The 72,089-nt window shown below is 45.3% G+C and overlaps 1 protein-coding gene across 1 annotated transcript; it reads left to right on the top strand.

Moving 5' to 3' along the window:
* The first annotated feature begins 40,277 nt into the window (after nt 1-40,277).
* Nucleotides 40,278-52,012, top strand: LOC116966224. The gene is made up of 5 exons (XM_033012370.1): nt 40,278-40,299; nt 44,465-44,812; nt 44,891-45,151; nt 49,984-50,061; nt 51,897-52,012. Exons 1-5 carry the CDS (start codon nt 40,278-40,280, stop codon nt 52,010-52,012), a joined length of 825 nt encoding a protein of 274 aa, XP_032868261.1.
* Nucleotides 52,013-72,089: the final 20,077 nt, after the last annotated feature.

Raw genomic sequence — 72,089 nt, 5'->3', positions numbered from 1 at the left:
GTATTCATGTCACCTATGTCCTGTTGTGCTGAAACAAAACAAGAATTTCATTGTCCTATCCTGGACACATGACAATAAACTCACTTGAATCTTGAATCTAGAGAGATATAAATATTAAATGCTGTAGTATAGATGTGATGCAGAGATTAGAAACATAGACAATAGGTGCAGGAGGAGGCCATTCGGCCCTTCGAGCCAGCACCATTCGCCATTCATTGTGATCATGGCTGATCGTCCCCAATCAATAACCCGTGCCTGCCTTCTCCCCATATCCCTTGACTCCACTAGCCCCTAGAGCTCTATCTAACTCTCTCTTAAATCCATCCAGTGACTTGGCCTCCACTGCCCTCTGTGGCAGGGAATTCCACAGATTCACACAACTCTCTGGGTGGAAAAGTTTCTCCTCATCTCAGTCCCAAATGGCCACAGATTCACACAACTCTCTGTGTGTGTCGCGGCCCCTGGTTCTGGACTCCCCCAACATCACCAGCTGTGGGCAATCAGTGGGCGTGGGTCAAGCCAGCTGTTCCTCAACATCTGCCCGTTAGTGAACCAGTTCACACTGTGGCCACTGGACAACTGGACTCTGTGGCCACAGGGTCAGCGTGAAGCTCCCACATGGACAGAGTCATCTCTTCACTAAACACAACTGCACAGGTTCAAGGTGAGAGGGGAGGAGAGGGGAGGGGAGGGGAGGGGAGGGGAGGAGAGGGGAGGAGAGGGGAGGGGAGGAGAGGAGCGAAGAGGGGAGCAGAGGGGAGAAGAGGAGAGGAGAGGAGAGGAGAGGAGAGGAGAGGAGAGGAGAGGAGAGGAGAGGAGCGGAGAGGAGAGGAGAGGAGAGGAGAGGAGAGGAGAGGAGAGGAGAGGAGAGGAGAGGAGAGGAGAGGAGAGGAGAGGAGAGGAGAGGAGAGGAGAGGAGAGGAGAGGAGAGGAGAGGAGAGGAGAGGGGAGGGAAGGGATATTAACTTTAAACTGGAGATATAAACATTGCATTAGGGTCAAATTCACTGCACACTGGGGGCAGGGTTGCAATGCAGAGAGTCCCCACTGATGCACAGAGATTATGCACTTTAAACTGGACGTAAACATTGCATTAGGGTCAAATTCACTGCACACTGGGGGCATGGTTGTAATGCAGAGAGCCCCCACTGATGCACAGAGATTATACACTTCAATAATAATATATTTTATTGTCATTACACATAAGTGCAACAAGATTTGGTTTGCAGCTTCCATCCGATGTCATAACTTAAATAACTGATAAGTTTTAGATTTAGATTTAGATACCTAGAGAACATGGATTGTAAAAGAACAGTGAAATAGTCAAAACAGTTCAAACAGACTAAAGTGTAGATGTGTGTGTGGGACGTGACCATCCGAGGGAGGGAGAACAGTCCAGGGGGGGTGGGGGACACTCAGCAGGGCCGGTTCAGAGCAGCTATAGCTCTGGGAATGAATCTGGTCCTGAGTCTGGAGGTTCGGGCGTAGAAGGCCTTGTAACGTCTGCCTGCCGGAGGGAAGTAGTTCGAACAGGATGTAAACATTGCATTAGGGTCAAATTCACTGCACAATGGGGCATGGTTGTAATGCACAGAGTCCAGGCAGATGCACAGAGATTATACACTTTAAACTGGGTATTTAGAGAGATATAATATTAAATAATGGGGGCATGGTTGTAATGCAGAGAGTCCAGGCTGATGCACAGAGATTAAACACTTTAAACTGGGTATTGAGTGCCCTGGAGAGGAAAAGACTTCAAAAAGTAGTAAACACTGCCCAGTCCATCATCGGCTCTGACCTTCCCTCCATCGAGGGGATCTATCGCAGTTGCTGCCTCAAAAAGGCTGGCAGCATCATCAAAGACCCACACCACCCTAGCCACACACTCATAGAAACATAGACAATAGGTGCAGCAGTAGAGGCCATTCGGCCCTTCAAGCCTGCACCATTCGCCATTCAATATGATCATGGCTGATCACCCAACTCAGTATCCTGTACCTGCCTTCTCTCCATACCCCCCGATCGCTTTAGGCACAAGGGCCACATCTAACTCACTCTTAAATATAGTCAATGAACTGTGGCCTCAACTACCTTCTGTGGCAGAGAATTCCAGAGATTCACCACTCTCTGTGTGTGAAAAAAAATGTTTTTCTCATCTCGGACCTAAAAGACTTCCCCCTTATCCTTAAAACCTGATGATGGAGTTCACACCGTGACTGGATACGCAGTCATGAGTATAGAGTGAGTACAGCAGGGGGCTGAGCACTCATTAGTATAGAGTGAGTACAGCAGGGGGCTGAGCACTCATTAGTATAGAGTGAGTACGGCAGGAGGCTGAGCACTCATTAGTATAGAGTGAGTACAGCAGGGGGCTGAGCCCCCTTGTTCTGGACTTCCCCAACATCGGGAACAATCTTCCTGCATCCAGCCTGTCCAACCCCTTAAGAATTTTGTAAGTTTCTATAAGATCCCCCCTCAATCTTCTAAATTCTAGCGAGTACCAGCCGAGTCTATCCAGTCTTTCTTCATATGAAAGTCCTGACATCCCAACTCATCTCCCTGCTACCTTCAGGTAGAAGGTACAGGAGCCTGAAGACTGCAACAACCAGGTTCAGGAATAGCTACTTCCCCACAGCCATCAGGCTATTAAACCTGGCTCGGACAAAACTCTGAACATTAATAGCCCATTATCTGTATATTTGCACTTTATCAGTTTATTTATACATGTGTGTATATATTTATATAATGGTATATGGACACACTGATCTGTTCTGTATTCATGTCACCTATGTCCTGTTGTGCTGAAACAAAACAAGAATTTCATTGTCCTATCCTGGACACATGACAATAAACTCTCTTGAATCTTGAATCTAGAGAGATATAAATATTAAATGCTGTAGTATAGATGTGATGCAGAGATTAGAAACATAGACAATAGGTGCAGGAGGAGGCCATTCGGCCCTTCGAGCCAGCACCATTCGCCATTCATTGTGATCATGGCTGATCGTCCCCAATCAATAACCCGTGCCTGCCTTCTCCCCATATCCCTTGACTCCACTAGCCCCTAGAGCTCTATCTAACTCTCTCTTAAATCCATCCAGTGACTTGGCCTCCACTGCCCTCTGTGGCAGGGAATTCCACAGATTCACACAACTCTCTGGGTGGAAAAGTTTCTCCTCATCTCAGTCCCAAATGGCCACAGATTCACACAACTCTCTGTGTGTGTCGCGGCCCCTGGTTCTGGACTCCCCCAACATCACCAGCTGTGGGCAATCAGTGGGCGTGGGTCAAGCCAGCTGTTCCTCAACATCTGCCCGTTAGTGAACCAGTTCACACTGTGACCACTGGACAACTGGACTCTGTGGCCACAGGGTCAGCGTGAAGCTCCCACATGGACGGAGTCATCTCTTCACTAAACACAACTGCACAGGTTCAAGGTGAGAGGGGGAGAGGAGAGGGGAGGAGAGGAGAGGGGAGGAGAGGGGAGGGGAGGATGGAGGAGAGGATAGGGGAGAGGAGAGGAGAGGAGAGGAGAGGAGAGGAGAGGAGAGGAGAGGAGAGGAGAGGAGAGGAGAGGAGAGGAGAGGAGAGGAGAGGGGAGGAGAGGGGGGGGGAGGGGAGGAGAGGAGAGGGGAGGAGAGGAGAGGGGAGGGAAGGGATATTAACTTTAAACTGGAGATATAAACATTGCATTAGGGTCAAATTCACTGCACACCGGGGGCAGGGTTGCAATGCAGAGAGCCCCCACTGATGCACAGAGGGATATTAACTTTAAACTGGCCATATAAACATTGCATTAGGGTCAAATTCACTGCACACTGGGGGCATGGTTGTAATGCACAGAGTCCAGGCTGATGCACAGAGATTATACACTTCAATAATAATATATTTTATTGTCATTACACATAAGTGCAACAAGATTTGGTTTGCAGCTTCCATCCGATGTCATAACTTAAATAACTGATAAGATACAGATTTAGATTTAGATACCTAGAGAATATGGATCGTAAAAGAACAGTGAAATAGTCAAAACAGTTCAAACAGACTAAAGTGTAGATGTGTGTGTGGGACGTGACCATCCGAGGGAGGGAGAACAGTCCAGGGGGGTGTGTGGGGACACTCAGCAGGGCCGAATAGACAAATCATTGTGGTTAAATTGCAACAGATCTTCCTGCAGGTTTGACCATTGCTCTGAATGTTGCATCATATCCTGAATCATTCAGAACAATGGTCAAAGCTGCAGGAAGCTCTGTCTTGCAATTTCACCACAATGATTTGTTTATTCCCAGCTCTGGGCTATTTTTTATCTCAACTAAATTTCGAGTGTTTAGTAAATGAGGTGTCTAGTAAATGATGTAAATGATAGGAGTAGGCCCCACAGATAATGAAGGATCTCCCGACGCCGGAGTACCATCACCCGGCGAGAACATCGGGCGCCGTGGCGGCGACTGTGGAGGCCTCAATAGGCCCGACTATGGGTGGACAAGAGGATGGGGACTGGACTTTGTGCCTTCCCCCACAGTGGGAATCACTGTGGGGGGATGTTTTGGTATTGAATTCCTTTATGAATAATGTGTTGTATTTTTATTAGTGTGCTGCAAGGACATCAGAATTTCCCCTGAATAAGGGGATTAATAAAGTATCTATCTATCTATCTATCTATCTATCTATCTATCTATCTATCTATCTATCTATCTATCTATCTATCTATCTATCTATCTATCTATCTATCTATCTATCTATCTATCTATCTATCTATCTATCTATCTATCTATCTATCTATCTATCTATCTATATGATTATATTCTGTTTACTTGTTTCTAAAGACAAATCTTCAAATACATTATTTCTGTTCTGGTGCTGCCCACTGTGGGGCAAAGGCTGGATTATGGGGACAGGAATATGGCCCCATGTCCCACACACTGTTACTGTGGGGCAAAGGCTGGATTATGGGGACAGGAATATGGCCCCATGTCCCACACACTGTTACTGTGGGGCAAAGGCTGGATTATGGGGACAGGAACATTGGCCCCATGTCCCACACACTGTTACTGTGGGGCAAAGGCTGGATTATGGGGACAGGAATATGGCCCCATGTCCCACACACTGTTACTGTGGGGCAAAGGCTGGATTATGGGGACAGGAACATTGGCCCCATGTCCCACACACTGTTACTGTGGGGCAAAGGCTGGATTATGGGGACAGGAATATGGCCCCATGTCCCACACACTGTTACTGTGGGGCAAAGGCTGGATTATGGGGACAGGAACATTGGCCCCATGTCCCACACACTGTTACTGTGGGGCAAAGGCTGGATTATGGGGACAGGAATATGGCCCCATGTCCCACACACTGTTACTGTGGGGCAAAGGCTGGATTATGGGGACAGGAATATGGCCCCATGTCCCACACACTGTTACTGTGCTGAGGAATAAAACAACAATATGACAAAGAGAGGTCCATCTAGGGATGTGGCTGACTGACCCACTCCAGACTGCAGGATAACATAGAAACATAGACAACAGGTGCAGGAGTAGAGGCCATTCGGCCCCTTCGAGCTTGCACCATTCGCCATTCAATACGATCATGGCTGATCATCCAACTCAGTATCCTGTACCTGCCTTCTCTCCATACCCCCTGATCCCTTTAGCCACAAGGGCCACATCTAACTCCCTCTTAAATATAGCCAATGAACTGTGGCCTCAACCACCTTCTGTGGCAGAGTGTTCCACAGATTCACCACTCTCTGTGTGTGGAAAATAAATGTTTTTCTCATCTCGGTCCTAAAAGATTTCCCCTTTATCCTTAAACTGTGTGTGTGGCCCCTTGTCCTGGACTTCCCCAACATCGGGAACAATCTTCCTGCATCTAGCCTGTACAACCCCTTAAGAATGTTGTAAGTTTCTATAAGATCCCCCTCAATCTTCTAAACCCTAACGAGTACAAGCCGAGTCTATCCAGTCTTTCTTCATATGAAAGTCCTGACATCCCAGGAATCAGTCTGGTGAACCTTCTCTGTACTCCCTCTATGGCAAGAATGTCTTCCCTCAGATTAGGAGACCAAAACTGTACGCAATACTCCAGGTGTGGTCTCACCAAGACCCTGTACAACTGCAGTAGAACCTCCCTGCTCCTATACTCAAATCCTTTTGCTATGAATGCTAACATACCATTCGCCTTCTTGCTGAGGGATTGTGCAGCCAATTTATAGACTCTGTTAGAGAGGGTCACTGTCTTGGGACCTTCCCCTGCTGGACATTGAGGACTGAGTCTGGTGGGTCAACCTTCATACAATGGAAGGGATATCACCCCAGGGTAGGGGCCAAATGACAGTATATGAATGAATGAATGAATGAATGAATGAATGAATGAATGAATGAAAACTTTATTGTCATTCAGATATACACCTAGACACAGTGCACCTTGAACGAAATTTCGTTGCATTTGACTCTCCAATCAGGTAAATAGTAAAAGTAAAAGTGCTAGGTGGGTCCATAAAAATGCCTCATGAGCATGGTTCTGTAAAATAAATATATATAAACAGTTTTTAAAAAGTGTCGATATTTAAAAGTTCTAGCCTCGGTTTTGTTGATTGTTCAGTAATCTTATGGCCTGGGGGATGAAGCTGTTGCAGAACCTGGTTGTCCCGCTCTTCATGCTGCGGTACCTCCTCCCAGAGTTAAGCAGTATAAACAGTCCAAATTGTGGGTGTGTGAGGGCTCAGGTAAAGCCCTTAGCTCTAATCAGACAGCGCTTGTACCCCATGTCCATGATGGAAGGAAGAGAAGTCCCAATGATTTTTTCCGCTGTCCTCACCACTCTCTGAAGGCACTTCCAGTCCGCAGCTGTACAGCTGCCGCACCACGTAGAGATGCAGCTGGTCATGACCGACTCAATTGTGCTTCTGTAGAAAGTGGCGAGGATGGGAGGGTGGAGGTGTAAACTTCTCAACCTGCGGAGGAAGTACAACCGCTGCTGTGCCCGTTTTGCCAGAGATGTAATGTTTGTGGACCAGTTTAAGGTGTCCGTTATATGCACCCCCAGGAACTTGATCCTTTTCACCTGCTCCACTGCTGAGTTGTTGATGCAAAGTGGAGTGTGACTGGGCTGAATTTTCCTTCTGAAATCGACTACAATATCCTTGGTTTTGTTCACATTTAGGAGAAGGTTGTTCCTGCTGCACCAGCTCACCAGCTGTTCCACCTCCTCTCTATATGCCTGGTCGTCGTTATTGCGGATGAGGCCCACTACTGTTGTGTCATCCGCGTATTTGATGATATGGTTAGTAGTGGACCTGGCGACATAGTTATGTGTCATCAATGTAAAGAGCAGCGGACTCAGGACACAGCCCTGAGGGGATCCGGTGCTCAGTGTGATGACCGAGGAGGTGTTCTTCCCCACCCGCACAGACTGGGGTCTTTCAGAAAGGAAATCCAGGATCCAGTTGCATAGTATGGTATTGAAACCTAGGGGTGCCAGTTTGCTCACCAGATGCTGGGGGATTATCGTGTTAAATGCTGAGCTGAAATGGCGTCATTGTTAGTTGTTAATTGGACATAATCAACCTCAGCAAATTGACAATATCCTATTGAAAGACAGTGGGTGTTTAAGCTGTCAGGCCATTTATTATTTGCCAAAATATACATCTCCATAGCATAATGATAGAAAACTTTTCTACACATCACTCGTAAGTCTGGAGATTTTTTTAATGATACATTTAGCTTCAGAAGCATTTTCTTTTTGCATGTACAAACCCACTTCAGAAACATGGGCGATTTAAAAATTTTACAGCCAGATTTATCACTTCGGAAACTTTTTAGATACCAAAGGGACAAAGAAAAAACACAAATAATGCCTCGCTGTTGATGAAATGCAGTGAGCAAAGACGATAATTCCCAATATTTGCAATCTCGATATCTGCACGGCCAATGTTCGCCAAGCACTTTAGCTGTTGTTGTTCCTTCAGCTCTCGCTTCTCTTTACCTTCATTTCGCTTCAATTTTGTAATTCTGAAGAAGGATAGATCTCTCACGGTTACCCCGACTTCCACAATTATTTACAGTGCAGAAATTCAACATTTTGGCAGTTGTTAACAGGTAGGAAAGTTATGCGTTTCATGTATTAACAACATATACTGGAAGCTGCGATGTCCTCCAGATGGATTGAGCGACTCCGTGAGTCATGCCCTTTGACCCGGTGACCTTGTGTGCAACCCCCCTATACACACACACACTATCAGACACACACTCTCAGACACACACACACACACTCTGACACACACTCTCACTCACGCACGCACTCTCACACACGCACACACTCTCACACACGCACACACTCACGCACGCACTCTCAGACACACACACACGCACACACACACAGACTCACACACACACACACACAGACTCACTTACTCACACACACACACACAGACTCACTCGCACAGACTCACTCACTCACACAGTCACACACTCACACAGTCACACACTCACACAGTCACACAGTCACACTCACACAGTCACTCACACACTGACACACACACACACACACACACACACAACCAATACTAAAATGCCAAGTAACTTCAGAAAGTGGTAAAAGGGGATGGTGACACAATCACCACATGGTCAGATCATTGCAGATCACCACCTGAACAGCATCATACAGCAGACTCCTCATGGCAACACAGGTACACAGGACAATCCACATTGCATAAATAATGCTTCAATTGACCACTACAAGTCTGAAATCAATTTCTCAACAACATAAGCACAAACAGATACTTTTCTTATCCAAAATATATTGTTCTTTTCTCCTTGTAACAAAGATAACATTGTCATTGATAATTTGGGGGAATCTGTGCTGCATTAAGGATGTCTTCATGTACTTTACCTGTAGGCTTGTGCCTTCTTTGATACCACACCACTGCCAGTACAATGACGAGGAGAAGAGCCAGGCCTCCGATAATTACAACATATCTGATAATGAAAGTGTAATTCCCTGTCAAAGTAATAAACACAGAGTTCACATTTGTAGAATAAATGCGCATCATTCAAAAGCTCCCACAAAGACCAGGCATTAACCACACTGACTAATTTAGATCAGAAGTCTTGAGTTTAACTTGTGATCCAGATTAACTGAGACACAAGGTACTGCAGATGATAGTTTACCAATAAAAGACACAAGGTGTTGGAGAAACTCAGCAGGTTAGGCAGGTGACATTTCAGGTCACAGCCCTTTAGTCTGAAGTAGGGTCCCAACCCAAAACCTCACCTATCCATGTTCTCCAGAGATTCCGGCTGACCCGTTGAGTTACTCCAGCACATTGTGTATTTTTTTCCAAGATTAATTGACCTTACTTAAAAACATAGAAACATAGAAAATAGGTGCAGGAGTAGAGGCCATTCGGCCCTTCGAGCCTGCACCGTCATTCAATGTGATCATGGCTGATCATCCAACTCGGTATCCTGTACCTGCCTTCTCTCCATACCCCCTGATCCCTTTAGCCACAAGGGCCACATCTAACTCCCTCTTAAATATAGCCAATGAACTGTGGCCTCAACTACCTTCTGTGGCAGAGAGTTCCAGAGATTCACCACTCTCTGTGTGAAAAATGTTTTCCTCATCTCGGTCCTAAAAGATTTCCCCCTTATCCTTAAACTGTGACCCGTTGTTCTGGACTTCCCCAACATCGGGAACAATCTTCCTGCATCTAGCCTGTCCAACCCCTTAAGAATTTTGTACGTTTCTATAAGATCCCCCCTCAATCTTCTAAATTCTAGCGAGTACAAGCCGAGTACAAAGATCAGAGAGCCACAACTTGCCTCAGTAGCCATCAGTTAGAGACTGTAAACATTCACACACGTTTCTATCTCTTGGTTACAATCAGCTGACATTTCTCAGGCAGGAGATGGGAGCTGATGGTTGGCTGATAAAGTAGCTGATTCAGCTGTGATACTTCCCATTGTACAGTGGACAAATGTCTATTATAGTCTAAGCCTGGAACAATGGTTGAATGAGCACTGCTGACAACAGAGTGGACATTGCCCTTGTGCTTCAATCCTCTCTAACCAGGATTACAAGAACTGTAAATGTTAGAAATACTCAGCCGTTTGAGCAGTATCTGTGGAAAGGGAAAGAAGTGAGTTCATGTTTTATGTTGTCAGATTCAAAGAAAGGATCTTTGACAAAAGACAATAGACAATAGGTGCAAGAGTTGGCCATTCAGCCCCTCGAGCCAACACTCAACATTTATTAACAAGACAAAGTCCACATACAAACAAGATATACAAATCACACTGACGCAGCTGTCAGCATCACATCAGATCATCCTAGAGTTCTGTCACAGAAGCATCACATTCACAGGCACCCACGCAAGCTCATCATATTTAATCCAACTTAATATATAGTCACCCGTTATGTTAAACCTTCACTTGTATGTCACTAGAATAACTTATTTTGTCATTGATGGCCACTATGTATGTACTTATACACAGTAACACACATGTCTGTACATATGGTTCCAAATACACGTATACAATACCAATCAAACTCCTCCCCTCCACTGGGGCTATGGAGAAATCGTGTCCTTAATCAGTCTTGGCAGTTGTAGTTATACCGGTGTCCACATAATGTTGAAAGCATCCGTCCTTAACTGGAGTTTAGCTGTTACACTTTCCATCATATATACACTTTTCAATCTTTCCCTCCACTGTTGAACATTTGGTGACTTTACATTTCTCCATGACTCTGTAATCGTCTTCTTTGCAATCAACAGCAACACCCCAAGCAAGCATGTCTGACACGCTAGAATTTAGAAGATTGAGGGGGGATCTTATAGAAACTTACAAAATTCTTTAGGGGTTGGACAGGCTAGCTGCAGGAAGATTATTTCCGATGCTGGGGAAGTCCAGTACTAGGGGTCACAGTTTAAGGATAAGAGGGAAATCTTTTAGGACCGAGGTGAGAAAATCATTTTTTACACAGAGAGTGGTGAATCTGTGGAGTTCTCTGCCACAGAAGGTAGTTGAGGCCACAGTTCATTGGCTATATTTAAGAGGGAGTTAGATGTGGCCCTTGTGGCTAAAGGGATCAGGGGGTATGGAGAGAAGGCAGGGATGGGATACTGAGTTGGATGATCAGCCATGATCATATTGAATGGCGGTGCAGGCTCGAAGGGCCGAATGGCCTCTACTCCTGCACCTATTGTCTATGTTTCTATGTTTCTATGTTTTGGTATCTATATTTTCTGGAGTCTCTCCCAGTATGAAGCATGCCGGCTCCAGAGGTAGATCCACCCCCAAGATTAGCTTGATCTCCGCCTGAATGTCTCTCCAATATTGATACAATTTGGGACAATCCCCCCAAAATCTGGGTATGATCACCAATCTTCCCGCATTGTCTCCAGCATAAATCTGAGGTGTTGCTGCATCTTCCTAACATAAGAGGAGTCTGAAATACTCTCATTCTAGTTTTCCATTCAAACTCCCTCCAGGCGGGGCTGTTTAGACATAGAAACATAGAAACATAGAAAATAGGTGCAGGAGTAGGCCATTCGGCCCTTCGAGCCTGCACCGCCATTCAATATGATCACGGCTGATCATCCAACTCAGTATCCTGTACCTGCCTTCTCTCCATACCCCCTGATCCCTTTAGCTACAAGGGCCACATCTAACTCCCTCTTAAATATAGCCAATGAACTGTGTGGCCTCAACTACCTTCTGCGGGAGAGAATTCCAGAGATTCACCACTCTCTGTGTGAAAAAAGTTTTCCTCATCTCGGTCCTAAAAGATTTCCCCCTCATCCTTAAACTGTGACCCCTTGTTCTGGACTTCCCCAACATCGGGAACAATCTTTCTGTATCTAGCCTGTCCAACCCCTTAAGAATTTTGTAAGTTTCTATAAGAAACTTGTTTGTTAACGTATGACCCAAAAGACATGTCTTTTCCCACATTTCATCAGTAATAATATGTGAAATGTGAAATAGGTTGCTTCATCAAATACAATACCTGTACAACTAGAGATTTATTGACAGAGTCATCTATTTACCTTGTTGCTTTGTGTTCCTACTCACAGACGTATATTCAGTAACATGGCTCATGTCAGGTACTGGGGTCACATTGGTTTCTGGAAAATAAGTATTTTATTTTCTGATTAAGACTTTAATTTGGTTTGATTTTAAACAAGCAACAATCCAGTGTTTAAACTATACCCCATTAATAATGAGATCCACCAGAATGACCAGGAACATGACTTCAGATGTACGTCAGATACATTTAATTGTGGGATAAGACCTTGTGTATAAAATCAGAGTCCATGGAAACACAGTGTTCCCTAAATTATGACCATGTTAGGATGGTACACAAGGCAAAGTTTTCACTTGAAGTTTGAACCACCAAAGTGCAGTGGAGATACATACCTTGGTCTCCTGGTTTCCTGCCCCATATTTATCCCTGTTTGTTAACGTATGAACAAAAGACATGTCTTTTCCCACATTTCATCAGTAATAATAATATTCATTTCCAATTCCCATTTCTGTTTCGTTTCTAACGTGTTTCCTTTTACATAATCTTGAAGTCCTTTATATAAATCCTGGTTCAACCAGATGAATGTTTGAGTACACAGCGGCATGCAGTAAAACATGACATAGATCAGGTCAACTAATACTGACTGATCTACAGTCAGATCAGTAACAGAGGGAGGGATATGGGTGGATGTGGAGCAAGAACATAAAAGGAAAACTCTGCAATTGGAAGGGGTGGGAAATGAGTTGAAAGAGGAAGGGAAGAGAATAGGATCACTGGGTGGTGGGATAAATGCGTGCACAATAAAGGGGGGGGGGGGAGTGGTGTTCAGGAAGTGTTATTTGAAATTTGAGAATTCATTGATCATAACAGAGTTAGACAACTCAAACTGGAAGAAAATATTCCACTCAAATGTCTGGACCAATAAACGACATCAAAACTCAATCATGACTCTAAGTATGAAGAACAAACCCTTATCACTTACCACTGGGCCTCTGATAGTTTGGGACAACAACCCAGGGCAGGTCTTGATCAAACAAAACACATCTCCAGTTCCCTCTGCCTCCCTCAGCTTTCTGAATAACCAGACTCAGTGATTTCTCTTCCTCAGTCAGTGCCTTTTCTCCAACACGTTTGCCATCGCCATTGATCCAAACCAGTCTCATTGACCCAATGACGTGAGACACAGAGCAGGTCAGGGTAACGTTGTCTCCCTCAGTCACTGCATCAGACGGTTCAGCTGTGACTGTGGAAACAAGCAGGTTGTTTACATTTTAAACAATAAGTTCATCAGTAAACTCAGTGGCAACATTCTGACTCCTACCTTTCACTGTGATTAGATCAATGGTGAGAAATAGATTTCGTTCCAGATAACAGGCGTAAACTCCGGCATCTTGAAACACAACGGGGACAATCCTCACATTGAAATCCTTGCCATCGAAGAGTTTCCCTGAGGTCACCAGTCGATTCACGAAGTTGGTCCCTTTGACATTGATGATGATGATGGGCTGAGAACGTGCTGCAGATGCTATTACTTTCAGCGGTTGTTGATGGGGATGAGGTGACCAGGTCCACTTAGCACGGGAATAGCCACGACCATTACTCCCAGAACAAACCAGGTGAAGTTCACTGTGACCGGTGCTGGAGCGGTAAAGTGTGTATATCCCATAATGTAAATCTGTATCAGAGAGACAGAGGATAACTCCTTTCAGTATTACAGTTACTGTGCCATACACAGGTTCTCAACCGTATTCTTATAAACATTTGTGGTATTTTGTTCAACTGATCAAGTTTCAAATGTAACACCTTTCATGAATGCCGCACTAAACTCATCAGATCTTTATAAAATACAATGTGCTGTACGGCAGTAAGTTGCAGTGAAGTTTGGATATTCCACTCTACATTTCAACATGAGGTTGGCCCCCACACCCGGACTGTCCGGGAATGTCCCGGGATGGAATGAAACCTCCCGGAGACTCCCGAGAGCGGTGTGGGAGGTGAATGCCTCTGTCAGTCTGCAGGAGGTGGTTCAGGTTCAGGTTCAGGTTCAGGTTCAGGTTCAGCTTCAGGTTCAGGTTCAGGTTCAGTTTCAGGTTCGGGTTCAGGTTCAGGTTCAGGTTCAGGTTCAGCTTCGGGTTCGGGTTCGGGTTCAGGTTCAGGTTCAGCTTCAGGTTCGGGTTCAGGTTCGGGTTCAGGTTCAGGCTCAGCTTCAGGTTCAGGTTCGGGTTCGGGTTCAGGTTCAGGTTCGGGTTCAGGTTCAGGTTCGGGTTCAGGTTCAGGTTCGGGTTCAGGTTCAGGTTCAGCTTCAGGTTCGGGTTCAGGTTCAGGTTCAGGTTCAGGTTCAGGCTCAGCTTCAGGTTCAGGTTCGGGTTCAGGTTCGGGTTCGGGTTCGGGTTCAGGTTCGGGTTCAGGTTCGGGTTCAGGGTCAGGTTCAGGTTCAGGTTCAGGTTCAGGTTCGGGTTCAGGTTCAGGTTCGGGTTCAGGTTCAGGTTCGGGTTCGGGTTCAGGTTCAGGTTCAGGTTCAGGTTCGGGTTCGGGTTCAGGTTCGGGTTCGGGTTTAGGTTCAGGTTCAGGTTTGGGTTCGGGTTCAGGTTCAGGTTCGGGTTCAGGTTCAGGTTCAGGTTCAGGCTAATGACAGAAGCAGCCCAGAGGATGCCTGCACGGGGACTGACCCGGACACGTTGGCACTTCAAGTGGATCGGGTCATTCCCATTATTCCCACCATCCCGCTCCCATTCACACCCATTGATTCCCTGTCCTTCCCTGTTCCCGGGTCCTGCTCCCAGCTGAATGCTGATCCCAAGCCCGAGTTTGCAGCAGCTGGAATCACTTCAAGCAACACCAGACTCGGAGAGAAGGGTCAGTGTGGGGAGAGGGGATGGATTGTTGTTCAGTGTTGATGTGTGTGTCGGGACCCCCAGTGTGAGTGTGAGCAGCAAGTGCTGGTGACTACACTTTCTATCTGACACTTTGACGTGAGTCTTGTATCAGTATCTCAGTCTCAGATACTGGAGCATTGATGACAAGATGAGTCCTGTATCAGTATCTCAGTCTCAGATACTGGAGCATTGATGGCAAGATGAGTCCTGTACCAGTATCTCAGTCTCAGATACTGGAGCATTGATGACAAGATGAGTCCTGTATCAGTATCTCAGTCTCAGATACTGGAGCATTGATGGCAAGATGAGTCCTGTATCTCAGTCTCAGATACTGGAGCATTGATGACAAGATGAGTCCTGTATCTCAGTCTCAGATACTGGAGCATTGATGGCAAGATGAGTCCTGTATCTCAGTCTCAGATACTGGGGCATTGATGACAAGATAAACTGACAAAATACTTTACAGAACAATGATTACAGAAAGACATCCCCCTCCTGTGCTGTGTGTGTGTCACACAGAGACAAGTAGGCAGCTGCTCCACACAGAGACTTTCTGGAAACTTCTCCCTGATCATTGCAGCATTTTATACTGGAGAGCAGTTGGTCACTGCCACAGTTCTTCACGGAGCGCACATATAATATTACAAGAAGCACCGTGGTACAAGTGTCTACTTGATATCCAATGGGAGGTGTTTACACTTACTGGTGTCTACAGTAAAATCTCCGTTACTTGTGTGAAGAATGTTTCCGTTTTCCCGCACTTCACACACATACAGCTTCCCATCCTCCACTGTAACGTGTTGAACCATCAGATAGACCGCGTTATCCAGGCGGATCTGATCAGTGTTGCCCCTGTTCTGCTGGGATGAGTCCATGGGTCTCCAGTGAAGACTGACTGTATCTGAGAGTCTGGAGATGGTGCAGCTGAGTGTAACGTCACTGCCCAGCAGAGGCTTCTGTGGACTTGCCTCAACTGTGAAAAACAGATCAATGAGATTCAGAGTGAGTAGTGGTTTGTACAAGTCTAGTTCCAGATAGGACAATGACATTCTTGCATGCTGCAGCACAACAGGATATTGTAGGCATCAATACAGAACAGATCAGTGTGTCCATATACCATAGAATATATATATATACACACATAAATAAACAGATAAAGTACAATAGGCTGTTATAGTTTAGAGTTTGTTTGAAGTTGTGTTTAATAGTCTGATGGCTGTTGGGAAGATGCTGTTCCTGAACCTGGATGTTGCAGATTTCAGGCTCCTGTAGTGAGTAGTGGTTTATACGTCTAGTCCCAGATAGGACAATGACATTCTTGCTTGCTGCAGCACAACAGAATATTGTAGGCATCAATACAGAACAGATCAATGAGATTCAGAGTGAGTAGTGGTTTGGACAAGTCCAATGACTGGGCTCAATCTCACCTCAACTGAAAACCTAGCCCCTCCCCTCATTCTTCTAAACTCCAGCTAGTCCAAGCCCAGAGCCACAAACACTCATCATCCCCTGGGGCATTTTGATAAAGGTTAGTTTTATTTTGCATTACTTCAGACTGCAATCTCTGCATACTATGTTCTGTGTGCTTAAGCAAAGCAAGAATTTCATTGTCCTATACAGGGACACATGACAATAAACTCACTTGAACTTGAACTTGCACCATTCTGCTCATTTGCATTTTTTAATGCACCTTTTATTATAATTGACTTTATCTGAACAATGAATGTGTTTTACCCAAATGTATACGACAATAAACTAATATGAATCTAAATCTGAATGTGATATTGTTCAGACTACACAGACAGAGTGTTATTGATCCTCACGTTGGCAGTGTTCACACATTGTGTACACATAACACTCTAGACACTCATGCTGCATCCTGAGATTCAAGTGTTTCAGAGGTTTGTACATTAGATTTAGCTCGGCAGGTTCTGGTGGCAGGAGGTCCATGGACTGTAGTTTTATTCCACAATGCCTTTGCTTTGTCTGCACTGATCTTCAGTGTGTCCCTCAGCACGTACTCCTGCAGCCTAGAATATTCTGCAATGGAGATTTCGCTGGGGAAAACATGAAGATCAAAGTTGTTGGATCCAACCTCATTCACTGTATCTCAGCAAATGTTAGAGCAATGAATAAATCCCAATCCCTTTCCACCTGTGGAGAATTATCTACAGGAGGCAAAGGCCTTGTTCATCCTCTGCTAAAGCTCCCAAGCTGTTGGATTGGTTCTGAGTGGCACCAACTTTTAGAAGTAAACTTCATTTATTAATATTGAATATTTCATTTTTGTTTATCATGAAAGAGTCTAATTCTACAATAAGGATTAGTTTTGATTCCTGAAGAGTCTCCACCCCTGCAGGCCCCGGATCCTGGAGCAGTTTTCCCAGTGCCAGTGTTGGGGAATATCAGCATATTCCTGCTCCAGTCCTGGTCTCCACATGGAGAAGTGAAGGGGAGCGCTGGCAGATTCACCGCAAGAACTGTCAGCAAGTTGTGGAGTTCCTCGTTGTGAAACACATGGGTGGAAGTCCTGAAGCTGTTCATATTCACACAGGTAAATGCCGGCTGTTCACTGTGACACTGCTGGTGCAACCGGCAACACTCTGACCAGTGAATGCAAACAATGTTTAGATGTAACTGGATTGATACATTTGTCCATTTGTCCCTGTCCTGTCTCCCCCGACCGCCCTCAAGGTGGGAACTCTCCCACCAGTGTAAGTTCCACAGATGATGGACTTCCTCTGGGATCACAACCAAGTGAGGCATGGACCTGGTTCACTGGGTAACATTGAGCAGCAGTGTCACTCACTCGACAATCTCACCCCAGGCCCACAGAATCAATGAAGACAAATCTTTCCCCCAATTGTTTCATTGGGAGATTCATCGGGTGGAAGAAGTCTCACAATTCCCGCCATATTTCATCATTACATGTGACATTATTTACAGAGAAACATATTGTTGATCCGTGTCTCACCCACTCACCTTTCATCCCATATATTTCATATTGTTTCAGGATCTGGTTCCTCGGATGAGTTTCGGTCAAAGTGAACAATCCTGACCATTTAAATCTGGGTTTTGTTATTGCCAGATTACCAGTATGGTCATCCACATCCACCTCCTGGTTCTTGTCTGTGTTTCCCCAGCCATTGCCCCACTGTTTGCTCCACGTGCCGTTGTACTGGACGCGGAGAGTTATCACTGTCTGTTTTCCCCGCCCTGAGTGTGGTTCCCATTCCCAGACAACAGTGTCACTCCCAGGATTGTCCGGTCCGTTTAACACAATGTCGCCTTCATTATCCAAGAAATAAATCTGATTTCTGATTCCTGTTGAAATAGGAAAATTGTAGGAATGAACATTTTAAGCACATTTCCTCCACTCCATGCCTGTAATTATTCATTTTGAATTTCATTTATTTCCAGAATCCAGTTTTGATCTCCCACAGAACCTCCAGTGAGACGGACACAGCTGGCTGGAATAACCTGGCCTGATCCAGGGATACTTCATGACATGAGAAGAGTGAGTGGGAGAAAGACGAAGGGCGTTTGTGACGGTGTTCCATGTGACGGGGTTTCCTGATGTGGGTGGAGATCAGGCCGATCCTGTACACACCGCATCCCCGGCCCTTGTCGGACAGACCTGGGACAGAATAAACATGTTCCTGCCTCCCTGCCTGCTCCTCATTCCACAGTGAATTACAACATGGAACAGTTCAGCACCTGAACAAGCCCCTCGGCCCACAAGGTCTATGTCGAGCATAATGCCACAACCAACTCTTATCTACCTACACATAATCCATATCTCTCCATTCCCTGCATGTCCATGTGCTTATCCAATAGTCTCTTAAATCCCATTCACACATCTCCCTCCATCACCACCAGCAGCAACGTTCCAGCCACTCACCACTCTGTGTTAAATACTTGTCCTTCACATCTCCTTCACACTTTGCCTCTCTCACCTAAAAGCCCCCCATGCCCTCTTGTATTTGATATTTCCATCCTGGGGAAAAGATTCTGACTGTCTACATTGACCTTGCCGCTCATAATATGGTATCATTCTATCATGCCTACACTTCAATGTCTAACATTCCAGAGAAAACAATCCAAGTCTATTCAACCTCTCCCTGGAGCTAATATCCAGTAACACAGGCATCATTCTTGTCAACCTTCTCAGCCCTGTCTCCAAAGCCTCTGCATCTGCATTTTTGGGGCATCCAGAACTGCATGTAATGCTTGAAATCCGGCCTAACCAAAGTCCTACAAAGCTGCATCACATCCTGACTTCCTGACTCTTATACCCAATGATCCAACCAAAGGCATGCCATCTGCCTTCTTTGCCACTCTATCTGCCTGTATTACCATTTTCACAGAGTTTGGGACTTGGATCCCAAGGTCCCTCTGTACATCAATGCTGTTAAGGGCCTTGCCATTAATTGTATATCTTCCCCTTATATTCAACCTCCCAAAGTGCAACACCTCACAGATGCTTGGATTAAATTTGATCTGTCATTTGTCCACCCATTTCTGTAGCTGGTCTAAGTCCCATTCATTACTTTACAACAGACTTTGATACTTTGACATCATTGTTCACAGTGCAGCAATCTTGTTCTCATCTGCTAATGTACTAACCAACCCATCTACATTTAAATTCATTGTATAAATGATGACCGACAGTGGTCCTGGCAGAGATCCATATAGATCTCCACTGGTCACGGATTTCCTGCCTGAATATTGCCTATTCCTCTGTTTTCTAGTCTGCCCATTCTGAATCCAGACAAACAATTCAATGTTAATGCCATGTTTATTAATCTTCAGCATCAGTCTATCATGGGGGACTTTACCAAATGCCTTATTAAAATCACTGTAGACAATGCCACGTAAACGTCATGCCCTCTTTAGTCCCCTCATCTATTTTGTTCCAAATGGGAATCAATTCTATCCCAAAGAATCCTTTCCAATTGTTTCCTGCTGTTGTCATGTGAGTCACAGGTCTTTAATTCGCTGAATTCTCTCTCTAAACAAATAAACCATTTAACTCCCATTCCCATACTGATCTTTCTGTCCTTGGCCTCCTCCATTGCCAGTGAGACCACATGCAAACTGAAGAAATCTCACTTCATATTTCCCTTGGGTATCTGACAACCTCATGAACATTGAATTCTTGACTTTCAGGCAACAAATCCCTAAACAATCCACCCCACCTTTTTACTGACATTTTTTCCTTTTCCCTTGTTCCTCTCATCCCTGGAGTTATCTGACACTTCACCTACATCCCCTAACTCCAGTTTCAGTTTCCTTCATTTATCCTTGTTCACCTTCTCCTTGTCTACCGTCTTGATTTTAATGTATGTATAAGAAGCCTTGGAACTTTCTTTACTCCAAAACACCACAGCCATTTTGTGGCCTATGTTCTCCCTTCTAATCACCCACTTGAGTTCTTTCCTCCTTGCTTTATATTCCTCAATGGCCATCTCTGCTATCATATTCTTCAACCTTGCATGTGTTTCCTTTCTATTTTTGACCAAATTTACAAATGTATTTGGTCATCTCAGTCCCTTACTTTGCCAGTCTTATCTCTCCTCCTTACTGGAGCTTGCCGGTCTTGAGTTTGGATCAACTGACCTTCAGACAATTCACAATCTCAGACTTGGAGTAACTTAATAACAACTGCTCTGAGTGTACCTTCCAAGCTCCTGCTTAATAATGGTGTAATTTGCCTTGCCTTGTCGTACAGTCCAGACTTATCCCTATTCAAACCAATCTTAAAACTTATGGAGTTGTATTCACTATCTCCAAAATACTCTTTCACTAAAACATCAGTCACCAGGCCAGACTCATTTCCCAACACAAGCCCCATTTTGGATTCCTTTCTCACATTGCACTATTGACAATTGTTATAAAAATCCTATTGGATATACCATTAGTCACCCCCCAATACATCCATTTGTGTAATCTTTCAGTAATCTGTGTCCACATCTGTTCCTCTATTTCCTGCTCACTCTTGGGAGACCTCTCATACAATTCCGTTGGATTGCTTGCACCTTTCTTATTTTCACATGGCTCTACCCATATCACCTCAATGGACAAACCATCCAGAGTCTCCACTCTGAGTGCCAACAAGATAGTTTCCCTGATTAATAGAGCAATCCCCCCATCTTTATCCCATAGAAACATGGAACATTGAGCTGTTAATCATGTCCCTGTCACAACCATAATTCCACAATGACCACAACATCATATTCCACCAACAGCGATCTGGGCTCAAAGTTCATCTACTTTGCCCACATACTCCTTGCATTGGAATGAACAAACCTCCACCCATCAGTCTCACTATATAACTTCACCTCCCTCTGTCTGTCCTTCCTTTGAGACTTACTTATCTTCATCTCCACCTTGCCATCACCCCCCTGCCTCTCCAGTTTAGCCCTCTTGGTAACACCTCCCTGTAAACATATTGGTCCCCTCCATTTCAGATACAAACTATCCCTCTTGTAGAGGTGACGTCTGCCCCAGAAGAGATGCCAATGACCAAAAGATCTGAATCTGAATCTCTGCCCCCTGCACCAAGTCCTGAGCCATACATTCATCTGTCCTTTCTTCCTATTCCTACCTTCACTAACACATGACACCGGGAGGAATCTGGAGATGACGAGCCCAGCGAGCCTTGATAAAGATCTGTGTGTGTGTTCTCTGGCCACAGGTGGGTTTGTGGAAGGGTTGGAGAGTTGTTAATGTAGTGAGACTCATGTCAGTGGTAGGGAAACTATCAGACCTCATCCCATTTGTGCCTTCTGGCTGTTCACCTTCATCCTTGAGAATGTCCCTCAGCTGCTGGGAGACATCCTGGACCCTGGCACCAGGGAGGCAACACACCATCCTGGAGCCTGGTTTGCTGCCAGTGAATCACCAGTCTGACCCCCAAATATTCTGGCATTTGAATGGAATGGAATTGGTGGCTGGAGAAAGGGGTTGTGGTGGGACTAAAGACAACGGCTTTGGGATTCAAAGTGTTCAGTTGGGGGGCAAGTCTGCTCATCCAGTCCTGGATGTCCCAGGTGTAGTCTAGGAATGTGGAGACTATGGAGGGGTCGAGGGAGGTGCTAGCGAGATCGAGCTGGTGTCCACAGTCAACTTGTGGAAGCAACGGTGAAACTTCAGCTGATGTCACCGAAGGGCAGCTTGAGGATGAGAAATAGGAGGGGTCCATGGTAGATTGTCGGAGGATGCCCGAGGGAACTGTGCTGGAGCGTGAAGTGAAGACATTGCAGGTAGTTCTCGGGCTGCGACTGGATCGATAAGTCAAGGGCAGTTCCACCCACCTGGACTGTGATGAGGAGATGTTGGGGAGGATAGTGTGGACAACCGTGTCACACTACTCACCGGGGGCCATTTCTGACTTTGAAAAGGACCATGTTGGGGCAGGGGAAGGGGAGGGAGGGAGCTAATGTGAGAGGCTCAGAAACAGAGCTCCAGCAAGGATGGGGTGGATTTGTGAGGCAGCAACACATACAGGGATGTGGAATGGAGGTCCAGCAAGGATGGTGTGGATTTGTGAAGCAACACATACAGGGATGTGGAATGGAGGTCCAGCAAGGATGGTGTGGATTTGTGAGGCAGCAACACATTCAGGGATGTGGAGAGGAAAGTGAGATTGCCAATAGGGTGCGGGTTTACACGAACAATGATAATTAATGCAAGGTGATTGTGACCGGTGAAGAGAAAGTACTTACTCTGTGTGGAAACTGGTCGAAGCAGGAAAATAAAGAAACCCAACATCAAACCAGCTGGCAAACTGTTGCAGAGAAACCTCGGCCTCATTTTGTACATTCTCTGTTTGGAAACAAGGTGCAGTTTTAGACTAAGGATCAGTAGATTGGTAGTTGGCAAATGTTGTATTGAGTACAGCCAGTTTGAAACTCCTGACCCTGGGGCATTTTAGAATTGGCCGCACACAATTACACGGGGAAAATACATTCACTTGGTGGATTCTGCTGCTGGAATATTGTCACTTCAGTAATCTGGGATTTCACCACCATATTCAACCGCTATTGTCCCAAATCATTCATCTGCACTCCGCCTTTTTAATGTTTGACTCAATTACCTCCGACCACTGGTAGAATGTTCTCAACTAAATCAGACCTCGCTAGTGAGTTAATGAACAGAGAAGACAACACAATGGCAAGGGACATTCAATATTCTCAAACGGTCCCAAGATGTTGCCGGCGAAACGGGAACTAAAGTATTCAATTTAGATTGACTAGGAAACGGAGATGAGGAAACACTTTTTCTCACAGAGAGTTGTGAGTCTGTGGAATTCTCTGCCTCAGAGGGCGGTGGAGGCCGGTTCTCTGGATGCTTTCAAGATAGAGCTAGATAGGGCTCTTAAAGATAGTGGAGTCAGGGGATATGGGGAGAAGGCAGGAACGGGGACTGATTGTGGATGATCAGCGATGATCACATTGAATGGCGGTGCTGGCTGGAAGGGCCGAATGGCCTCAACTCCTGCACCTGTTGTCTATTGTCTATTGACACCAGTAGGAAAATGGCATATGTTGGTCATTTAGCTGTGGGAAATAAAGGAGACAAAACAAAATTAATAAAGTTTGCATGCCCTTGTCAAATTTAAAGTGAAACAAGCTGATTGAGTGAGTGATATATCACAGTTTACAGGACATCCAACATTGTTCAGTTTGTGGATACCTGTTAAACCACTCTTTGACATGAAGTGAGACTGCAGTGAGGTCACCTACCTTGTGAGAAGAGACTGATGGTGAACGAGTACAGAGACTGAGTGACAAAGCTCCAAGCACGGTGACACACTGAGATTCACAGTCTCACACAGTTTCTTTGGAAGGGCAAACACCCTTCCTCTTTCTATCCAGCTCAGGATTCACACACCATTTGTGTTGATAATGTTTGCGTTAGATTAAAAATCATCTTGGAAAAGCTAATTTGGACAAAACAGATCGGGAATTTCCTGAGGTCACAAATACATTGGATAAGTTTAGACTTGGAACCTTCTTATATTAAATGCTATTAGTGGGTGGCAAATGTCTAAGATAATGGCAAACGAGGGAATCTGCTGTTTTGTAACGAAGGGAACATGGTCAATATTCACGCCTTGCAGCTATGTTAGAGCTTTAGCTCAACTTCAAGTTCAAGTGAGTTTATTGTCATGTGTTCCTGATAGGACAATGAAATTCTTGCTTTGCTTCAGCACTACAGAACAGTAGGCAATGACTACAAAACAGATCAGTGTGTCCATATACCATTATATGTCCATATACCATTATAGCAGTTTAAATCTATATCCAAATGTAGCACATCACGGTGGGTTTAGGGGGTTACAAATGAGGTACATTTGAGAATCAGGATCATACATTATTTTCAAACTTAGTACAATATTGAATGTAAATTTTCTCCCGAGCTTTTATTTTCACTCAAGGAGGAACCTGCAGCCAATATTTTCATTAGCATCCAAATAATTCCTGCATCTTGCAGTGTTCTCCAAGTTCAACATCACAGAGTGCACCAAGACCTTCACAGCCTCTGTAAATAACCCACATAACCATCTTGCAGTGTTCTCCAAGCCCAACATCACAGAGTCCACCAAGACCATCACAGCCTCTGTAAATAACCCACATAACCATCTTGCAGTGTTCTCCAAGTTCAACATCACAGAGTGCACCAAGACCTTCACAGCCTCTGTGAATAACCCACATAACCACCTTGCATTTCTCTAAAACAAATGTCACCATTTGAAGTGGTGATGATGTGTAAAATCATACTGAAGAATGTTTGATGGTCGTGTGATCTTGCACGGAACAGGGGCACTAAATAATTTGCAAAGGAAATGCTGCAGTGAATAGCTAGTTGGCAAGTGTTGTATTGAACACAGCCACTTTGAAAACCCTGGGCCAGGACCATTTGAGAATTAACCGCACACAATTACACGGGGAAGGACCATTCCTCTGTGGAATCTGCCACTGGAATATTATCACTGCTGTCATCTGGGATTTCACAACCACACTCAGTCGCTTTGCCTTGACTGAAATGACTCATCTGTACGTCAACAGTTTCATTCTTGACCCACTTACTTCCTGCTTCTCGGTAGAATGGTTTTAACTCATTTGTACCTCACTAGTCAGTCAATTAATTGAGCGAGCGGGCAACAGAACGGCGAGGACGTTGAACATCCTCAATCAGTCCCAGAGGATTGCCGGAGAAATGGGAAAAATATAATCCACATGAGCATGGATACATTAGATTGACCAGAAAGCCCAAATGGGTAAAATGGCAGATGCTGATAATTTAGCTTCATTAAGTTTCTAGTGGAAATAATGGAGACAGAAATACATTGATAAAGTTTCATGTTGGAAGGAACTGCAGATGCTGCTTTACACCGAATATAGACAAGTAACTGGCCGGGAGTAACTGGGCGGGACAGGCAGCATCTCTGGAGAGAAGGAATGGGTGACGTTTCGGGTCAAAGAAGTCTGGATCTGAAGAAGGGTCAGAGCCAAAAGAGATGGGGGAGATATTGAACAGTTTCTTTTCTTCGGTATTCACCAAGGAGAAGGATATTGAATTATGTGAGGTAAGGGAAACAAGTAGAGTAGCTATGGAAACTATGAGGATCAAAGAAGAGGAAGTACTGACACTTTTGAGAAATATAAAAGTGGATAAGTCTCCAGGTCCGGACAGGATATTCCCTAGGACATTGAGGGAAGTTAGTGTAGAAATAGCAGGGGCTATGGCAGAAATATTTCAAATGTCATTAGAAACGGGAATAGTGCCGGAGGATTGGCGTACTGCGCATGTTGTTCCATTGTTTAAAAAGGGGTCTAAGAGTAAACCTAGCAATTATAGACCTGTTAGTTTGACGTCAGTGGTGGGCAAATTAATGGAAAGAATACTTAGAGATAATATATAAGCATCTGGATAAACAGGGACTGATTAGGAACAGTCAACATGGATTTGTGCCTGGAAGGTCATGTTTAACTAATCTTCTTGAATTTTTTGAAGATGTTACTCGGGAAATTGATGAGGGTAAAGCAGTGGATGTTGTGTATATGGACTTCAGTAAGGCCTTTGACAAGGTTCCTCATGGAAGGTTGGTTAAGAAGGTTCAATGGTTGGGTATTAATGGTGGAGTAGCAAGATGGATTCAACAGTGGCTGAATGGGAGATGCCAGAGAGTAATGGTGGATGGTTGTTTGTCAGGTTGGAGGCCAGTGACGAGTGGGGTGCCACAGGGATCTGTGTTGGGTCCACTGTTGTTTGTCATGTACATCAATGATCTGGACGATGGTGTGGTAAATTGGATTAGTAAGTATGCAGATGATACTAAGATAGGTGGGGTTGCGGGTAATGAAGTAGAGTTTCAAAGTCTACAGAGAGATTTATGCCAGTTGGAAGAGTGGGCTGAAAGATGGCAGATTGAGTTTAATGCTGATAAGTGTGAGGTGCTACATCTTGGCAGGACGAATCAAAATAGGACGTACATGGTAAATGGTAGGGAATTGAAGAATGTAGGTGAACAGAGGGATCTGGGAATAACTGTGCACAGTTCCATGAAAGTGGAATCTCATGTAGATAGGGTGGTAAAGAAAGCTTTTGGTGTGCTGGCCTTTATAAATCAGAGCATTGAGTATAGAAGTTGGGATGTAATGTTAAAATTGTACAAGGCATTGGTGATGCCAATTCTGGAGTATGGTGTACAATTTTGGTCGCCTAATTATAGGAAGGATGTCAACAAAATAGAGAGAGTACAGAGGAGATTTACTAGAATGTTGCCTGGGTTTCAGCAACTAAGTTACAGAGAAAGGTTGAACAAGTTAGGGCTTTATTCTTTGGAGCGCAGAAGGTTAAGGGGGGACTTGATAGAGGTTTTTAAAATGATGAGAGGGATAGACAGAGTTGACGTGGAAAAGCTTTTCCCACTGAGAGTAGGGAAGATTCAAACAAGGGGACATGACTTGAGAATTAAGGGACTGAAGTTTAGGGGTAACATGAGGGGGAACTTCTTTACTCAGAGAGTGGTAGCTGTGTGGAATGAGCTTCCAGTGAAGGTGGTGGAGGCAGGTTCGTTTTTATCATTTAAAAATAAATTGGATAGTTATATGGATGGGAAAGGAATGGAGGGTTATGGTCTGAGCGCAGGTATATGGGACTAGGGGAGATTATGTGTTCGGCACGGACTAGAGGGGTCGAGATGGCCTGTTTCCGTGCTGTAATTGTTATATGGTTATATGGTTATAAGGGTCTCGACACGAAACATCACCCATTCTTTCTCTCCAGATGCTGCCTGTCCCGCTGAGTTACTCCAGCATTTGTGTCTCTCTTCATTATTCATTACGTTTCTATGTCCTTGTAAAATCTAAAGCAGAACAGACTGGTACAGTCTAATAAATGGTTGTAGGAGTGGAATATCACACGTTAGAAATATAAAACCTTACATAGACTATATTACTCAAATACTAAAATAAGTAAACTTTTTCCAAATGTCTCCCTCCCCCATCTGTGATAAATGTCTATCCCGTGAAGCAACTATAGCACATTCCTTTGTTTTTTGTAGAAAAATCCAAACATATTGGAATGAAATTTTTGAAATTTTTACAAAATTATTTAAAATAAAACTGAAACTGAACGCAGAATTGATTATTTTTGGAACCATGGAAGGCAGCCTTGAGCTAACTGTGTCCCAAAAGAGCCGACTTAATTACGGTTTAATAATGGGAAAAAAACTCATACTTAAATTCAGGAAAAACACCCCAACACCAACAATAAATATGTGGATTTCAAATATGTCCAAAACGTTACACCTGGAAGATATGAGACTCCTTCTAGCAGGCAAACCAGACAATTTCCAAATGATTTGGTCTCCATTTATCGACTTACTACAAGTATAAGGTGCAACAGAATTCTGAAAATAAATGGTTTCAGGACCTGGTGAGGGGGGAGGGAAAATACATAGTTGGTTTATCCCTTTTAGCTCTGTTTTCTACTTTTAATATATCTTCTGTTTTCTTTTTCTCTTTTTCTTTTTCTATGGCTTGCTTCTTAACTCTTTTTCGAACTTTTTGTGTCTAAGGGTCTCTTTTGATCACTCTTTCACACACTTACTATCCTATTTAACTCTCTTTACTTTTCTTCTTTTCAAAGTTTAAAATATAAAGTGGTACAGGAAATGTATTATGTTATTTTTGGCATATTATTGTAATGTACACTACTAATAAATAAAATTATATTTAAAAAATGAATAAATTAAAAAAAGTAAGTATTGAACACGGAATTCCGTTTCTAGATCCCATTTAAACCACACCTTTACCTGAAGTGAACCTGTAGTAAGGTCGCCTACCTTGTGGGAAGAGACTGATGGTGAACGAGTCCAGAGACTGGGCAGCAAAGCTCCAAGCACGGTGACACACTGACTTGCCCAGTCTCACGCTGTGTCTTATGAAACTACAGGACCTTCCTCTTCCTCTTCTACTCAGGGTTCAGACAACACTTCTGTTGAAAGTGTTTGTGTCAGTGTAAAACACATCTTGTCAAGCCTTATTCGGCAAAGGAAAATGGGAATTTACTGAGCTCAAACATGCATTGGATGTGTTGAGACATGGAACCTCATCTTTTTAAATGGGAAGGGGGAAAAGGGGAAGTACAACGGGATCTGGGGGTCCTTGTTCATCAGTCTATGAAAGTAAGCATGCAGGTACAGCAGGCAGTGAAGAAAGCCAATGGCATGTTGGCCTTCATAACAAGAGGAATCGAATATAGGAGCAAAGAGGTCCTTCTGCAGTTGTACAGGGCCCTAGTGAGACCACACCTGGAGTCCCTCCAGCAGATTGTTGTTGTTTGTTTCAGGGAGAACAAGTCGATGTGTCCAATTTTCAGAAGGTCTTTGAATTTTAAATATGTGGATTAGGCAATATTAAACAGGCATGAATTGAAAATTATTTGGCAGACAGGAAACAGAGAGGAGACTTTGTTAGGGTGGCAGGTGGTGATGAATGATCCAGCATCAAGCCAGTTCATGAGTCTGTTATTTTCAATGTTCATCAATGGTATTGACAAGGAAACAAATTGAATGTTTCTAAGTTTGATGACATGAAACTGAGAGTAAATAGGAGAAGCAAAGAGGATGCAAAGAGGTTTCCAGGTGATGTCAGTCAGTTGAGTTACTTGTCAAATATACACAGATGCAGCAGGGAGTCATAGAGCTGTAGTGCATGGAAATAGACACATCAACCCAACACGCACATGCTGACCAAGATGTCCAACTGACCCCATCACAATTGGCTACGCCTGGCCCATGTCTCTCCAAACATGTCTTTGTGCTCTCCTTACCGGAGAAAGGGTTTTTCAGCCACACATGTAATGCAGCCAAGGCTGACCAGACTGATTCCTGGAACGGCAGGACTAATGTGTAAGGAGAGGAGGAGCTGACTGAGCCAGTAGTCGCTGGAGTTTGGAAGAGTTAAACATGACCTCTCTAAATTAAACAACATTCAAAGCAGAGCTAGACAGACTCGATACATAAAGATATTTCCAGTGACTGTAGGATCTGGAACAAGGGGTTTTGGATTCAAGATAAGGGGTGAAACATTTAGGGCTGAGACATTTCTTCATTGTGAATATGGTGAGCCATTGAAATTCACCCCACAGAAAATGGTAGATGGCAGATCACTGAATCTTGTTAAGTAGGGGATAGATTTATTTGATATAAAATGCATCAACATTTATCGGGAGAGAATTGAAATATGAGAATGTTTTGAATGATTGAACAGGCTCAAAGTGACAAATAATCCACCCCTGATTCTCTTTTGCATGTTTCAATAGGTTTTGGGATAGTTTGATGTTGTCTTTGTCCTTCACAATTCTGATGTTTATTTACACATTGTGAAATTTAGTCAGATAAAAAACAGGAAGTGAAACAGCCCACAGGTCAGAATAGACGAATCATTGTGGTTAAATTGCAACAGATCTTCCTGCAGCCTTGACCATTGCTCTGAATTTTGCATCATGTCCTGAATGTGATGGGAAAAGGCAGAATCCTTGCTCTCTTCAAACCTCACATTCTTTATATTCAAAAATAAACTTTATTTCAGAATAAAAAATATATACACCAAACTAGTCTGAAGAGTCCCAACTCAAAACTATCCCTGTTCAACAGGAATGCTGCCTGACACACTGAGTCACTCCAGTATTTTCTGTCTTTCCTTGGTAAAACAGCATCTGCAGTTCCATAATTCTATACACAACTAACACAAATGCTTTTGGTGTCTATACATTCAATAATGTCACACTCAGTAGTGTTTGTACCTGTCTTTACACAATATACTGTCATTTGGCCCCCTGGGGTGATATCCCTTCCATTGTATGAAGGTTGACCCACCAGACTCAGTCCTCAATGTCCAGCACGGGAAGTTCCCAAGACAGTGATCCACTCTAACAGAGTCTATATGTTGGCTGCACAAAGCTTCAGTACGTCCCTCGGCATGTTATCTTGCAGTCTGGAGTGGGCCAGTCAGCTACATCCCTAGATGGACATCTCTTTGTCATGTCGTTGTTTCATTCCTCAGCACAGTAACAGTGTGTGGGACATGGGGCCAATATTCCTGTCCCCATAATCCAGCCTTTGACCCACCGTGGGCAGCACCAGAACAGAAATAATGTATTTGAAGATTTGTCTTTAGAAACAAGTAAACAGAATGCGGTCTCTATATCACCAGCATCCTCAAGGAGAGACAACCTGCTATCCTTATACAGTCTGTGATGTACATGACAAGGGGGCACAATAATGTGGGTGACTGTGAAGTGATTCACAATTGGATCAGTTACAGGATAATTCAGGATGGCATGAAAGTGTCCACATTTAGTGGAAACATTAAAACAATGTGAAATGTTCAACTGTTTTTGTTTACCAGTCCTATAGAGCTGCATTCTGACATCCTGACTCTGATGTTCAATGGCCTTAGCAATGAAGGCAAGCATACCATACACATTCTTTTCCACCCTATCTACTAAGCACAATCCATACCCAGAATTGTTTGGTCAAGTTAGTGGAGTGACACAAATTGACCCAGTTAGTCACCATCATAACTTGGAAATACATTGCTGATCCTTCATTATCTGTGGGGCCTACTCCTATCATTTACGTCATTTACTAAACACATCATTTACTAAACACGCGAAATTTAGTTGAGGTAAAAAATAGCCCAGAGCTGAGAATAGACGGATCATTGTGGTGAAATTGCAAGACAGATTTTCTTGCAGCTTTGACCATTGCTCTAAATGATTCAGGACATGATGCAAAATTCAGAGCAATGGTCAAAGCTGCAGGAAGAGCTGTTGCAATTTAACCACAATGATTCGTCTATTCTCAGCTCTGGGTTGTTTCACTTCCCGTTTTTTATCTGACTAAATTTCACAATGTGTAAATAAACATCATAATTCTGAAGGACAAATACAACATCAAACTATCCCAAAACCTATTGAAACATGCAAAAGAGAATCAGGGGTGGATTATTTGTCACTTTGAGCCTGTTCAATCATTCAAAACATTCTCATATCCCAATTCTCTCCCGATAAATGTTGATGCATTTTACATCAAATAAATCTATCCCCTACTTAACAAGATTCAGTGACCTGCCATCTACCATTTTCTGTGGGGTGAATTTCAATGGCTCACCATATTCACAATGAAGAAATGTCTCAGCCCTAAATGTTTCACCCCTTATCTTGAGTCCAAAACCCCTTGTTCCAGATCCTACAGTCACTGGAAATATCTTTATGTATCGAGTCTGTCTAGCTCTGCTTTGAATGTTGTTTAATTTAGAGAGGTCATGCTTAAGTCTTCCAAACTCCAGTGACTACTGGCTCAGTCAGCTCCTCCTCTCCTTACACATTAGTCCTGCCATTCCAGTAATCAGTCTGGTCAGCCTTGGCTGCATTACATGTGTGGCTGAAAAACCATTTCTCCGGTAAGGAGAGCACAAAGATATGTTTGGAGAGACATGGGCCAGGCGTAGCCAATTGTGATGGGGTCAGTTGGACATCTTGGTCAGCATGTGTGTGTTGGGTTGATGTGTCTATTTCCATGCTCTACAGCTCTATGCCTCTCTGCTGCATCTGTGTATATTTGGCAAGTAACTCAACTGACTGACATCACCTGGAAACCTCTTTGCATCCTCTTTGCTTCTCCTATTTACTCTCAGTGTCAAGTCATCAAACTTAGAAACATTCAATTTGTTTCCTTGTCAATACCATTGATGAACATTGAAAATAACAGACTCAAGAACTGGCTTGATGCTGGATCATTCATCACCACCTGCCACCCTAACAAAGTCTCCTCTCTGTTTCCTGTCTGCCAAATAATTTTCAATTCATGCCTGTTTAATATTGCCTAATCCACATATTTAAAATTCAAAGACCTTCTGAAAATTGGACACATCGACTTGTTCTCCCTGAAACAAACAAAAACAATCTGCTGGAGGGACTCACTAGGGCCCTGTACAACTGCAGAAGGACCTCTTTGCTCCTATATTCGATTCCTCTTGTTATAAAGGCCAACATGCCATTGGCTTTCTTCACTGCCTGCTGTACCTGCATGCTTAAATTAAATTAAATTTTCTTTATTTATATAGCACATTTTTAGTCAACTTGCATTGACCCCAAAGTGCTTCACATAATTACATTCACACACACAGGCAAAGGTGGGTGACGTGTCTTGCCCAAGGACACAACGACAGTATGCACTCCAAGCGGGATTCGAACCGGCTACCTTCCGGTTGCCAGCCGAACACTTAGCCCATTGTGCCATCTGTCGACCACTTACTTTCATAGACTGATGAACAAGGACCCCCAGATCCCGTTGTACTTCCCCTTTTCCCCCTTCCCATTTAGAAAGATGAGGTTCCATGTGTCAACGCATCCAATGCATGTTTGAGCTCAGTAAATTCCCAGTTTCCTTTGCCGAATAAGGTTTGACAAGATGTGTTTTACACTGACACAAACACTTTCAACAGAAGTGATGTCTGAACCCTGAGTAGAAGAGGAAGAGGAAGGTCCTGTAGTTTCATAAGACACAGCACGAGACTGGGGAAGTCAGTGTGTCACCGTGCTTGGAGCTTTGCTGCCCAGTCTCTGGACTCGTTCACCATCAGTCTCTTCCCACAAGGTAGGCGACCTTACTACAGGTTCACTTCAGGTAAAGGTGTGGTTTAAATGGGATCTAGAAACGAAACTCCGAGTTCAATACTTTCTTTTTTTAATTTATTCATTTTTTTAATATAATTTTATTTATTAGTAGTGTACATTACAATAATATGCCATAAATAACATAATACATTTCCTGTACCACTTTATATTTTAAACTTTGAAAAGAAGAAAAGTAAAGAGAGTTAAATAGGATAGTAAGTGTGTGAAAGAGTGATCAAAAGAGACAGACAAAAAAAGTTCGAAAAAGAGTTAAGAAGCAAGCCATAGAAATAGAAGAAGTGAAAAAGAAAACAGAAGATATATTAAAAGTTAAAAAAGAGCTAAAAGGGATAAACCAACTTTGTATTTTTCCTCCCCCCTCACCAGGTCCTGAAACCATTTATTTTCAGAATTCTGTTGCACCTTATACTTGTAGTAAGTCGATAAATGGAGACCAAAGCTTTTGGAAATGGTCTGGTTTGCCTGCTAGAAGGAATCTCATATCTTCCAGTTGTAACGTTTCGAAAATATTTGAAATCCACATATTTATTGTTGGTGTTGGGGCGTTTTTCTAGAATTTAAGTATGAGTTTTTTCCCCATTATTAAACCGTAATTAAGTCGGCTCTTTTGGGACGCAGTTAGCTCAGGGCTGACTTCCATGGTTCCAAAAATAATCAATTCTGCGTTCGGTTTCGCTTTTAAATAATTTTGTAAAGATTTCAAAGATTTCATTCCAAAATGTTTGGATTTTTCTACAAAAAACAAAGGAATGTGCTATAGTTGCTTCATGGGATAGACATTTATCACAGATGGGGGAGACATTTGGAAACAGTTTACTTATTTTAGTTTTTGAGTAATATAATCTATGTAAGGTTTTATATTTCTAACGTGTGATATTCCACTCCTACAACCATTTATTAGACTGTACCAGTCTGTTCTGCTTTCGATTTTACAAGGACATAGAAACGTAATGAATAATGAAGAGAGACACAAAATGCTGGAGTAACTCAGTGGGACAGGCAGCATCTGGAGAGAAAGAATGGGTGATGTTTCGGGTCGAGACCCTTCTTCAGGTCCAGACTTCTTTGACCCGAAACGTCACCCATTCCTTCTCTGCAGAGATGCTGCCTGTCCCGCCCAGTTACTCCCGCCCAGTTACTTTTGTGTCTATATTCGGTGTAAAGCAGCATCTGCAGTTCCTTCCAACATGAAACTTTATCAATGCATTTCTGTCTCCATTATTTCCACTAGAAACTTAATGAATCTAAATTATCAGCATCTGCCATTTTACCCATTTGGGCTTTCTGGTCAATCTAATGTATCGCTGCTCATGTGGATTTTATTTTCCCCATTTCTCCGGCAATCCTCTGGGACTGATTGAGGATGTTCAACGTCCTCGCCGTTCTGTTGCCCGCTCGCTCAATTAATTGGCTGACTAGTGAGGTACAAATGAGTTTAAACCATTCTACCGAGAAGCTGGAAGGAAGTGGGTCAAAAATGAAACAGTCGACGTACAGATGAGTCGTTTCAGTCAAGGCAAAGCGACTGAATGTGGTTGTGAAATCCCAGATGACAGCAGTGATAATATTCCAGTGGCAGATTCCACAGAGGAATGGTTCTTCCCCGTGTAGTTGTGTGCGGTTAATTCTCAAATGGTCCTGGCCCAGGGTTTTCAAAGTGGCTGTGTTCAATACAACACATGCCAACTAGCTATTCACTGCAGCATTTCCTTTGCAAATGATTTAGTGGCCCTGTTTCGTTCAAGATCACACGACCATCAAACATTCTTCAGTATGATTTTACACACCATCGCCACTTCAAATGGTGACATTTGTTTTACAGAAATGCAAGGTGGTTATGTGGGTTATTTACAGAGGCTGTGAAGGTCTTGGTGCACTCTGTGATGTTGGGCTTGGAGAACATTGCAAGATGGTTATGTGGGTTATTCACAGAGGCTGTGAAGGTCTTGGTGCACTCTGTGATGTTGAACTTGGAGAACATTGCAAGATGCAGGAACTATTTGGATGCTAATGAAAATATTGGCTGCAGGTTCCTCCTTGAGTGAAAATAAAAGCTCGGGAGAAAATTTACATTCAATATTGTACTAAGTTTGAAAATAATGTATGATCCTGATTCTCAAATGTACCTCATTTGTAACCCCCTAAACCCACCGTGATGTGCTACATTTGGATATAGATTTAAACTGCTATAATGGTATATGGACATATGATGGTAGATGGACACACTGATCTGTTTTGTTGTCAATGCCTACTATGTTCTGTTGTGCTGAAGCAAACCAAGAATTTCATTGTCCTATCTGAATAGTGATGTGTTATATCTGGACTTTCAGAAGGCTTTCGACAAGGTCCCACATAAGAGATTAGTATACAAACTTAAAGCACACGGCATTGGGGGTTCAGTATTGATGTGGATAGAGAACTGGCTGGCAAACAGGAAGCAAAGAGTAGGAGTAAACGGGTCCTTTTCACAATGGCAGGCAGTGACTAGTGGGGTACCGCAAGGCCCGGTGCGGGGACTAGTGGGGCAGCGCAAGGCCCGGTGCGGGGACCAGCAGTGACTAGTGGGGCAGCGCAAGGGTCGGTGCGGGGACCAGTAGTGACTAGTGGGGCAGCGCAAGGCCCGGTGCGGGGACCAGCAGTGACTAGTGGGGCAGCGCAAGACTCGGTGCGGGGACCAGCAGCGACTAGTGGGGCAGCGCAAGGCCCGGTGCGGGGACCAGCAGTGACTAGTGGGGTACCGCAAGGCTCAGTGCTGGGACCCCAGCTATTTATGATATATATTAATGATTTGGACGAGGGAATTGAATGCAACATCTCCAAGTTTGCGGAAGACACGAAGCTGGGGGGCAGTGTTAGCTGTGAGGAGGATGCTAGGAGGCTGCAAGGTGACTTGGATCGGCTGGGTGAGTGGGCAAATGCATGGCAGATGCAGTATAATGTGGATAAATGTGAGGTTATCCACTTTGGTGGCAAAAACAGGAAAGTAGACTATTATCTGAATGGTGGCCGATTAGGAAAGGGGGAGATGCAACGAGACCTGGGTGTCATGGTACACCAGTCATTAAAAGTAGGCTTGCAGGTGCAGCAGGCAGTGAAGAAAGCGAATGGTATGTTAGCATTCATAGCAAAAGGATTTGAGTCTAGGAGCAGGTAGGTTCTACTGCAGTTGTACAGGGTCTTGGTGAGACCACACCTGGAGTATTGCGTACAGTTTTGGTCCCCTAATCTGAGGAAAGACATTCTTGCCATAGAGGGAGTACAGGGAAGGTTCACCAGACTGATTCCTGGGATGGCAAGACTTTCATATGAAGAAAGACTGGATAGACTCGGCTTGTATTCGCTAGAATTTAGAAGATTGAGGGGGGATCTTATAGAAACTTACAAAATTCTTAAGGGGTTGGACAGGCTAGATGCAGGAAGATTGTTCCGGATGTTGGGTAAGTCCAGAAAAAGGGGTCACAGTTTAAGGATAAGGGGAAAATCTTCTAGGACCAAGATGAGGAAAACATTTTTCACACACAGAGAGTGGTGAATCTGTGGAATTCTCTGCCACAGAAGGTAGTTGAGGCCACAGTTCATTGGCTATATTTAAGATGGAGTTAGATGTGGCCCTTGTGCCTAAAGGGATCAGGGGGTATGGAGAGAAGGCAGGTACAGGATACTGAGTTGGATGATCAGCCATGATCACATTGAATGGCGGTGCAGGCTCGAAGGGCCGAATGGCCTCTACAGCTGCACCTATTTTCTATGTTTCTATCAGGGACACATGATAATAAACTCACTTGAACTTGAACTTGAGCTAAAGCTCTAACACAGCTGCAAGGCGTGAATATTGACAATGTTCCCTTCGTTTCAAAACAGCAGATTCCCTCGTTTGCCATTATCTTAGACATTTGCCACCCACTAATAGCATTTAATATAAGGAGGTTCCAAGTCTAAACGTATCCAATATATTTGTGACCTCAGGAAATTCCCAATTTGGTTTGTCCAAATTAGATTTTACAAGATGATTTTTAATCTGACACAAACATTATCAACACAAATGGTGTGTGAATCCTGAGCTGGATAGAAAGAGGAAGGGTGTTTGCCCTTCCAAAGAAACTGTGTGAGACTGTGAATCTCAGTGTGTCGCCGTGCTTGGAGCTTTGTCACTCAGTCTCTGTACTCGTTCACCATCAGTCTCTTCTCACAAGGTAGGCGACCTCACTGCAGTCTAACTTCATGTCAAAGAGTGGTTTAACAGGTATCCACAAACTGAACAATGTTGGATGTCCTGTAAACTGTGATTTATCACTCATTCAATCAGCTTGTTCCACTTTAGATTTGACAAGGGAATACAAACTTTATTAATTTTGTTTCGTCTCCTTTATTTCCCACAGCTAAATGCCCAGCATATGCCATTTTCCTACTGGTGTCAATAGACAATAGACAACAGGTGCAGGAGTAGAGGCCATTCGGCCCTTCCAGCCAGCACCGCCATTCAATGTGATCATGGCTGATCATCCCCTATCAGTTCCCCGTTCCTGCCTTCTCCCCATATCCCCTGACTCCGTTATTTTTAAGAGCCCTATCTAACTATCCCTTAAAAGTATCCAGAGAACCTGCCTGCACCGCCCTCTGAGGCAGAGAATTCCACAGACTCACAACTCTCTGTGAGAAAAAGTATTTCCTCATCTCCGTTTCCTAGTCAATCTTAATTGAATACTTTTGTTCCCGTTTCGCCGGCAACGTCCTGGGACCGTTTGAGAATATTGAATGTTCCTTGCCATTGTGTTGTCTTCTCTGTTCATTAACTCACTAGCGAGGTCTGATTTAGTTGAGAACATTTTACCAGTGGTCGGATGTAATTGAGTCAAACATTAAAAAGGCGGAGTACAGATGAATGATTTGGGGAAAGGCAAACCGATAGCGGTTGAATATGGTGGTGAAATCCCAGATTACTGAAGTGACAATATTCCAGCAGCAGAATCCACCAAGTGAATGTATTTTCCCCGTGTACTTGTGTGCGGCCAATTCTAAAATGCCCCAGGGTCAGGAGTTTCAAACTGGCTGTACTCAATACAACATTTGCCAACTACCAATCTACTGGTCCTTAGTCTAAAACTGCACCTTGTTTCCAAACAGAGAATGTACAAAATGAGGCCGAGGTTTCTCTGCAACAGTTTGCCAGCTGGTTTGATGTTTTGTTTCTTTGTTTTCCTGCTTCGACCAGTTTCCACACAGAGTAAGTACTTTCTCTTCACCGGTCACAATCACCTTGCATTAATTATCATTGTCCGTGTAAACCCGCACCCCATTGTCAATCTCACTTTCCTCTCCACATCCCTGTATGTGTTGCTGCCTCACAAATCCACACCATCCTTGCTGGACCTCCATTCCACATCCCTGTATGTGTTGCTGCCTCCTCACAAACACACACCATCCTTGCTGGACCTCCATTCCACAACCCTGATTGTGTTGCTGCCTCACAAATCCACCCCATCCTTGCTGGACCTCCATTCCACATCCTTGAATGTGTTGCTGCTTCACAAATCCACCCCATCCTTGCTGGACCTCCATTCCACATCCCTGAATGTGTTGCTGCTTCACAAACCCACACCATCCTTGTTGGACCTCCATTCCACATCCCTGTATGTGTTGCTGCTTCAATAATCCACACCACCCTTGCTGGACCTCCATTCCACATCCCTGTATGTGTTGCTGCTTCAATAATCCACACCATCCTTGCTGGACCTCCATTTCTGAGCCCATCCCATCAACTCCCTCTCCTTCTCCTGCACCGACACGGTCCTTATGAAAGTCAGAAATGGCCTCATGTGAACTTGTTGCAGAGTTACACTCTCCCTCCTCATCCCGCTCAGCCTCTGCAGCCTTTGACACGGTTGTCCACACCATCCTCCCCAACATCTCCTCACCACAGTCCATGTGGGTGGATCTGCCTTCGACTTATCGATCCAGTCGCAGCCCGAGAACCAGACGCAATGTCTTCACTTCACGCTCCCACAAAGCCCCTTCAAAACCAGGTGTAGTTCCTCCACTAACCCCAACACAACCCCCTATCCCCACCTCCGTCTCCCTCCCTCCCTCCCTCCCTCCCCCCCCCCACTCACTCACTCACTCACTCACTCACTCATGTGATGAAATATCCCTGCATCAATCAGGCCAGGTTATTCCACACACACACATCTCTTCACAAACCGTGACTTCCTCGCTAGGGTTTCCAAGGAAGATCACAACTGTCTGGAATTAAATTCAGTTCAAAATTAATGATTACAGATATGGGGTGGGTGGGGAAAATGTGTTTTAAATGTTAATTCTTCATTGTTCGTATTCGCAACAGAAAACAGAAATCGAATGTATTTCTGGGATAATGGAGACGACATTGTGTTAAACGGACCGGACAATGCTGAGAAAGACACTGTTGTTGTCTGGGAATGGAAACCACACTCAGGGAAGGAAATCAGAAAATTGACGGCTTTTAGAAGAACGGGGTACTATTGGTTCAAAGAGAACGCCGCTGGCAACTTGTACCCGGGGATGAGTGTGAATCTCTATACCCTTGATCTAACAATTTATAAACCCACATTTAAATTGGCGGGAATTTTCACTTTGAATCAAACAGAACCGAGAAAGCAAATCCTGAAACAATATGAAATATTTGGGATGAAAGGTGAGTGGATGCGATAAGGATCAATAATGTTGAATTAATCTCTGTAAATAATGTCACCTATAATGAATGATGAGAGATGGCGGGAATTGTGAGACTTCTTCCACCCGGTGAAAAGTCAAACAACTGGGGATGTGATTTTGTTCATTGTTTCTGTAATGATCAGCAGGGATGGGTGATAATAGTTTGATGACTTCACTGGGAACAGTAAATCAATGAATCTAGCCACAGCGAATACCATGGTCTTCTTGCCGGCACACGGTAAGGTGATCGCGGCAAGCAAGGTGGTATGGAGCCAATGTGTCCGTGTAGTGGTCCCGGGGTAACACTGCTACTTAATGTTACCCTGTGACCAGGTGGATGGAAGTCCATCCATCACCTGTGGAACATGGGCTCTGTCATAGAGTTCAGCTCTTGAGACCAATCAGATACACCTAGAAGGAGTGGAAATAGATGCATATTCAACAGTTTGTGAATATTTGAAACAGAGCATGTGTAAATACAACAATGCCTGTATGTTTCCGGTTCCACCTGCAGTCCCACGGTGAACAGCCGGCATTTAACACAATCATCCCCTCCAAGCTGGTTACCAAACTCGCAGAACTGGGTCTCTGCACATCCCTCTGCAGTTGGATCATCGACTTCCTCATTCACAGACCACAGTCCGTTCGTATTAGTGGAAATGTGTCAGCCTCAATAACAATCAGCACGGGAGCACCTCAAGGCTGTGTGCTCAGTCCCCTGCTGTACTCACTCTATACTCATGACTGTGTAGCCGGACATAGTGCGAACTCCATCATCAAGTTCGCTGATGACACCACTGTTGTGGGGCGTATCACTGATGGGGATGAGTCAGAATATAGAAGAGAGAACGAGCAACTGTCCATATGGTGCCAGCACAATAACCTGGCCCTCAACACCAGCAAAACCAAGGAACTGATTGTGGACTTTGGAAGGGGTAGGATGGGGACCCACAGTACCGTTTATATCAACGGGTCGATGGTGGAAAGGGTCAAGAGCTTCAAATTTCTGGGCGTGCATCTTTCCAAAGATCTCTCCTGGTCCCAGAACACTGATGCAATTATAAAGAAAGCTCATCAGCGCCTCTACTTCCTGAGAAGATTACGGAGAGTCGGTTAGTCAAGGAGGACTCTCTCTAACTTCTACAGGTGCACAGTAGAGAGCATGCTGACTGGTTGCATCGTGGCTTGGTTCGGCAACTTGAGCGTCCAGGAGCAGAAAAGGATGCAAAAAGCTGTAAACACTGCCCAGTCCATCATCGGCTCTGACCTCTCTTCCATAGAGGGGATTTATCGCAGTCGCTGCCTCAAAAAGGCTGGCAGCATCATCAAGGACCCACACCATCCTGGCCACACACTCATCTCTCCGCTACCATCAGGTAGAAGGTACAGGAGCCTGAAATCTGCAACATCCAGGTTCAGGAACAGCTCCTTCCCCACAGCCATCAGACTATTAAACACAACTTCAAACAAACTCTGAACTATAACAGTCTATTGTACTTCATTTGTTTATTTATGTGTGTATATATAAATATTCTATGGTATATGGACACACTGATCTGTTCTGTATTGATGCCTACAATATTCTGTTGTGTTGCAGCAAGCAAGAATGTCATTATCCTATCTGGGACTTGACTTGTACAAACCACTACTCACTCTGAATCTCATTGATCTGTTTTTCACAGTTGAGGCAAGTCCACAGTGGCCTCTGCTGGGCAGTGACGTTACACTCAGCTGCACCATCTCCAGACTCTCAGATACAGTCAGTCTTCACTGGAGACCCATGGACTCATCCCAGCAGAACAGGGGCAACACTGATCAGATCCGCCTGAATAACACGGTCTATCTGATGGTTCGACACGTTACAGTGGAGGATGGGAAGCTGTATGTGTGTGATGTGCGGGAAAACGGAAACATTCTTCACACAAGTAACGGAGATTTTACTGTAAACAACAGTAAGTATGTACACCTCCCATTGGATATAGAAACATAGAAAACAGGTGCAGGGGGAGGTAATTCGGCCCTTCGAGCCAGCACCGCCATTCATTGTGATCATGGCTGATCGTCCCCAATCAATAACCCTTGCCTGCCGTCTCCCCACATCCCTTGGCTCCACAGGAACTGATCCTGAATCTATTGAACATTGGAAAATGATCACCAATGCATCCACTATTTCTAGAGCCGCCTCCCTGATGACCCTGGGATGCAGACCATCAGGCCCAGGGGATTTATCATCCTTCAGTCCCATTAGCCTACCCAATACCATTTGTCGCCTAATGAAAATTTATTTCAGTTCCTCTACCCCCTTAGATCTTCTGTCCTCCAGTACATCTGGGAGATTGTTTGTGTCTTCCTTAGTGAAGACAGATCCGAAGTACCTGTTCAACTCTTCTGCCATTCCCTTGTTGCCCATAATAATTTCACCCGTGTCTGCCTTCAAGGGACCCACATTAGACTTTGCTACTCTTTTCCCCTTAACATATCTAAAGAAGCTTTTACTGTCCTTCTTTATATTCCTGGCCAGCTTCCCCTCGTACTTCATCTTTTCAGCCCTTATTGCCCCTTTTGTTTCCTTCTGTTGTCCTATGAAAGTTTCCCAATCCTCTGACTTCCGGCTACTCTTTGTTGTGTTATACATCTTGTCTTTTAGTTTTATTCTATCCCTAACTTCTCTTGTCAGCCACGGTTGCCTCCTACTCCCCTTAGAATCTTTCTTCCTTTTTGGAATGAAATGATCCTGCCTCTTCCGGTTTATGCACAGAAATTCCTGCCATTGCTGTTCCACCTTCATTCCTGCTAGGATCCCTTTCCAGTCTACATTGGCCAGCTCCCCTCTCATGCCTTCATAGTCCCCTTTGTTCAACTGCATCACTGCCACTTCCGATTTAACCTTCTCCTTCTTAAATTGAGTAGACATTTGTATCACGGTGCTTCTTGTAATATTATATGTGCGCTCTGAGAAGAACTGTGCCAGTGACCAACTGCTCTCCAGTATAAAATGCTGCAATGATCAGGGAGAAGTTTCCAGAAAGTCTCTGTGTGGAGCAGCTGCCTGCTTGTCTCTGTGTGACAGACACACACACAGCACAGGATGGAGATGTCTTTCTGTAACCATTGTTCAGTAAAGTATTTTGTCAGTGTATCTTGCCATCAATGCTCCAGTATCTGAGACTGAGATACTGATACAGGGCTCATCTTGCCATCAATGCTCCAGTATCTGAGACTGAGATACTGATACAGGGCTCATCTTGCCATCAATGCTCCTGTATCTGAGACTGATACAGGACTCATCTTGCCATCAATGCTCCAGTATCTGAGACTGAGATACAGGACTCATCTTGCCATCAATGCTCCAGTATCTGAGACTGAGATACAGTTACAGGACTCATCTTGCCATCAATGCTCCAGTATCTGAGACTGAGATACAGATACAGGACTCATCTTGCCATCAATGCTCCAGTATCTGAGACTGAGATACAGATACAGGACTCATCTTGCCATCAATACTCCAGTATCTGAGACTGAGATACAGGACTCATCTTGCCATCAATGCTCCAGTATCTGGGACTGAGATACAGATACAGGACTCATCTTGCCATCAATACTCCAGTATCTGAGACTGAGATACTGATACAAGACTCACGTCAAAGTGTCAGATAGGAAGTGTAGTCACCAGCACTTGCTGCTCACACACACACTGGGGGTCCCGACCCACACATCAACACTGAACAACAATCCATCCCCTCTCCCCACACTGACCCTTCTCTCCGAGTCTGGTGTTGCTTGAAGTGATTCCAGCTGCTGCAGACTCTGGCTTGGGATCAGCATTCAGCTGGGAGCATGACCCGGGAACAGGGAAGGACAGGGAATCAATGGGTGTGAATGGGAGAGGGATGGTGGGAATAATGGGAATGAACCGATCCACTTGATGTGCCAACGTGTCCGGGTCAGTCCCCGTGCAGGCATCCTCTGGGCTGCTTCTGTCCACAGCCTGAACCTGAACCTGAACCCGAACCCGAACCTGAACCTGAACCCGAACCTGAACCCGAACCTGAACCTGAACCTGAACCCGAACCTGAACCCGAACCCGAACCTGAACCTGAACCTGAACCTGAACCTGAACCCGAACCTGAACCTGAACCTGAACCTGAACCTGAACCTGAACCCGAACCTGAACCTGAACCCGAACCCGAACCTGAACCCGAACCCGAACCTGAACCTGAACCCGAACCTGAACCTGAACCCGAACCTGAACCTGAACCCGAACCTGAACCTGAACCCGAACCTGAACCCGAACCTGAACCTGAACCACCTCCTGCAGACTGACAGAGACATTCACCTCCAACACCGCTCTCGGGAGTCTCCAGGAGGTTTCATTCCATCCTGGGACATTCCCGGACAGTCCGGGTGTGGGGGCCAACCTCATGTTGAAATGTAGAGTGGAATATCCAAACTTCACTGCAACTTACTGCCGTACAGCACATTGTATTTTATAAAGATCTGATGAGTTTAGTGCGGCATTCATGAAAGATGTTACATTTGAAGCTTGATCAGTTGAACAAAACACCACAAATGTTTATAAGAATACGGTTGAGAATCTGTGTATGGCACAGTAACTGTAATACTGAAAGGAGTTATCCTCTGTCTCTCTGATACAGATTTACTTTATGGGAGCTACACACTTTACCGCTCCAGCACCGGTCACAGTGAACTTCACCTGGTTTGTTCTGGGAGTTATGGTCGTAACTATGCCAGTGCTCAGTGGACCTGGTCACCTCGTCCCCTGCAACAGTTGAAAGTAATAGCATCTGCAGAACGTTCTCAGCCCATCATCACCAATGTCAAAGGTACCAACTTCGTGAATCGACTGGTGACCTCAGGGAAACACTTCGATGGCAAGGATTTCAATGTGAGGATTGTCCCCGTTGTGTTTCAAGATGCCGGACTTTACGTCTGTTATCTGGAATCAAATCCATTTCCCACCATTGATCTAATCACAGTGAAAGGTAGGAGTCAGAATGTTGCCACTGAGTTTACTGATGAACTTATTGTTTAAAATGTAAACAACCTGCTTGTTTCCACAGTCACAGCTGAACCGTCTGATGCAGTGACTGAGGGAGACAACGTTACCCTGACCTGCTCTGTGTCTCACGTCACTGGGTCAATGAGACTGGTTTGGATCAATGGCGATGGCAAACGTGTTGGAGAAAAGGCACTGACTGAGGAAGAGAAATCACCGAGTCTGGTTATTCAGAAAGCTGAGAGAGGCAGAGGGAACTGGAGATGTGTTTTGTTTCATCAACACCTGCCCCGGCTTTTTGTCCCGTACTATCAGAAGGACAGTAGTAAGTGATAAGGGTTTGTTCTTCATACTTAGAGTCATGATTGAGTTTTGATGTCGCTTATTGATCATGAAATTTGGGTGGAATATTTTCTTCCAGTTTGAGTGATCTAACTCTGTTATGATCAATCAATTCTCAAATTTCAACTAACAATTCCCGATCACCACTTCTCCCCCCTCCTTCATTGTGCACGCATTTATCCCACCGCCCAGTGATCCTATTCTCTTCCCTTCCTCTTTCAACTCATTTCCCACCCCTTCCAATTGCAGAGTTTTCCTTTCATGTTCTTACTCCACTTCCACCCATATCCCTCCCTCTGTTACTGATCTGACTGTAGATCAGTCAGTATTAGTTGACCTGATCTATGTCATGTTTTACTGCATGCCGCTGTGTACTCAAACACTCATCTGGTTGAACCAGGATTTATATAAAGGACTTCAAGATTGTGTAAAAGGAAACACGATAGAAACGAAACAGAAATGGGAATTGGAAATGAATATTATTATTACTGATGAAAAGTGGGAAAAGACATGTCTTTTGTTCATACGTTAACAAACAGGGATAAATATGGGCCAGGAAACCAGGAGACCAAGGTATGTATCTCCACTGCACTTTGGTGGTTCAAACTTCAAGTGAAAACTTTGCCTTGTTTACCATCCTAACATGGTCATAATTTAGGGAACACTGTGTTTCCATGGACTCTGATTTTATACACATGGTGTTATCCCACAATTAAATGTATCTGACGTACATCTGAAGTCATGTTCCTGGTCATTATGGTGGATCTCATTATTAATGGGGTACAGTTTAAACACTGGATTGTTGCTTGTTTAAAATCAAACCAAATTAAAGTCTTAATCAGAACATAAAATACTTATTTTCCAGAAACCAATGTGACCCCAGTACCTGACATGAGCCATGTTACTGAATATACGTCTGTGACTAGAAACACAAAGCAACAAGGTAAATAGATGACTCTGTCAATAAATCTCTAGTTGTACAGGTATTGTATTTGATGAAGCAACCTATTTCACATTTCACATATTATTACTGATGAAATGTGGGAAAAGACATGTCTTTTGGCTCATACGTTAACAAACAAGTTTCTTATAGAAACTTACAAAATTCTTAAGGGGTTGGACAGGCTAGATACAGGAAGATTGTTCCCGATATTGGGGAAGTCCAGAACAAGGGGTCACAGTTTAAGGATAAGGGGAAAATCTTTTAGGACCGAGATGAGGAAAACTTTTTTCACACAGAGAGTGGTGAATCTCTGGAATTCTCTCCCGCAGAAGGTAGTTGAGGCCACACAGTTCATTGGCTATATTTAAGAGGGAGTTAGATGTGGCCCTTGTAGCTAAAGGGATCAGGGGGTATGGAGAGAAGGCAGGTACAGGATACTGAGTTGGATGATCAGCCATGATCATATTGAATGGTGGTGCAGGCTCGAAGGGCCGAATGGCCTACTCCTGCACCTATTTTCTATGCTTCTATGTCTAAACAGCCCCGCCTGCAGGGAGTTTGAATGGAAAACTAGAATGAGAGTATTTCAGACTCCTCTTATGTTAGCAAGATACAGCAACATCTCAGATTTATGCTGGAGACAATGCGGGAAGATTGGTGATCATACACATATTTTGTGGGATTGTCCCAAATTGTATCAATATTGGAGAGACATTCAGACGGAGATCAAGCTAATCTTGGGGGTGGATCTACCTCTGGAGCCGGCATGCTTCATACTGGGAGAGACTCCAGAAAATATAGATACCAAAACATAGAAACATAGAAACATAGAAAATAGGTGCAGGAGTAGAGGCCATTCGGCCCTTCGAGCCTACACCACCATTCAATATGATCATGGCTGATCATCCAACTCAGTATCCCATCCCTGCATTCTCTCCATACCCCCTGATCCCTTTAGCCACAATGGCCACATCTAACTCCCTCTTAAATATAGCCAATGAACTGTGGCCTCAACTACCTTCTGTGGCAGAGAATTCCACAGATTCACCACTCTGTGTAAAAAATGATTTTCTCATCTCGGTCCTAAAAGATTTCCCTCTTATCCTTAAACTGTGACCCCTAGTTCTGGACTTCCCCAACATCGGGAATAATATTCCTGCAGCTAGCCTGTCCAACCCCTTAAGAATTTTGTAAGTGTCTATAAGATCCCCCCTCAATCTTCTAAATTCTAGCGTGTCAGACATGCTTGCTTGGGGTGTTGCTGTTGATTGCAAAGAAGATGATTACAGAGTCATGGAGAAATGTAAAGCTACCAAATGTTCAACAGTGGGTGGAGGGAGGGAAAGATTGAAAAGTGTATATATGATGGAAAGTATAACAGCTAAACTCCAGTTAAGGACGGATGCTTTCAACATTATGTGGACATCGGTATTACTACAACTGCCAAGACTGATTAAGGACACAATTTCTCCATAGCCCCAGTGGAGGGGAGGAGTTCGATTGGTATTGTATACGTGTATTTGGAACCATATGTACAGACATGTGTGTGACTGTGTATAAGTACATACATAGTGGCAATCAATGACAAAATATGTTATTCTAGTGACATACAAGTGTCTGGTTTAACATAACGGGTGATTATATATTAAGTTGGATTAAATATGATGAGCTTGCGTGGGTGCCTGTGAATGTGATGCTTCTGTGACAGAACTCTAGGATGATCTGATGTGATGCTGACAGCTGCGTCAGTGTGATTTGTATATCTTGTTTGTATGTGGACTTTGTCTTGTTAATAAATGTTGAGTGTTGGCTCGAGGGGCTGAATGGCCAACTCCTGCACCTATTGTCTATTGTCTATTTTCAAAGATCCTTTCTTTGAATCTGACAAAACATGAACTCACTTCTTTCCCATTTCACAGATACTGCTCAAACGGCTGAATATTTCTAATATTTACAGTTCTTGTGCTCCTGGTTAGAGAGGATTGAAGCACAAGGGCAATATCCACTCTGTTGTCAGCAGTGCTCATTCAACCATTGTTCCAGGCTTAGATTATGATAGACATTTGTCCACTATACAATGGGAAGTATCACAGCTGAATCAGCTCCTTTATCAGCCAACCATCAGCTCCCATCTCCTGCCTGACAAATGTCAGCTGATTGTAACCAAGAAATAGAAACGTGTGTGAATGTTTACAGTCTCTAACTGATGGCTACTGAGGCAAGTTGTGGCTCTCTGATCTTTGTACTCGGCTTGTACTCGCTAGAATTTAGAAGATTGAGGGGGGATCTTATAGAAACTTACAAAATTCTTAAGGGGTTGGACAGGCTAGATGCAGGAAAATTGTTCCCGATGTTGGGGAAGTCCAGAACAAGGGGTCACAGTTTAAGGATAAGGGGGAAATCTTTTAGGACCGAGAGGAGAAAAACATTTTTCACACAGAGTGGTGAATCTCTGGAATTCTCTGCCACAGAAGGTAGTTGAGGCCACACAGTTCATTGGCTATATTTAAGAGGGAGTTAGATGTGGCCCTTGTGGCTAAAGGGATCAGGGGGTATGGAGAGAAGGCAGGTACAGGATACTGAGTTGGATGATCAGCCATGATCATATTGAATGGCGGTGCAGGCTCGAAGGGCCAAATGGCCTCTACTCCTGCACCTATTTTCTATTTTTCTATGTTTTTAAGTAAGGTCAATTAATCTGGGGAAAAAAGACACAATGTGCTGGAGTAACTTAACGGGTCAGCCGGAATCTCTGGAGAACATGGATAGGTGAGGTTTTAGGTCTGGACCCTACTTCAGACTAAAGGGCTGCGACCTGAAATGTCACCTGCCTAACCTGCTGAGTTTCTCCAACACCTTGTGTCTTTTATTGGTAAACTATCATCTGTAGTACCTTGTGTCTCAGTTAATCTGGATCACAAGTTAAACTCAAGACTTCTGATCTAAATTAGTCAGTGTGGTTAATGCCTGGTCTTTGGGGAAGCTTTTGAATGATGAGCATTTATTCTACAAATGTGAACTGTGTGTTTATTATTTTGACAGGGAATTACACTTTCATTATCAGATTTGTTGGAATTAGCGGAGGCCTGGCTCTTCTCCTCGTCATTATACTGGCAGGGGTGTGGTGTCAAAGAAGGCACAAGCCTACAGGTAAAGTACATGAAGACATCCTTAATGCAGCACAGATTCCCCCAAATTATCAATGACAATGTTATCTTTGTTACAAGGAGAAAATAACAATATATTTTGGATAAGAAAAGTATCTGTTTGTGCTTATGTTGTTGACAAATTGATTTCAGACTTGTGGTCAATTGAAGCATTATTTATGCAATGTGGATTGTCCTGTGTACCTGAGTTGCCGTGGGGAGTCAGCTGTATGATGCTGTTCAGGTGGTGATCTGCAATGATCTGACCATGTGGTGATTGTGTCACCATCCCCGGTGTAAACCATTATCAAATAAACATGCCAGAAGATGAAGTATAGCTAGTGTAGTCATGTAGAAAATATGGTCTCCAATTTGTCCTCAATATGTTCCTATTTACTGAGGGATAAATATGGGCCAGGAAACCAGGAGACCAAGGTATGTATCTCCACTGCACTTTGGTGGTTCAAACTTCAAGTGAAAACTTTGCCTTGTGTACCATCCTAATATGGGTCATAATTTAGGGAACACTGTGTTTCCATGGACTCTGATTTTATACACATGGTCTTATCCCACAATTAAATGTATCTGACGTACATCTGAAGCCATGTTCCTGGTCATTCTGGTGGATCTCATTATTAATGGGGTACAGTTTAAACACTGGATTGTTGCTTCTTTAAAATCACACCGAATTAAAGTCTTAATCAGAAAATAATACTTATTTTCCAGAAATCAATGTGACCCCAGTACCTGGGATGAGCCGTGTTCCTGAATATATGTCTGTGAGTAGGAACACAAAGCAAGAAGGTAAATAGATGACTCTGTCAATGAATTTCTAGTTGTACAGGTGTTGTATTTGATGAAGCAACCTATTTCACATTTCACAGTTTTGTAACAAGAATGTGAGGAAGGGAACCTCAAACACACAAACTAATTGATCAATTCAACAGTCTCTCTCTCTTGTGTCAATTCACCCCTCAGCCACAATCTTCCTCATCCAACTGCAGGTCTTACTCTGCATTGGTCAATTGACTAATTTTCACTGGACTATCATGGCCAACCCATCAATGTTGAGACATCATCATGAACAACATATTCACACTCCTCATTTATTGTTGATCCTAATTAACAGCTTGGTTAGTGGCCCTCTAAAGAATGGACAACACTTGCCCTTCCAAAAATCACCATCCCTTTCACAAAATATCATCTAGCATTAAATGCCTCCAATTCACTTTGCCACTAGTTCAGGTTTTATTTTAAAGTGAAAATAACAACAACATTTCAGAATGGTTTGAGCATCATTAATAGATGGTGGATAGGTGATGTTTCAGATCGAGACCCTTCTTGTGAGTCTGAAGAAGGGTCACGACCTGAAACATCACCTTATACATGTCCTCCAGAGATGCTGCCTGGCCTGCAGAAGTACTCCAGCACTTTGTGTCCCTTTGTGTATTAACCAGCATCTGCAGTTCTTTGTTTCCACCTCAGACAGAATCAGAATCAGGTTTTATTTGCCAAGTATGTTTTGCAACATACGATGAATTTCATTGGCCAGGTCAGTCATACAATTAGAAAGGAACAGACACAAAACACATTTTAACATGAACATCCACCACAGTGACTCCTACACATTCCTCACTGTGATGGAAGGCGAAATAAAGTTCAAGTCCTTCACTAGTGTTCTTCCTCGGCCATGGGCCTCGAGCCTCCGTTAACGGGACGATCTTGACTCCCGTAGCCGGTGGCGTTCAGATCCTGCATCAGGGGGGATGTCAGCTCCCCCACGTCGGGCGTTTAAACCTAGTGTCAGGGCTGGTTGAGCCTTCTGCGGCGTTGGAGCTCCCAACTATCCTCTCCTGAGACTGCGAGCCATTGATGGTAAGTCCACAGGCCGTGGTGGGAGCGCTCCCAGGCAAGGGATCCGCTCCGGTGTTAAGTCCGCGCTCCACGGTGGGGCTCATGACAGTCCGAGGCGGCTTTTCAACTCCAACGATGGTAGGCCGCAGAGCCCGGAGAATGTGATCTGAAAAATGATCACCTCCCCCGGAAGGTAATAACCTGACAAAAAAAGTTTCCTCCCTCTCCCCACATAAAACAAACTGAAGTACATTAAAACAAACTTTAAACAAACACTAAAATAACAAAAGGATGAAAAAACGAACATACTGCCGGCAGGGCTGGCCATCTGGAGTACCTCTGCAGTGGTGGTCAAATGGTGGACAGTATTGTTTTTGCCAGAATTTAGACCACATTTCTGATGAATCTGATGAACAACAGAGTAATCTTTCTTGAAAAATCTGAAGGAACCTTTCAATAAATCAGACATTGCTCGTGTTTTAATGAGAACAATATAAATTCCTTACCTTGTCCCACAGTATGGACCAATTGTGTTCCACTGTGTTCCACTGTAAAGGCATCGATTGTATTCATATATTGTCTTTCTGCTGATGCAACAAAAGCTTTTCCCTGAACCTGGGCACACATGACAATAAACTAAACTGAACCTCAGCTGATCATATCTCCCCATATTCCTTGATCTTAGTCCACATATGACTTGTCTCTAATTTGTGTTTTGGAGTTTTTTTTCCACTAACCAGTGGTCTTTGTAATGTATGCTTCATTTATGTGTTGTGTTGCCTTAGTCCAAATGCCTCTGATGCTGCTGCTGCTGCAGGCAACATTGTCATTGTATCTGTTCCTGTGTCTCGCCATTGGTGTGTATCCGTCAATGAATTCAACAACTCCTAAAATGTACTGAATGATTTGGCTCCAGTCAAATCTGTGGTGGAGAATGTAACATATTCTTTGTTCTCCTCATCTTAATCCTTATTGTCTCTTGTCTTAAACCTTTACCCCTGGTCATGGTCTCCCCCCAACAGGGAACATCTTCCTCCATCCAGACTGGTCTACCTGTTGGAATTGTCTATGTTTCCATGAGAACCATTGTCATTCTTCTAAACTCCACGAGCCAAATTAACTCAAATTCTCTTTGTAATTTCCACCGTCCCAGGAAGAAGTCAAAACAAGGAGGTTAGGAGATGTGACTTTTCATGGAGGGTTTTTTCAAACTGCTGGAGGTAGTCTGTGGGCCGAGCAGCATCTATGGAGGGAAAACAATGATCAGCGTTTCGTATCGTGACCCTGCATTGAATTAAATCATCATTTTTCAAATACAAATAAATTCTTTGTTTCCAACTTATTTCCACAGATACAGAGGAAGGTATTCACTATGGACCCATCTCCTTCCAGCCTAAAGCACCTGGTGGTAAAATGACTTTATTTAAATATGTTTTAATCTTTTATCACAGTGAGGATTATTGGCACTGAGTAATCTGAAACCCTGCTGCCTTTGCCCACCTTACAACAGCATCAGGCATTCCTGGGATAAAGTCCCTCATCCTGCTCATCAACATGAAGTGGGACAGTCAGCTGAGGCTCAGTTAGGAGCCCAACCTTCTCCAAGTGTGTTCTGGTCCCCTAAACTACAGGGAGTGTGTTCTGGTCCCCTAACCTACAGGGAATGTGTGCTGGTCCCCTAAACTACAGGGAGTGCGTTCTGGTCCCCTAACCTACTCTCTAAGTGGGTTCTGGTCCTCTAACCTACTCTGTGGGTTCTGGTCCTCTAACCTACTCTGTGGGTTCTGGTCCCCTAGCCTACTCTGTGGGCTCTGGTCCCCTAGCCTACTCTGAATAGGTACAATAGCCACTCCAGAGATACAACCAGTGACATCCAGGCTGCTGTTACAACACTGTTGTGCATTGGCGTTGGTGATGGGGAGTGAAACCAAGACACCATTTATGTCCATCTGAAGAACATTCTTCTGCACAACTCCTGACTGAGCTCGAAGTGATCAGCACAATCTTCCTTGAATTACAATATATTTTTGATATTGATTAGTAGGACTGGATGTTACAATCCCTAAGGTTCGTCACCACTACTGACACCCGATATTCTTGGGGGTGACCACTAGATGATTTTGCTACCAATCAGACACATCTTCAGTTTTGTACCTCAACGTCACTGGGTGTTTCGGCCTTTTATCACAAGACACCCACCCTCAGTCGAGGCAGGCCCACCGCAGGGTGATCAGCCCTGGGTGTGTGTCTTATGGTTAGCCTCTAGTTGGTCAGTCACGTGGCAGCCCAGACAGCATCTTTTCTCTTCAGCCACAGCCAGTGACTGCTCCATTCTGCTTTTATCCTTCCATCTTCCTCGCTACCGCTGACTGTGGCCGGTTGGGCTCTGGACTCGTGTCCTCCGTTGGTAGGACTGTACTTGGTTGAGCTTCACCTGGGGTGCTGATTCCCTGTGGACTGTGGTGGTCAACCTGCCACTGGGCTTCACTCGACTGGTTTGGCCTTCCTCTTAGAAGGTCGTGGTCAATGCGAGGCCCCACACCAAGCTCTCCCAGGCACTTTTCCCTGCCCTGGTGGATCTTGAGACTCTTCTCTGATGTTATCTTTTCCCAGCCACAGATGCAGCTTCGTAGCTTATGTCCTGCCAGGGCTGCTGCTCTGTCAATTGCTGTGCTAGTTCTCTTGTTCATAGTCGATTCCTTCTGTAGCAATATAAGGGTGTCTTGTTCATGGTGACCATTCCTGCAGCTCACTGTAAATGCAGAGGTATGACAGATGGGTTTTCTGGAATTCAATGTCTTGTTGATCCACTGTCAGGAAGAGCAAAATGTAGTAAGCTTTAGACGTTTATATTCCATTTGTCGTTTCCTTTGTCAACATCATCCACCAATGTCATTTTTAATTGTGATGTTTGCATTTATTACAGGCAGCAGCGATAATACACTGTCCTCCAATCAAGCATCAGGCACTGTATGTATATTGATTCTTGTTGTTGAAATCCCAGATCGTACAAGTATGAATTAAAGCTGTAATCTGTTTACTGATCTAAACAGCGACAACAGCAACAGAAATACAATTGGTATATCTTTCTCTTTCAGAACCTTGTTTCTTCAAAGGAAGAGGAGTCTGTCATCTATGCTGAAACAGCAAAAACATAAACATGAAGAGAGTGGAAAGTAAAGGCTTGGACTTTGACAAGCGCAACGTTGCCATTTTTGGAATTGAATTTTTTACTTCATCTATATTACTAAAACTAAGATCTTGACCAATTTCTGACTTTCTATTTCGTGATTTCCGAAAGAACGCCGCCACTTACGGCCATGAGTTTTGGCATCCTCGCCCAGAGTCCCCCTCCGCTGAGCTGGACCGGAGGCTTTTTCCCACCGATGGAAAATCAGAGAGTTGTTAATGTTTTAGTATTGATTGTGAGTGTGTGAGTGTGTGTGTGTGTATGTGAGTGGGTGAGTGTGTGTGTGTGTGGGTTTTCAGAAATGTTTTGGTTGTAAATGTTTGCAAATTTGGAGACTTTAAACATTTGAATCATTCGGTTTCCACACTATGTTTACCACTTTCTGAAGTTACTTGGCATTTTAGTATTGGTTGTGTGTGTGTGTGTCAGTGTGTGAGTGACTGTGTGTGTGTGACTGTGTGAGTGTGTGACTGTGTGAGCGTGTGACTGTGTGTGTGTCTGTGTGTGTGTCTGTGTGAGTGAGTCTGTGTGAGTGAGTGAGTCTGTGTGAGTGAGTCTGTGTGTGTGTGTGATTGAGTCTGTGTGTGTGTGAGTGAGTGAGTCTGTGTGTGTGTGTGTGAGTGAGTGAGTCTGTATGTGTGAGTAAGTGAGTGTGTGTGTGTGTGAGTATGTGTGTGTGTGCGTGTGTGTGTGTCTGAGAGTGCGTGTGTGTGTGTCTGAGAGTGCGTGCGTGAGTGTGTGTGCGTGAGTGAGAGTGTGCATGAGTGTGTGCGTGTGTGAGAGTGCGTGCGTGAGTGAGAGTGTGTGTCTGAGAATGTGTGTGTGGCTGAGAGTGTGTGTGTGTCTGAGAGTGTGTGTGTGTCTGAGGGTGTGTGTGTGTATAGGGGGGTTGCACACAAGGTCACCGGGTCAAAGGGCATGACGCATGAAGCCGCTCAATACATCTGGAGGACATCGCAGCTTCCAGTATATGTTGTTAATACATGAAACGCATAACTTTCCTACCTGTTAACAACTGCCAAAATGGTGAATGTTTGCGCTGTAAATAATTGTGGAAGTCGGGGTAACCGTGAGAGACTTCTATCCTTCTTCAGAATTCCAAAAGTGAAGCGAAATGAAAGTAAAGAGAAGCGAGAGCTGAAGGGACAACAACAGCTAAAGTGCTTGGTGAACATTGGCCGTGCAGATATCGAGATTGAAAATATTGGGAATTATCGTCTTTGCTCACTGCATTTAATCAACAGCGAGGCATTATTTGTGTTTGTTCTTTGTCCCTTTGGTATCTAAAAAGTGTCCGAAGTGATAAATCTGGCTGTAAATTTTTTAAATCGCCCATGTTTCTGAAGTGGGTTTGTACATGCAAAAAGTAAATGCTTCTGAAGCTAAATGTATCATTTTAAAAAATCTCCAGACTTATGAGTGATGTGTAGAAAAGTTTTCTATCATTATGCTATGGAGATGTATATTTTGGCAAATAATAAAATAGCCTGACAGCTTAAACACCCACTGTCTTTCAATAGGATATTGTCAATTTGCTGAGGTTGATTATGTCCAATTAACAACTAACAATTATGCCATTTCAGCTCAGCATTTAACACGATAATCCCCCAGCATCTGGTGAGCAAACTGGCACCCCTAGGATTCAATACCATACTATGCAACTGGATCCTGGATTTCCTTTCTGAAAGACCCCAGTCTGTGCGAGTGGGGAAGAACACCTCCTCGGTCATCACACTGAGCACCGGCTCCCCTCAGGGCTGTGTCCTGAGTCCGCTGCTCTTTACATTGATGACACATGACTGTGTCGCCAGGTCCACTACTAACCATATCATCAAATACGCGAATGACACAACAGTAGTGGGCCTCATCCGCAATAACGACGACCAGGCATATAGAGAGGAGGTGGAACAGCTGGTGAGCTGGTGCAGCAGGAACAACCTTCTCCTAAATGTGAACAAAACCAAGGAGATTGTCGTCGATTTCAGAAGGAAAATTCAGCCCAGTCACACTCCACTTTGCATTAACAACTCAGCAGTGGAGCAGGTGAAAAGGATCAAGTTCCTGGGGGTGCATATAACGGACACTTTAAACTGGTCCACAAACATTACATCTCTGGCAAAACGGGCACAGCAGCGGTTGTACTTCCTCCGCAGGTTGAGAAGTTTACACCTCCACCCTCCCATCCTCGCCACTTTCTACAGAAGTACAATTGAGTCAGTCATGACCAGCTGCATCTCTACGTGGTGCGGCAGCTGTACAGCTGCGGACTGGAAGTGCCTTCAGAGAGTGGCGAGGACAGCGGAAAAAATCATTGGGACTTCTCTTCCTTCCATCATGGACATGGGGTACAAGCGCTGTCTGATTAGAGCTAAGGGCATTACCAGAGCCCCCACACACCCACAATTTGGACTGTTTATACTGCTTAACTCTGGGAGGAGGTACCACAGCATGAAGAGCGGGACAACCAGGTTCTGCAACAGCTTCATCCCCCAGGCCATAAGATTACTGAACAATCAACCAAACCGAGGCTAGAACTTTTTAAATATCGACACTTTTTTAAAAAACTTTTTATATATATTTATTTTACAGAACCATGCTCATGAGGCATTTTTATGGACGCACCTAGCACTTTTACTTTTACTATTTACCTGATTTGGAGAGTCAAATGCAACGAAATTTCGTTCAAGGTGCACTGTGTCTAGGTGTATATCTGAATGACAATAAAGTTTTCATTCATTCATTCATTCATTCATTCATTCATTCATTCATTCATTCATTCATTCATTCATTCATTCATTCATTCATATACTGTCATTTGGCCCCTACCCTGGGGTGATATCCCTTCCATTGTATGAAGGTTGACCCACCAGACTCAGTCCTCAATGTCCAGCAGGGGAAGGTCCCAAGACAGTGACCCTCTCTAACAGAGTCTATAAATTGGCTGCACAATCCCTCAGCAAGAAGGCGAATGGTATGTTAGCATTCATAGCAAAATGATTTGAGTATAGGAGCAGGGAGGTTCTACTGCAGTTGTACAGGGTCTTGGTGAGACCACACCTGGAGTATTGCGTACAGTTTTGGTATCCTAATCTGAGGGAAGACATTCTTGCCATAGAGGGAGTACAGAGAAGGTTCACCAGACTGATTCCTGGGATGGCAGGACTTCCATATGAAGAAAGACTGGATAGACTCGGCTTGTACTCGTTAGGGTTTAGAAGATTGAGGGGGATCTTATAGAAACTTACAACATTCTTAAGGGGTTGTACAGGCTAGATGCAGGAAGATTGTTCCCGATGTTAGGGAAGTCCAGGACAAGGGGCCACACACACAGTTTAAGGATAAAGGGGAAATCTTTTAGGACCGAGATGAGAAAAACATTTATTTTCCACACACAGAGTGGTGAATCTGTGGAACTCTCTGCCACAGAAGGTGGTTGAGGCCACAGTTCATTGGCTATATTTAAGAGGGAGTTAGATGTGGCCCTTGTGGCTAAAGGGATCAGGGGGTATGGAGAGAAGGCAGGTACAGGATACTGAGTTGGATGATCAGCCATAATCGTATTGAATGGCGAATGGTGCAAGCTCGAAGGGGCCGAATGGCCTCTACTCCTGCACCTGTTGTCTATGTTTCTATGTTATCCTGCAGTCTGGAGTGGGTCAGTCAGCCACATCCCTAGATGGACCTCTCTTTGTCATATTGTTGTTTTATTCCTCAGCACAGTAACAGTGTGTGGGACATGGGGCCATATTCCTGTCCCCATAATCCAGCCTTTGCCCCACAGTAACAGTGTGTGGGACATGGGGCCATATTCCTGTCCCCATAATCCAGCCTTTGCCCCACAGTAACAGTGTGTGGGACATGGGGCCATATTCCTGTCCCCATAATCCAGCCTTTGCCCCACAGTAACAGTGTGCGGGACATGGGGCCAATGTTCCTGTCCCCATAATCCAGCCTTTGCCCCACAGTGGGCAGCACCAGAACAGAAATAATGTATTTGAAGATTTGTCTTTAGAAACAAGTAAACAGAATATAACCATATAACCATATAACAATTACAGCACGGAAACAGGCCATCTCGGCCCTTCTAGTCCGTGCCGAACACTTATATCTCCCCTAGTCCCATCCACCTGCGCTCAGACCATAACCCTCCATTTCTTTCCCACCCATATGCCTATCCAATTTATTTTTAAATGATAAATTCGAACCTGCCTCCACCACTTCCACTGGAAGCTCATTCCACTCAGCTACCACTCTCTGAGTAAAGAAGATCCCCCTCATGTTACCCCTAAACTTCTGTCCCTTAATTCTCAAGTCATGTCCTCTTGTTTGAATCTTCCCTACTCTCAGTGGGAAAAGCTTATCCACGTCAACTCTGTCTATCCCTCTCATCATTTTAAATACCTCTATCAAGTCCCCCCTTAACCTTCTGCGCTCCAAAGAATAAAGCCCTAACTTGTTCAACCTTTCTCTGTAACTTAGTTGCTGAAACCCAGGCAACATTCTAGTAAATCTCCTCTGTACTCTCTCTATTTTGTTGACATCCTTCCTATAATTAGGCGACCAGAATTGTACACCATACTCCAGAATTGGCCTCACCAATGCCTTGTACAATTTTAACATTACATCCCAACCCAAAAGAATGTTGTCTCTATATCACCAGCATCCTCAAGGAGAGACAACCCTGCTATCCTTATATAGTCTGTGATGTACATGACCAGGGGGCACAATAATGTGGGTGACTGTGAAGTGACTCACAATTGGATCAGTTGCAGGATAATTCAGGATGGCACGAAAATGTCCACATTTAGTGGAAATATTAAAACAATGGGAAATGTTCAACTGTTTTTGTTTACCAGTCCTATAGAGCTGCATTCTGACATACCATACACCTTATTTTCCACCCCGTCTACTAAGCACAATCCATACCCAGAATTGTTTGGTCATGTTAGTGGAGTGACACAAATTGACCCAGTTATTCATCATCATAACTTGGAAATACATTGCTGATCCTTCATTATCTGTGGGGCCTACTCCTATCATTTACATCATTTACTAGACACCTCATTTACTAAACACTCGAAATTTAGTTGAGATAAAAAATAGCCCAGAGCTGAGAATAAACAAATCATTGTGGTGAAATTGCAAGACAGATCTTCCTGCAGCTTTGACCATTGTTCTGAATGATTCAGGATATGATGCAAAATTCAGAGCAATGGTCAAACCTGCAGGAAGATCTGTTGCAATTTAACCACAATGATTCGTCTATTCGGCCCTGCTGAGTGCCCCACACCCCCCCCCCCGGACTGTTCTCACTCCCTCGGATGGTCACGTCCCACACACACATCTACACTTTAGTCTGTTTGAACTGTTTTGACTATTTCACTGTTCTTTTACAATCCATGTTCTCTAGGTATCTAAATCTAAATCTAAAACTTATCAGTTATTTAAGTTATGACATCGGATGGAAGCTGCAAACCAAATCTTGTTGCACTTATGTGTAATGACAATAAAATATATTATTATTGAAGTGTATAATCTCTGTGCATCAGTGGGGGCTCTCTGCATTACAACCATGCCCCCAGTGTGCAGTGAATTTGACCCTGTTGCAATATTTATACCCAGTTCAAAGTGTACAATCTCTGTGCATTAGTGAGGACTCTCTGCATTGCAACCAAAGATATAGCAAAGATCCTATATTCTTGCTATAGGATCTTTGATTGCAACCATGCCCCAGTGTGCAGTGAATTTGACCCTAATGCAATGTTTATATGTCCAGTTTAAAGTTAATATCCCTCCACTCCCCTCCCCTCCCCTCCTCTCCCGTCTACTCCACTCTCCTCCCCTCTCCCCTCCTCCCCTCCCCTCTCCTCTCCTCTCCTCCCCTCCCCTCTCCTCTCCTCCCCTCTCCTCCTCTCACCTTGAACCTGTGCAGTTGTGTTTAGTGAAGAGATGACTCTGTCCATGTGTGAGCTTCACGCTGACCCTGTGGCCACAGAGTCCAGTTGTCCAGTGGCCACAGTGTGAACTGGTTCACTAACGGGCAGATGTTGAGGAACAGCTGGCTTGACCCATGCCCACTGATTGCCCACAGCTGGTGATGTTGGGGGAGTCCAGAACCAGGGGCCGCGACACACACAGAGAGTTGTGTGAATCTGTGGCCATTTGGGACTGAGACGAGGAGAAACTTTTCCACCCAGAGAGTTGTGTGAATCTGTGGAATTCCCTGCCACAGAGGGCAGTGGAGGCCAAGTCACTGGATGGATTTAAGAGAGAGTTAGATAGAGCTCTAGGGGCTAGTGGAGTCAAGGGATATGGGGAGAAGGCAGGCATGGGTTATTGATTGGGGATGATCAGCCATGATGACAATGAATGGCAAATGGTGCTGGCTCGAAGGGCCGAATGGCCTCCTCCTGCACCTATTGTCTATGTTTCTAATCTCTGCATCACATCTATACTACAGCATTTAATATTTATATCTCTCTAGGTTCAAGATTCAAGAGAGTATATTGTCATGTGTCCAGGATAGGACAATGAAATTCTTGTTTTGTTTCAGCACAACAGGACATAGGTGACATGAATACAGAACAGATCAGTGTGTCCATATACCATTATATAAATATATACACACATGAATAAATAAACTGATAAAGTGCAAATATACAGATAATGGGCTATTAATGTTCAGAGTTTTGTCCGAGCCAGGTTTAATAGCCTGATGGCTGTGGGGAAGTAGCTATTCCTGAACCTGGATGTTGCAGTCTTCAGGCTCCTGTACCTTCTACCTGAAAGTAGCAGGGAGATGTGTTGGGATGTCAGGGCTTTCATATGAAGAAAGACTGGATAGACTCGGCTTGTACTCGCTAGAATTTAGAAGATTGAGGGGGGAATCTTATAGAAACTTACAAATTTCTTAAGGGGTTGGACAGGCTAGATGCAGGAACATTGTTCCCGATGTTGGGGAAATCCAGAACAAGGGGTCACACAGTTTAAGGATAAGGGGGAAATCTTTTAGGACCAAGATGAGGAAAACATTTTTCACACAGAGAGTGGTGAATCTGTGGAATTCTCTGCCACAGAAGGTAGTTGGGGCCACACAGTTCATTGGCTATATTTAAGAGGGAGTTAGATGTGGCCCTTGTGGCTAAAGGGATCGGGGGGTATGGAGAGAATGCAGCTACAGGATACTGAGTTGGATGATCAGCCATGATCATATTGAATGGTGAATGGTGCAGGCTCGAAGGGCCGAATGGCCTCTACTCCTGCACCTATTGTCTATGTTTCTATGAGTGTGTGGCCAGGATAGTGTGGGTCTTTGATGATGGACTGGGCAGTGTTTACTACTTTTTGTAGTCTTTTCCTCTCCAGGGCGCTCAATTCCCAGTTTAAAGTGTATAATCTCTGTGCATCAGCCTGGACTCTGTGCATTACAACCATGCCCCCAGAGTGCAGTGAATTTGACCCTAATGCAATGTTTACATCCTGTTCGAACTACTTCCCTCCGGCAGGCAGACGTTACAAGGCCTTCTACGCCCGAACCTCCAGACTCAGGACCAGCTTCATTCCCAGTGCTATAGCTGCTCTGAACCGGCCCTGCTGAGTGTCCCCCCACCCCCCTGGACTGTTCTCCCTCCCTCGGATGGTCACGTCCCACACACACATCTACACTTTAGTCTGTTTGAACTGTTTTGACTATTTCACAGTTATTTTACAATCCATGTTCTCTAGGTATCTAAATCTAAATCTAAAACTTATCAGTTATTTAAGTTATGACATCGGATGGAAGCTGCAGATCAAATCTTGTTGCACTTATGTGTAATGACAATAAAATATATTATTATTGAAGTGTATAATCTCTGTGCATCAGTGGGGACTCTCTGCATTACAACCATGCCCCCAGTGTGCAGTGAATTTGACCCTAATGCAATGTTTATATCTCCAGTTTAAAGTTAATATACCTTCCCTTCCCTCCCCTCCCCTCCCCTCTCCTCTCCTCCCCTCTCCTCCCCTCCACTCTCCTCCCCTCCCCTCCTCTCCTCCATCCTCTCCTCCCCTCTCCTCCTCTCACCTTGAACCTGTGCAGTTGTGTTTAGTGAAGAGATGACTCTGTCCATGTGTGAGCTTCACGCTGACCCTGTGGCCACAGAGTCCAGTTGTCCAGTGGCCACAGTGTGAACTGGTTCACTAACGGGCAGATGTTGAGGAACAGCTGGCTTGACCCACGCCCACTGATTGCCCACAGCTGGTGATGTTGGGGGAGTCCAGAACCAGGGGCCGCGACACACACAGAGAGTTGTGTGAATCTGTGGCCATTTAGAACGGAGATGAGGAGAAACGTTTCCACCCAGAGAGTTGTGTGAATCTGTGGAATTCCCTGCCACCGAGGGCAGTGGAGGCCAAGTCACTGGATGGATTTAAGAGAGATTTAGATAGAGCTCTAGGGGCTAGTGGAGTCAAGGGATATGGGGAGAAGGCAGGCACGGGTTATTGATTGGGGACGATCAGCCATGATCACAACGAATGGCGAATGGTGCTGGCTCGAAGGGCCGAATGGCCTCCTCCTGCACCTATTGTCTATGTTTCTAATCTCTGCATCACATATATACTACAGCATTTAATATTTATATCTCTCTAGATTCAAGATTCAAGAGAGTTTATTGTCATGTGTCCAGGATAGGACAATGAAATTCTTGTTTTGTTTCAGCACAACTGGACATAGGTGACATGAATACAGAACAGATCAGTGTGTCCATATACCATTATATAAATATATACACACATGTATAAATAAACTGATAAAGTGCAAATATACAGATAATGGGCTATTAATGTTCAGAGTTTTGTCTGAGCCAGGTTTAATAGCCTGATGGCTGTGGGGAAGTAGTTATTCCTGAACCTGGTTGTTGCAGTCTTCAGGCTCCTGTACCTTCTACCTGAAGGTAGCAGGGAGATGAGTTGGGATGTCAGGACTTTCATATGAAGAAAGACTGGATAGACTCGGCTTGTACTCGCTAGAATTTAGAAGATTGGGGGGGGGGGGGGGGGGGATATTATAGAAACTTACAAAATTCTTAAGGGGTTGGACAGGCTAGATGCCGGAAGATTGTTCCCGATGTTGGGGAAATCTAGAACAAGGGGCCACACACAGTTTAAGGACAAGGGGGAAATCTTTTAGGACTGAGATGAGGAAAACATTTTTCACACAGAGAGTGGTGAATCTGTGGAATTCTCTGCCACGGAAGGTAGTTGAGGCCACAGTTCATTGGCCATATTTAAGAGGGAGTTAGATGTGGCCCTTGTGGCTAAAGGGATCAGGGGGTATGGAGAGAAGGCAGGTGCAGGATACTGAGTTGGATGATCAGCCATGATCATATTGAATGGCGAATGGTGCAGGCTCGAAGGGCCGAATGGCCTCTACTCCTACACCTATTTTCTATGTTTCTATGTTTCTATGAGTGTGTGGCCAGGATGGTGTGGGTCCTTGATGATGCTGCCAGCCTTTTTGAGGCAGCGACTGCGATAGATCCCCTCGATGGAAGGAAGGTCAGAGCCGATGATGGACTGGGCAGTGTTTACTACTTTTTATAGTCTTTTCCTCTCCAGGGCACTCAATACCCAGTTTAAAGTGTATAATCTCTGTGCATCAGCCTGGACTCTCTGCATTGCAACCATGCCCCCATTATTTAATATTATATCTCTCTAAATACACTGTTTAAAGTGTATAATCTCTGTGCATCAGCCTGGACTCTGTGCATTGCAACCATGCCCCCAGTGTGCAGTGAATTTGACCCCAATACAATGTTTAAACGCCCAGTTTAAAGTTAATATCCCTCTGTGCAATGTTTATACCCAGTTTAACATGTATAATCTCTGTGCATCAGCATGGACTCTGTGCATTGCAACCATGCCCCCAGTGTGCAGTGAATTTGACCCCAATACAATGTTTAAACGCCCAGTTTAAAGTTAATATCCCTCTGTGCAATGTTTATACCCAGTTTTACGTGTATAATCTCTGTGCATCAGCATGGACTCTGTGCATTGCAACCATGCCCCATTGTGCAGTGAATTTGACCCTAATGCAATGTTTATATGTCCAGTTTAACGTGTATAATCTCTGTGCATCAGCCCGGACTCTCTGCATTGCAACCATGCCCCAGTGTGCAGTGAATTTGACCCTAATGCAATGTTTACATCCTGTTCGAACTACTTCCCTCCGGCAGGCAGACATTACAGGGCCTTCTACGCCCGAACCTCCAGACTCAGGACCAGCTTCATTCCCAGAGCTATAGCTGCTCTGAACCGGCCCTGCTGAGTGTCCCCCCCCCACCCCCCTGGACTGTTCTCCCTCCCTCGGATGGTCACGTCCCACACACACATCTGCACTTTAGTCTGTTTGAACTGTTTTGACTATTTCACTGTTCTTTTACAAACCATGTTCTCTAGGTATCTAAATCTAAATCTAAAACTTATCAGTTATTTAAGTTATGACATCGGATGGAAGCTGCAAACCAAATCTTGTTGCACTTATGTGTAATGACAATAAAATATATTATTATTGAAGTGTATAATCTCTGTGCATCAGTGGGGGCTCTCTGCATTACAACCATGCCCCAGTGTGCAGTGAATTTGACCCTAATGCAATGTTTATGTCCAGTTTAAAGTTAATATCCCTCCCCTCCCCTCTCCTCCCCTCTCCTCTCCTCCCCTCTCCTCCCCTCCCCTCCCCTCCCCTCTCCTCCTCTCACCTTGAACCTTTGCAGTTGTGTTCAGTGAAGAGATGACTCCGTCCATGTGGGAGCTTCACGCTGACCCTGTGGCCACAGAGTCCAGTTGTCCAGTGGCCACAGTGTGAACTGGTTCACTAACGGGCAGATGTTGAGGAACAGCTGGCTTGACCCACGCCCACTGATTGCCCACAGCTGGTGATGTTGGGGGAGTCCAGAACCAGGGGCCGCGACACACACAGAGAGTTGTGTGAATCTGTGGCCATTTGGGACTGAGATGAGGAGAAACGTTTCCACCCAGAGAGTTGTGTGAATCTGTGGAATTCCCTGCCACAGAGGGCAGTGGAGGCCAAGTCACTGGATGGATTTAAGAGAGAGTTAGATAGAGCTCTAGGGGCTAGTGGAGTCAAGGGATATGGGGAGAAGGCAGGCACGGGTTATTGATTGGGGACGATCAGCCATGATCACAATGAAAGAGGGGGTTCCCATCACCAGGGGGGGGATGCAGGGAAAGATGGGGTTCCCATCACCAGGGGGGGGGGGCAGGGAAAGAGGGGGTTCCCATCACCAGGGGGGGGGGTGCAGGGAAAGAGGGGATTCCCATCACCAGGGGGGGGATGATGCAGGGAAAGAGGGGGTTCCCATCACCGGGGGGGGGGCGATGCAGGGAAAGAGGGGGTCCCCATCACCAGGGGGGGGTGCAGGGAAAGAGGGGGTTCCCATCACCAGGGGGGGGATGCAGGGGAAGGGGGTTCCCATCACCAGGGAGGGGGGGGGGGTGCAGGGAAATAGGGGGTTCCCATCACCAGGGAGGGGGGGGTGCAGGGAAAGAGGGGGTTCCCATCACCAGGGGGGGGCAGGGAAAGAGGGGGTTCCCATCACCAGACCCAATGAGGGAATATAATTATGTCTAAAAACAAAGAGCGGGCGGTTCTCAGCAGATGAGGCAGCATCTTTGTCACCACAAAGTGAATGGACAAGCATCATTTAGATCAGGACCCTTCTTCAGATTGAAGATGTAGATGGGGAGAATGCTGAAGAGATGAGGTGGGCCAAACCTTGCAACTGGTAGATGGATAGAGGCACTTTGTACCTATCCATGTTCTCCACAGATGCTGCCTGACCCGCTGAGTTACTCCAGCACTCTGTGAAACGTCACCTATCCATGTTCTCCACAGATGCTGCCTGACCCACTGAGTTACTCCAGCACTCTGTGTCTTGAGCAAGAGCATGTAAATATCTTTACAAATCTCTACAACAGTCTGTCCAGTCCACAGCTCAATGAATGACCATTCCACACATCACACAGATTCCTTTCACCTGAAAGTCCTTCATAAGAACTCATAATAAACAAGCTGTGATTCGGGTAGTTAACATTAACCATTTCACACAAGTGGTTAACAACTAGTTCAGATTAACTTTCCTCAACCAAGTACAATGTAGACTCCACTTTAAATTCCTCGCTGTCTTCTTCATCATCAACTGAAAACCAGTCTTCATAAAGTGAGTGCCCCAATTAAAACACAATTGGACAGCTATCCAGGAGACAAATTCATTCTTGCTACTGCCTTCTTGAAGTAAACAGAACCACACCCAGAAATCAGTCTGAGGCTCCCCACCCAAAATCCCACCTATCCATGTTCTCCACAGATGCTGCCTGGCCCGCTGAGTTACTCCAGCACTTTGTGTCTTGTTTTGTAAACCAGCGCCTGCAGTTCCTTGATTTTCATCCCAAATCTTCCCTGGTTTCAGGGTTTTTACCAAGTTTGGCATCTGGGCAATGGGTGCATTACGGGGAAAGGTAAAGGGTCACAGACTAACAAAGAACCATATCTGAATGGTGGCCGATTAGGAAAAGGGGGAGATGCAACGAGACCTGGGTGTCATGGTACACCAGTCATTGAAAGTAGGCATGCAGGTGCAGCAGGCAGTGAAGAAAGCCAATGGTAGGTTAGCATTCATAGCAAAAGGATTTGAGTATAGGAGCAGGGAAGTTCTACTGCAGTTGTACAGGGTCTTGGTGAGACCACACCTGGAGTATTGCGTACAGTTTTGGTCTCCTAATCTGAGGAAAGACATTCTTGCCATAGAGGGAGTACAGAGAAGGTTCACCAGATTGATTCCTGGGATGGCAGTACTTTCATATGAAGAAAGACTGGATAGACTCGGCTTGTATTTGCTAGAATTTAGAAGATTGAGGGGGGATCTTATAGAAACTTACTAAATTCTTAAGGGGTTGGACAGGCTAGATGCAGGAAGATTATTCCCAATGTTGGGGAAGCCCAGAACAAGGGGCCACACTTTCAGGATAAGTGGGAAGTCTTTTAGGACCGAGATGAGAAAAACATTTTTTTTCACACACAGAGAGTGGTAAATCTGTGGAATTCTCTGCCACAGAAGGTAGTTGAGGCCACAGTTCATTGGCTATATTTAAGAGGGAGTTAGATGTGGCCCTTGTGGCTAAAGGGCTCAGGGGGTATGGAGAGAAGGCAGGTACAGGATACTGAGTTGGATGATCAGCCATGATCATATTGAATGGCGAATGGTGCAGGCTCGAAGGGCAGAATGGCCTCTACTCCTGCACCTATTGTCTATGTTTCTATCTAATTTGTAAACAGCAACTCCCAATATGCAGTGAATTCACACAACAGGTCGCTCCAGTTTGTGGTCAACACTCCCACCGTGTGGTGATCCCCCGCACTGCAGGCCCATCCAGTTCGTGGTCAACACTCCCACCGTGTGGTGATCCCCCGCACTGCAGGCCCGTCCAGTTTGTGGTCAACACTCCCACCGTGTGGTGATCCCCCGCACTGCAGGCCCATCTAGTTTGTGGTCAACACTCCCACCATGTGGATTAAGAAAGAACTGCAGATGCTGGAAGAATCAAAGGTGGACAAAAATGCTGGAGTAACTCAGCGGGTGAGGCAGCATCTATGGAGAGAAGGAATAGGTGACGTTTCAGGTGGAGACCCTTCTTCAGACTGATGTTGGGGTGGGGGGGTGCGGGATAGAGGAGGGAAGAGGCAGAGACTGTCGGCTGTGGGAGAGCTGGGAAGGGGAAGGAGGGAGAAAACACTGGAATTGGAGAATGGGTAGATGTGGCCAATGTTGGAATCCCGTTGGAGGTGGCGAAATGTTGGAGGATTATCTGTTGTATGTGACGGTGGAAAGTGAGGACAATAGACAACAGGTGCAGGAGTAGAGGCCATTCGGCCCTTCGAGCCAGCACCGCCATTCAATGTGATCATGGCTGATCATCCCCAATCAGTTCCCCGTTCCTGCCTTCTCCCCATATCCCCGACTCCACTATCTTTAAGAGCCCTATCTAGCTCTCTCTTGAAAGTATCCAGAGAACCTGCCTCCACCGCGCACTGAGGCAGAGAATTCCACAGACTCACAACTCTCTGAGAAAAAGTGTTACCTCATCTCTGTTCTAAATGGCTTACTCCTTATTCTTAAACTGTGGCCCCTGGTTCTGGACTCCCCCAACATCGGGAACATGTTTCCTGCCTCTAGTGTGTCCAAGCCCTTAACAATCTTATATGTTTCAATGAGATACCCTCTCATCCTTCTAAACTCCAGAGTGTACAAGCCCAGCCGCTCCATTCTCTCAGCATATGACAGTCCCGCCATCCCAGGAATTAACCTAGTGAACCTACGCTGGGCTCCCTCAATAGCAAGAATGTCCTTACTCAAATTAGGGGACCAAACCTGTACACAATACTCCAGGTGTGGTCTCACCAGGGCCCTGTACAACTGGAGAAGGACCTCTTTGCTCCTGTATTCAATTCTTCTTGTTATAAAAGCCAACTTTGGCTTTCTATTGGCTTTCTTCACTGCCTGCAATGGGGGACATGGGGGACTCTGTCCTTGTTACGAGTAGGGGGATGGCGAGTAAGGGCAGAGCTGTGGGATATAGGGGAGACCATGATAAGAGTGCTGGAGAAACTCTGCAGGTCAGGCACCATCTCTGGAGGAAAAGGATGGGTGATATTTTGGGTAAGAACCTTTTTGTCCCATCCCAAAATCTCTTGTTTCTCCAGAGATGCTGCCTGACCCACTGAGTTACACCAGCAATGTGTCTATCTTTGGTATAAACCAGCATCTACAGGTCTTTGTTTCCACATTTACATCAGCCAGATTCAGTTGTGATAAGGTTAGGGCATCGTCACTTTAGTAAACATAGAAAATAGGTGCAGGAGGAGGCCATTCAGCCCTTCGAGCCAGCACCATCATGATCATGGCTGATCATCCCCACAGCCCAGGACCACAGCTCCCATCCATCCACAGCCCAGGACCACAGCTCCCATCCACAGCCCGGGACCACTGCTCCCATCCATCCACAGCCCGGGACCACTGCTCCCATCCACAGCCCAGGACCACAGCTCCCATCCACAGCCCAGGACCACAGCTCCCATCCATCCACAGCCCAGGACCACAGCTCCCATCCACAGCCCAGGACCACAGCTCCCATCCATCCACAGCCCGGGACCACTGCTCCCATCCATCCACAGCCCAGGCCCACAGCTCCCATCTACAGCCCAGGACCACAGCTCCCATCCATCCACAGCCCAGGACCACAGCTCCCATCCATCCACAGCCCAGGACCACAGCTCCCATCCACAGCCCAGGACCACAGCTCCCATCCACAGCCCAGGACCACAGCTCCCATCCATCCACAGCCCAGGACCACTGCTCCCATCCACAGCCCAGGACCACAGCTCCCATCCACAGCCCAGGACCACAGCTCCCATCCATCCACAGCCCAGGACCACAGCTCCCATCCATCCACAGCCCGGGACCACAGCTCCCATCCATCCACAGCCCAGGACCACTGCTCCCATCCATCCACAGCCCAGGACCACTGCTCCCATCCACAGCCCGGGACCACTGCTCCCATCCACAGCCCAGGACCACAGCTCCCATCCAAAGCCCAGGACCACTGCTCCCATCCATCCACAGCCCGGGACCACAGCTCCCATCCACAGCCCAAGACCACAGCTCCCATCCAAAGCCCAGGACCACTGCTCCCATCCATCCACAGCCCAGGACCACAGCTCCCATCCGTCCACAGCCCAGGACCACAGCTCCCATCCATCCACAGCCCAGGACCACAGCTCCCATCCATCCACAGCCCAGGACCACAGCTCCCATCCACAGCCCAGGACCACTGCTCCCATCCATCCACAGCCCAGGACCACTGCTCCCATCCACAGCCCATGACCACAGCTCCCATCCACAGCCCAGGACCACAGCTCCCATCCACAGCCCAGGACCACTGCTCCCATCCATCCACAGCCCAGGACCACTGCTCCCATCCACAGCCCATGACCACAGCTCCCATCCACAGCCCAGGACCACAGCTCCCATCCACAGCCCAGGACCACAGCTCCCATCCACAGCCCAGGACCACAGCTCCTATCCATCCACAGCCCAGGACCACAGCTCCCATCCATCCACAGCCCGGGACCACTGCTCCCATCCATCCACAGCCCAGGCCCACAGCTCCCATCCACAGCCCAGGACCACAGCTCCTATCCATCCACAGCCCAGGACCACAGCTCCCATCCATCCACAGCCCAGGACCACAGCTCCCATCCACAGCCCAGGACCACTGCTCCCCAATCAATAACCCGTGCCTGCCCCCTCCCCCCCATATCCCTTGACTCCACTAGCCCCTAGAGCTCTATCTAACTCTCTCTTCAATCCATCCAGTGATTTGGCCTCCACTGCCCTCTGTGGCAGGGAATTACACAAATAAGATTCCAAAGTTACATCCTTTTATTCTGACACTGTGCCCTCTGGTGCGAGACTCTCCCACTAGTGGAAACATCCGTTTAGTTTGGAGATACAGCACAGAAACAACACAATTCCAGTTGCACCAGAAAAAAATCATAATTAAAAACCCTGGACACTTCAAATGGCAACAATTGAAAGTAAAAGTCAGCAGAATTAATCAAAGAAGCAACACAATTCGGTAGGAAGCGATAGTGTTCTCACCGACCTCATGCCCTGGAGATGTAGATCCCCATCAGACACAAGGGGAGTCTCCCTGTCTCTACACTGACCACAGCTCCCATCCACAGCCCAGGACCACAGCTCCCATCCATCCACAGCTCAGGACCACTGCTCCCATCCATCCACAGCCCAGGACCACAGCTCCCATCCATCCACAGCCCAGGACCACAGCTCCCATCCATCCACAGCACAGGACCACAGCTCCCATCCACCCACAGCCCAGGACCACAGCTCCCATCCATCCACAGCCCAGGACCACAGCTCCCATCCACAGCCCAGGACCACAGCTCCCATCCACAGCCCAGGACCACAGCTCCCATCCATCCACAGCCCAGGACCACAGCTCCCATCCACAGCCCAGGACCACAGCTCCCATCCACAGCCCAGGACCACAGCTCCCATCCATCCACAGCCCAGGACCACAGCTCCCATCCACAGCCCAGGACCACAGCTCCCATCCATCCACAGCCCAGGACCACAGCTCCCATCCACAGCCCAGGACCACAGCTCCCATCCATCCACAGCCCAGGACCACAGCTCCCATCCATCCACAGCCCAGGACCACTGCTCCCATCCACAGCCCAGGACCACAGCTCCCATCCACAGCCCGGGACCACTGCTCCCATCCATCCATCCACAGCCCAGGAGCACAGCTCCCATCCATCCACAGCCCAGGACCACAGCTCCCATCCACAGCCCAGGACCACTGCTCCCATCCATCCACAGCCCAGGACCACAGCTCCCATCCACAGCCCAGGATCACAGCTCCCATCCATCCACAGCCCAGGACCACAGCTCCCATCTACAGCCCAGGACCACAGCTCCCATCCACAGCCCAGGACCACAGCTCCCATCCATCCACAGCCCAGGCCCACAGCTCCCATCCACAGCCCAGGACCACAGCTCCCATCCACAGCCCAGGACCACAGCTCCCATCCATCCACAGCCCAGGACCACAGCTCCCATCCATCCACAGCCCAGGACCACAGCTCCCATCCATCCACAGCCCAGGACCACAGCTCCCATCCAGCCACGGCCCAGGACCACAG

The sequence above is a fragment of the Amblyraja radiata genome, chromosome 36, assembly GCF_010909765.2.
Source record: "Amblyraja radiata isolate CabotCenter1 chromosome 36, sAmbRad1.1.pri, whole genome shotgun sequence".
NCBI classification, from domain to species: Eukaryota; Metazoa; Chordata; class Chondrichthyes; order Rajiformes; family Rajidae; genus Amblyraja; species Amblyraja radiata.
Note: the sequence above shows the minus strand (reverse complement) of the source record. Positions and strands in the feature narration are given on the sequence as shown.

Bases quoted from the DNA above. Each gene is read 5' to 3' on its own strand.
- LOC116966224 (XM_033012370.1), top strand. From the start codon at position 40,278: ATGTGTAAATACAACAATGCCT. The intron at 45,152-49,983 runs GTAAGTGATAAG...CTTATTTTCCAG, and splicing joins GTACTATCAGAAGGACAGTA to AAATCAATGTGACCCCAGTA. The intron at 50,062-51,896 runs GTAAATAGATGA...GTGTTGCCTTAG, and splicing joins TAGGAACACAAAGCAAGAAG to TCCAAATGCCTCTGATGCTG.